We start from the raw sequence: 72,089 nt of genomic DNA, 5'->3' as shown, positions 1-72,089 counted from the left end.
TTATAGTTACACACAAAGGCTAGTTTTCTGTTCTTGCATAAAAATATCTTTTTAATATATTTCCTCTCTTATATTAGCATGTATAACTTGTAGATCACATTGTGTACATACAATCCATGAATCATTTTGTTCTAATATTTATCATTTTTTAATACTTATTAAATAAATGAGCTGTAAAATTTCAATGCAAAAGTTTGACTTAAGCTATGACTAAAGTCCACCTACTATTTCTTTCTTATTTTTATTTCCAATTTATATGACAAGAGTTTTTCAGCCCAGGACCAATGCATTTTCTCATATAAAGCATGATCTTCAAATAAGCCAACTTCATGACATTCTAGTTCAGTGTTTATGCCTTATTTTCCCTACTGTGATATTTATTAATATATATACAACACCCACACATACACAAATGTGTACATGTAGATTTGGAAAAAGTTCAAATCATGGCATTAATCAAGATGGTCTATATTATGTTGGAACAGCCACAAACCCACAAATCTCAGTGGCTTAATACAACACAGGTCTCTTCCTTGCTCAACAGCAGTAAAATCCACTGCAGATCCAAAGCATCTGTTATCCATATCGTAATTAAGCAATTCAGGCTAAGGGAAGCTATGCCCATCCATCCTATGATGGGGGTCATAGCAGGTAGAGAGTATCTATGACTCTTCCATACTCTGGACAAAATTTCAAAATTACCCCAAGCCCATCGGCTAGAACTATATCTATTTTCCCACTTAATACTAAAAAAGTGTGAGTCTGAGAAATTTCTAATTCTTCAAAGGAATAATAGAGATATACTTAAAGCTTCCTTTTAAAATTTATACCTTTAAAATAGATTATTTTAAGGCAGTTTTAGGTTCACAGCAAAATTAAGAGAAAAGTACAAATATTTCTTATGAATCCCTTTCCCTTGCATAGACACTGCTTTTCCCACTATCAACATCCCCCACCAAAATGCTAAATTTGTAACAGTTGATGAACTTATACTGACACATCATTATATACTAAAATCCATAGTTTACATTAGGGTACATGGTTTGGTAACTCCTTTCTTTTTAGCAATGAATAAATATTTCATTGCCAGGATATACCACAGTTTATTTTGTCAGTCACCTGCTAAAGAATATTTTGGCTGCTAACGCTGCTATAAAAATCCATGGGCAGGTGTTTGTGTGGAACTTATGTTTTCAACTCATTTAGGTATACATTAAGGAGACTGTATGGTAAGAGTATGTTTAGTATTGTTTTAAACAGTCTTCAAAAGTGGTTGTCCTAGCATTCCCACCAGCAGTGAATGTGAGTTTCTGCTGCTCTGCTCCTTCAGCATTTAGTGGTGTCAGCGTTTTTGGACTTCTGCTGTCCTAACTGATATGTAGCAGTATCTTGTTTCAATTTACAATTTTTTTTTTTTTTTGAGACAGAGTTACGCTCTGTCGCCCAGGCAGGAGTGCAGTGGCGCAATCTCAGCTCACTGCAACCTCTGCCTCCCAGGTTCAAGCAATTCTCCTGCCTCAGCCTCCTGAGTAGATAGGACTACAGGCACATACCACCACACCAACTACTTTTTGTATTTTTAGTAGAGATGAGGTTTCACCATATGGGCCAGGCAGGTCTCCAACTCCTGATCTTGTGATTCGCCCGCCTTGGCCTCCCAAAGCGCTGGGGTTACAGGCGTGAGCCACTAAGGCTGGCCAATTTACAATCTTTTTGATGATATATGATGTTAAGCATCTTTTTATGTGTTTATTTGCTATACATATATCATCTTTAAGTGTCTGTTCAGATCTTTTGCCCAATTATTCTTCAGTTTGTTTTCTTATATTTGAGTCTTAAGAGTTCTTTGTATATTTTGCACAACTATTCTTTATCAGGTATGTCTTGCAAAGGTTTTCTCCAAGTATGTGGCTTGTATTCTCATTTTCTTAATAGTGTCTTTCAGAGAAAAATTTTTTATTTTAATAAAGTCCAATTTATCAACTATTTCTCTCATGGATTGTGCTTTGGTGTTGTATCTAAAAGGTCATCACGAGACCCAACATCATCTAGATTTTTTTCTATATTACCCTCTGGGAGTTTTATATTTTTGCATTGTGTATTTATGGCTATGATCCATTTTGAATTAATATCTGTGAGAGATGTAAGGTCTGTGTCTGCGAATTCATTTTACTGGTTTATTTGCATGGGAATGTTCAGTTGTTCCAACACTATTTGTTGAAAACACTACTTTTCTCCATTATATTGCCTTTGCTCCTTTGTCTGGTTTTGGTGTTAGGTTAATTCCAAACTTATCAAATGAGTTAGGAACTATCCTTCTACTTTTCTCTACTGGAAGACATTGCAGAGAATTGGTGTAATTTCTTCTTTAAATGTCTTGTAAAATTTACCAAAGAACACATCTGGGCCTGCTGCTTTCTGTTGTATAACATTATCATTTATTGATTTAATTTACCTAATAGATATAGGGCTATTCAGATTATTTCCTTTTGTGTGAATTTTGCAAGACAGTAACTTTCAATGAATTCGTTCACTGCACCTAAGTTACCAAATGTATGTGTACAGAGTTGTTCATAATCTTTATTATTCTTTTTTTTTTGAGATGGAGTTTCGCTCTTGTTACCCAGACTGGAGTGCAATGGCGAGATCTCGGCTCACCGCAACCTCCGCCTCCTGGGTTCAGGCAATTCTCCTGCCTCAGCCTCCCGAGTAGCTGGGATTACAGGCACGCGCCACCGTGCCCAGCTAATTTTTTGTATTTTTAGTAGAGACGGGGTTTCACCATGTTGACCGGGATGGTCTCGATCTCTTGACCTCGTGATCCACCCGCCTCGGCCTCCCAAAGTGCTGGGATTACAGGCGTGAGCCACCGCGCCCGGCCAATCTTTCTTCTTTTTTTTTTTTTTTGAGACAGAGTTTTGCTCTTGTTACCCAGGCTGGAGTGCAATGGCGCGATCTCGGCTCACCGCAACATCCGCCTCCTGGGTTCAGGCAATTCTTCTGCCTCAGCCCCCTCAATCTTTATTATTCTTTAAATGTCCTTGTGATCTTCAGTGATGCCCCCTCTTTTATTTCTGATAATATTAAATTGTTCCTTCTCTCTTTTTCTCTTAGCTAGATTGTCTAGAGGCTTATTGATTTTATGGATCATTTAAAAGACCCAAGTTCTATTGCTATTAATTTTCTCTATTAGCGTTTTTTCATTTCTCCTCTAATTTTTATTATTTGTTTGCTTCTAGTTACTTTGGAATTCATTTACCTTTTTTTTATTTTTCTAAAGTAGAAATTTAGATTATTGATTTTAGATCTTTTTTATTTTCTAACATATGAATTCAATGTTATACATTTTTCTATGAGCACTACTTTCCTGCAAACTACAAAGTTTGATAAATTGTATTTTTATTTTGTCCAAAATAATTTTTAGAAACTCTTTAACTTATTACTAGACCTATATATTATTTAGAAATGTGGTATTTAATTTCCAAGTATTTTGTTTATTTTCCAAGTATTTTCAGCTGTTTTTTCTGTTGCTTATTTCCAGTTTAGCACCATTGTTTTCTTAGAGCATTCATTATATACCTATTTTTAAAAACTTGTTAAGGTGAGTTTTCACATTCTTTTAGAATGTGATCTCTCTTAGAAAAAGTTCAATGTGGGCTTGAGATGTATGTGTATTTTACTTTGTTGGATAAAATAGTCTATAGATGCAAATTATATCCAGTGAATTAATGGTGCTGTTGAGTTCAACCACATCTCTACTGCTTTTTCTGCCTGTTAGAGCTGATAAAGGGGTACTGAAGTCACCAACTATAATATCTGATTCATCTATTTCTTCTTGCAGTGCTATTAGTTTTTGCCTCATGTATTTTGATGTTCTATTGTTATTCACATACACATTAAGGTTTTCTTAATTTCCTGAAGAATTGACCACTAACTTTATTACTGTTTAGTGCATAACTATACCACTGACAATTTTTCTTGCTCTGAAGTTTGCTCTATCTGAAATTAATATAGCTCCTCCAACTTCCGTTTGACTAGTGTTAACGTGGTCTATCTTTCTCCATCCCTTTACTTATAATCCATGTGTGTCTTGATATTTAAAGGGTGTTTAAGATAGACAACATCTAGTTGGGTCATAGTTTTTGTTCCACTCTGACAATATCTTTTAAGTGAAATATTAATACTATTCATATTTAAAGTGATAATTGATGTAGTTTGATTATTATCAACCATATTTATTTATGCTTTCTATTCATCGCCCTTGTACTTCATTTTTACTTTTGTCTCTCATTCACCATTTTTCTACCTTTTGTGGTTTTAATTGAACACTTCGCATGATTGTATTTTCTCTCTTTTTCTTGATATATCAATTATACTTCCTTTTTAAAATTTTTTTCTTTTACTAATATTTTCTTTCATCCTGTGTGTTGTCTCTTCACTTTGCCAATTGTTTCTTTGACTGTGTAAAAGCTTTTGACTTGATATGATCCCATTTATCAAGCTTTGCTTCAGTTGCTTGTACTTTTGAGATTTTACTGAAGAAATCTTTGCCAACTGACATGGAATTAATAACTAGAATATATAAGGAGCTCAAACAAATCAACAGAAAAAAACAATTTTAAAAATAGGCAAATATCTGAAAAGACATTTCTCAAAAGAAGACATACAAATAGTAAACAGGTATATAAAATGCTTAACATAATTATTCATCAAAGAAATGCAAATCAAAACCACGATAGATATTATCTCACCCCAGTTAAAATGGCTTTCATCAAAAAGGCAGATAATGAGAGATGCAGCAAGAATGTGGAGAAAGGGGAACACTCATAGACTGTTAACAAAAATGTAAGTCAGTGCAACAACTATGGAAAACTGTTTGAAACTGCCTTAAAAAACTTAAAATACATCCATCATATGATACAACAATTCCACTGCTGGATATATATCCAAAAGAAAGAACAACAATCTATCAAAAGAACACTTTCACTCCCACATTTATTGCAACACTATTCAAAATAGCAAGCCATGGAAAAACCTAAGTGTTCATCAACATAATGATATAAATGAAAAAATCTATAAAAAATGAAAAATGCATTTATGAATTCATTAGTAGTCTACACACAGCTAAAAAAAATCAGTAAGTTTAATTATATGTAAATAGAAATATTCAAAAGTGAAAAATCAAGGAGAATAAAAGTGAAAAGAAAAATAACATCCAAGAATAGTGTAAAACTACATTTTTTAGAGTTTTTAAATTTATATCATTAAAATTATTTATTAGAATTTATACCTCTCTTCTTACAATGCACATCTGTTCTTTCTGGCTGTCTACTTATTCCATTAGCACTCTTGGCTTATTAATCATGGTTGTTATAAATTCACAATTTGATAATTTCATCATCCCTGCCATATCTGAGTCTGGTTCTGATACTTGTTCTGTCTCTTCAAACTGTGTTTTTATCTGGTAGTGTGCCTTGTAATTCTTTGATGAAAGCCAGACATGGCATACTGGGTAAAATGTACTGAAGATAAATAAAACTTGAGTTATATGATGATAAGGCATAGGGTGAATGTAGTACTCTATGATCTTATGATTAAGTCTCATTTTTCTATGTGTGTGAGTCTGTGTTCTTTGGCTGTGACCTGCATAAGTTCTCCTCAGTTTCCCCTACCATTTGGTAGACAAGATGGGTAGAAGAGGCTGAAGTTGGTTATTTCCCTTTACCCCAGGTTGTTTAGGTTCTGATAAATCCCAGTAATTTACTCTAGTAAAATAGTGTCTCTTGATGGTTGAACTTGTTAACAAGAACTGAATGCTCGGGTATATTTCATAATGGCTGCCTTTCTTCTCCCCCTGCTGAAATTCAAGGTTTGTTTGTTTTCCTATTTTCACTGTGATAATCTTATTGAGCTCCTGAAAGTAAAACTCACAAAATGTAGGGCCTCACCTATGACTGGATACCCTAAAGTTTCAAACTCTCAGGCTTACTCACACTGAGTGTCCAGCAATTTGTCAATTACAGTATAGGTTTTCCTACCTGGGTACTGGTTCCCATGGATACCTCTGTTCATGCATGGTTGTTCTGGAAAGTTTTGATTTTCTGAATCTACTTGTATGTTTTTACAATTTTGGGAGCAGCAATTTGCCCTGTGACCATAATTCTCTGAGGGATCTAAGAAGAGTTGTTTAGTTTCAATTTGTTCAGTTTTATACTGATTGTTGGGATGGAATAGCAATTTCTAAACTCTAGCATAGCAGGCTAGGAACCAGAAGTTTAATTTCTTTTAATTTTAAACTAAATATCTCAGGCAAAAGCTTCAAATATTAAATAAATTTGAAACCCCTATGAGAGGATTATTTTTTCTTTTTTGAATGATTTATCTGTGGTAACAAATGTAAGATAAAAAATATATTGAAAAACACACTGATTTTCACCTTTATTCTAAATCCCAATCACATAAAATGAATTAGAAATTGGAAATTAAAATTATCATGTTTCACAGCTCATTCTAAATAGCATATTTTAAATATGTGTATAGTTTACTTTTTCTTCCTCTGTAATTAATAGTCATACAATCCAGACAGATCAGTCTATTGTTGCAAATTATTTGTATAAGTTCATTTAACTTCTTCCAAGTTGTTGCCTATAATATGTGTTTCACTATCTGGCAGTTCATTTAATAGCACAGGTCATTCTGTGGGCTTCTATAGCAATTGATGAGTATGTGGTTATATTTATCATTGTATTGGATTTTAAGCTTATAAATACTTTAAGTATCTCTATCAATATTTAACCTGCATATTTAAAACTGAATTGCTAAAAGTGGCAAGGGAAAAGAATTAACATAGTACAAAAATATAAATACAAGTAGATAAACAGATGAAGTCATTTTTCATCTTGTAGTTACTGATATGGTTTGGCTGTGTCTCCACCCAAATATCACCTTGAATTGTAGTTCCCATAATCCCCACGTGTCATGGAAGGGAACAGTAGTAGGTAAGTGATCATGGGGGTGGTTTCCCCCACGCTGTTCTCGTGACAGTGAGTAAGTTCTCATGAGATCTGATAGTTTTATAAGGGGCTTTTCCCCCTTTGCTTGGCACTCCTCCTTTGTTCCATCATGTGAAGAAGGACGTATTTGCTTTCCCTTCCACCATGATTGTAAGTTTCCTGAGACCTCCCCAACCCTGAGGAACTGTGAGTCAGTTAAACCTCTTTTTTTATGAATCACCCAGTCTCAGGCAGTTCTTTACAGCAGTGTGAGAATGAACTAATACAGTATATTGGTACTGAAAGAGTGGAGTTCTGCTATAAGGATACCCAAAAATTTGGAAGCAACTTTGATATTGGGTAATGGGCTGAGGTTGGAACCATTTGGAGGGTTCAGAGGAAGACAGGACAATGTGGGAAAGTTTGAAACTTCCTAGAGACTTGGAGGGCTCAGAGACAGAAAGATATGGAAAAGTTGGAGCTTCCTAGAAACTTGTTGAATGGCTTTCACCAAAATGCTGAAGAAAGGGAGTGATTCAGACATATAGGGGAAACAGACAGAGAGACCAGAAATGAAGAAAGATTTTACATCTGGACCTTAAAGAGCAACCTTATACATAATCACTAAAATAAGCTTTCAACTAAGCCAAGTCTTGCCAATTAATTACTTCATTAAGACAGTCAACTACCTTGACAGATTCTTAGTAGCACCTCTGAAAGGGGAGGTTAAGAGCAAAATATTTTTGAGATTGTTGGATTCTGATTTAAGGTGGAACTTTCCATGTGGGAGGACTAATTATCACTGGCAAAGTTTCTTGTATAATATATAGTATTTGGGTTAGAAGGAACAGAATTAAGTGTTTGAAATGAATCTTCAAGAATAAATAGTTAAATGAACACAGTTGAGTAACCTATCATTCTGATAAAAGAATCTTTTACTCTGATGAGAGCAAGTTGAAAAACCTATTTTTCAGTTGTGGAAGATTTTGCAACAGTCAATGTTATCTGCCTTCCTGGGAAAAATTCCCTTGATACTAAATGTATGTTTATGGAGCCAGCCTTTATTTTTCACCTTTTTAAGGTATATGCCCTTAGTTTAGATTTCAGTTTGCACTACGAGTTAAGGTTTAGAAGTGTAAGGACCAGATTCTTATATAATCCCCTATACAACATGTTAAGGAACATATGTCGAATGCACAAGAACATCGCTGCTGTTTTTTAATGAGAATAATAATTATGGTTATATTCTACAATATTGTTCCAGCTTTTGGATACAGAATGGATCAGAAAGTTAAAAAATGTATATGATATTTTGTGTTCAGTCTAATTCTTCACTAGATTGAACATAACTCAACTTTCCCAAACTATAAGATTTTTATATTTCTAAAAAACCTTTTATATTCATAAAATGCCTACATTTAAATATAAGCTCAGAGTAACAGGATTTTCTACAAACCACCCTTAAAATATAAAGAAATGTAAAACATAAGTAACAGGAATTATGAGTCTTTAAGAAACATTCTTGAAGCCTTGCTTCTTGAAACCAGCATGGGGTTACAATTCTCCTATATTTTACAATTGAATATAAATCGAATCTTTTACTCCATAATAAGAGAAGTGACCCAAACTGTGTTCAGTCATGACTGTTGACTGCCTTGTAATAACTAGAGGTATGAGAAACATTGGCTTCATTAGCTCTCTCTTCTCAGGAGATTTTCTTTTTTTTTTTAAGTATGGTTCCCCTGTGTGAAATTAATGACTTGTCAATCTCATCATTCAGAATTTGCTTAACAGAAATTTTGTTTGTTTAACAATGGAAAGAGGAAGTAGGATGACAAATAGAAAGGTTATTGTAATTGCACACAGACACATACACACACACTATGAAGGTCTGGACTAGCAAGAAACACGTGATAATGGAAAGACACAATGTTGCATGCTAGATACTAAAGAGTGCATAGCAAGTTTTTAATTCTACCATTATCTCCTTTGCTCATTTTTATAGGCTAATGGATAAAAATAACATCATAAATGATTCTGGAATAATGCAGAAATAATTATTCTTTTTATTCTATTTAAGTTTTATATTTATAAAATTTTTTACACCTGTGAAAGTTTCCATCCACATCACCACAGCCAGGACTTGAGTTCTAAAGCCCACCTTTGACACTTTTACTCCCTCTCACCTTCAGCTATGAAGAGATAGACTGACCTGTCACAGAAGTTAGGGAATTTCCCATCACTGTGGTTGTCACTCTTGGGCAGGCTCACCACTTGATAAGGATATTGCTCAATGAAACATTGACGTTTTTATGCATGAGATATTATGAGAATTTATGGTAAAATAAAAAAAAATTTCAAAACCACTCTCCTTAGAATAATGTTTTATACTATTTGTTATTATAGTTTAGAACAGATGGGATAAAGTGACCTAGAAGCCATGGTAACTTTGTGAGATCTAAGATTGATACTGATTGTGACTATGTCAGTGGCCAGGAGCAGTAGCAATAACTCCAAAAAGTAGTAAAGACCAACGAGGTTGAGCTAATGCCAGAGGCTGACTGCCAGTCCAAATGTCCTCGTGTGTCACCATCTGGCACAAGTGTTAAAGACTGCCAACCCCTTAAGTTACAGCACTCATATGTATCACCAGGTTTCCTGTCTTCTCTGATCGCCAACAGATTAGTTCAAATACTACATTTTATTAAAATAATGGTGCTGAGATACTCTACATTGTTATGAAAATAACACTCATAATAACTTGTTTCGTTGTGCTGAAAAAATGAGTTTAACCTTCATTTAGATAGTAAATCAATGCCCTTGTAAAACATAAAGGAAGTATCATTGGCTTCCCGTAATCATGAAGTTGCTTCTTATCAACAAAAAGTACAAATTTGTTAGAACAAATTTTGGAAAAAAAGTCCCCAGACTTTCAATAATATATATTTTATTCTAATAAATTACTTTTTATAAGATTAAATTAATGTAGTAATATGCCCATAGGTTTACTTTTATGATATTTTATAGGGGAAGCCATTGTCAACATTACTAAAAAGAAGTTCTGCCCTGTTTCTTTCTATTATTATTTGATGGAAGACTCAGTTTGAAATTTTGACAACTGTACTGAAATAAATAAAAAGTCTTTCTTCTCACAAAGCATAGAAAATAAATATACTGGACTTATGACATTCAAGGGACTCATCTCCATAAAAGAAAAATGAACTCAAAAGGGAGATTATGCTAAACAAAGCATGAAAAATGAGGCTCTTTTTGTGATTAAAAATATCGTTTAATTTTAGTTTCTTAAAGTGATGTTGGAATTATGAAGTTAGTGAACATTGAGTGTATCAAACTAACAATGTTTTGCCATTGCCCAATCTCAATTTGAATATACATATTTTATTGTTAAAATGAAAATGACTATCTTCATATGCATATATCTGGCATTGAAATAATATCATTGTAGACACAGTCAAAATTTATGATGCAAGTTAAAAAGTGACAAGGGCAGAAGTTGAAATTGGTAAAAAAAAAAAGGAAATGATTGATTTTTATGGCCATTTTTCACAAAGCTCAAGGACTAAATATAGAATAAGTCCTTTCATTTTAAAAATAAAAGTCTTTGAGTATTAGTTGAACACTTCTTTCCAGGCTATCTGGAAATAGAGCTGACATTAGTTACAGGCATTTATAGTAGCTGAATGCTAAGTGTGTGTATAACACTATTATATCAACATGTAATGGAAAACTGAACGGAACCTACTATTGTGGGAAAAATCTTTAGTTATCAACTGGGTAAAATAAAATAAATAAGAACTCACATTTGTATGGCAATTTTCAGGTTTCAAATATTTTCTCAAATATTTCAAGAAGATAACAACTAGAGAACAAATACATTATCATCAAGTACAAAGGAGAAAAGTTTAAATATAAATAACTTGGAAATGTGTCAATTTACATAATGTAAATTAGATAATTTATAGAAAAATTATTTTCATAATTACTATTCCCAAAATGTTTAAACAGGACATTTTCTACAAGTATTTATTTTTGCCTTGATTCATTATATATATCTAGTAGAGATGTAAAGCTGGATAAATCTAAAATCATATTCCACTACTTGATAGTGGTAGAAACTGGCATGATTTAGAACTTTTTAATAAATCTTTCTTATTTTCTAGTTCTATAATATAACTACAATTTTCAAAACATTAAAACATGTCTCTCAAACAAGTGGACCTCTGTCACAATTTAATTAAACTAATTAAATAATGGAGAGTATAAGATATGCAATTTAATAAGTAAAAAAGTTAGAATATAAATGCTTTATTAAATACAAAAGTGGTAAAAGTCCAATAAAGCCATAAAATCTATAAACATTAGGATTATCTTTCACCTGATGGGAGTTAATACTGAGTCATTACTGGAGAAAGTCTGTAATTAACAGGTAGCATTACCAAATATGAGACTATAAATCAAGGGTAAATAATTAATAATACTGTCTTTTTTCTAGATAATCTCTGATTTACCTTTCAATATATAAAGCTGAAAAAGACCATTTTGCATTATTTAAGTTTCAGATAATTTTTGGACTGTTTCTCACTTTGTGATCTAAGTAATCTCTGAAAAGTATTATTAACCACAAAAAGGTCTCACTTCATTATTTACGTTAAGTGTCACAAGAGCATTAATTAACCATATAGGGTTTCATGTGTTTGCTGTATAAATCTGGAGCCACTCAATATTGAGCAAGTTCAAATGTCAGAGAATTAATTTATGTCTGGAAATTTTGATGCTGAATGTCAGATTGGGCTTGGAAAAGCCTCTCTTAATTTACTTTCCTGTCCTGAAGCTAGAAAAGTAATCTGAAGAAACCTTCCCTGCCAGATTTCATCAGCACTACTCATAAGTTTGGGTAAATTCCTCTTTTCTTGAGATCCTCCAAATGTGCAAATGTCCCTTACCTGCCAAGAAACAACCACTTTTACCATTTGTGAAAATAGGATCCTGCAAACCGGGTGTTAAGCCAGAGCAATTTGCGCCAACATAGTGACATTTCCATCTGCCACATGAGAGAGCATTTCACAAAATTTTTGGTGAATACAGGCTGAAAGCACAGCTCCACATATGAAGTCAACCCTTATTTTTTAATAGTGGACTTGCCATGCCTAATTAAATGAGAATCATTCTCAAATGTGGCATTTCAGATTTGGACTTTGTTAACTCAATCAATTTGTCCAAGTATATACTGGTAAATAGGAAGACATCTGTTGAAAGATGCAAGTGACTCTATTGCCCTAAAATGTAAGGAGACTCAGAAAAAAGCTTTGTCTCTGAATTCAGGATAAGGATGAGGATGAAGGGGTGAAATGACAAGCAGATACCATTAAAAATGTTTAATTTCAGTTTTGAAAACATTATCTAATAAATGCAGAGGTAGCAATAGTAACTTTTTAATGTATTCTTAAAAATATAACGTTAAAAATATTAACAACATTCAAAAAAGTAGCCACAATTAAATTTCACTCATTGTTTAGTCCTGAGTTTATCAGTGAGTATACCACAAGAGTACATTTTATTTTTGTAAGCTTTATGAGCTTATTTTATCATCAAGTGTCTTACTTAGTCCAAACTTCCTAAATGTCTCGTATAAGTTTAGTAAAAAATAATAATAATAAGCTCTTACTACTCATTTACATAGTATTTAAGATTTGAAAAGGTATATATAGTGTTCAACTAACTTGAATACGAGTCGGAGAAACATTTTTATTTAGGAATTATATTTGTATAATACATGAGCACAAACATTATTTCTTTAAGATTTTAGTAACTCAAAAAAATGAGTAAATATTAAATGAAGTTAATCTATGAATAGTTTTTGGATATCTATTAAATTCCCAGTAATATTAAATACCCAAACAGTTATTACCATGCATAATTTAAATGTGTATATCTCACTTTTTATTTTTCTATATTTACAAAACGATTCCTTTGAGTCCTGTTACGAGTTCTCCTTGTCTCCACTAGATAAATTCTCGTTTTGCTAGATCATGTTTCACCAACATGCTTTTGTGGAGTACGTTAACTTCTGGACTAATAAAAATTCTGTTTATAATCACTCTATCAACTGGTCCAATTTGAAAGTTGCCTAAGCAATGCCACTTTAGAAGCCTGTATTCAATAGGCTAATTCTTAGCCTTAATTCTATATATATATATAGAATTATATATTTATATTCTAGAATTCTATATTATATATAGAATTATATAATTCTATGTATATATAATTTAATTTATATATTACTAATATATAATATACATTATATATAATTAATATACATTATATATATTATATATGTATACTAATGGAATATATGTATATTATGGAATAGTATATATATATGTATACTAATATACATATGTATATTAGTATATTATACTAATATATACATATTAGTATAATATACTAATATGTACTAATACATATATTAGTATGTATAACTAATATACATATTATCAATATTATGTATGTTCTTAATTATTATGTATAATTCTTAATTATCAATAGTTCAAAGTACCTGCTACACTCCTATCCACAACGCACTGTGATTGTCCTTTGATTGGTGAATATACGAGTTCTAGCCTGAAGCTTCTATCAGAGTCTCAGGCAATCATCAGAGGGAAGCAAAAACCTGTTTGATAATGATACTAAATGACTGTGGTCCACTTATTATAGTTACTAAAACATCACAAGGGAAAAGAGTAAAATTCTTTATGGGCTACAGTATAGAGTTATTTCCTAGAATTTGATCAATGCTTCTCACGAGGGCTAAGAAGTACATATGGGTTGCAAAGTCATTGACAAATCTCTCAGGTACTCATACAGTGTACAATTCCTAAAATATTTATATTAATATTTTAGCTCTACAAACTTTATCTAGGGTAGTGTAAGCATCCCTTCTGATTTCACAATTCCTAAAGAATCTCACAATTGTATTGGGCAAATTTTAAAATAAATAGGGAGCAAACCAAAGAAATTATTTCTAGTGTTTTTTTTGTTTTGTTTTGTTTTCAATGGGAGTCTCACTCTGTCACCACGGCTGGAGTGCAGTGGCACAATCTTGGCTCACTGCAACCTTGGTTCAAGTGATTCTTCTGCCTCAGCCTCCCAAGTAGTAGCTGGGACTACAGGTGAGTGCCATGATACCCAGCTAATTTTTGTATTTTTAGTAGAAACAGAGTTTCACCATATTGGCCAGGCTGGTCTCGAACTCGTGACCTCGTGATCTGCCTGCCTCAGCCTCCCAAAGTGCTGGAATTATAGGCATGAGTCACCGCATCCGGCCTCTAGTGTTTCTTTTTATAAGCTGTAAGAGCAGGTCTGTATGATATTCCAGGGTTTCAGTTAAACATACATACTTTTAAGTGTAAAAATATTCCTTATAATTTTTATTTGTTCTAAATGGAAGGACTGATCTGGGGACAGCACAATGAAAATATTTATCCCAAGATATTTGGCCACTAGATTAAGGTAGGATCTTGGATGCTTGCACAATTTTAAGCAAGCTTAGCTCTTCCATATGTGAGAAGACTTTGTTCTATTTTTAATAATGAAGGACATGATAAAGTCATCTCAATAAAGATAAAATTATTTTTGTGTATCATGGATTCTTTGCTATGTGGGCAGATTGCACAGAAGGTGAAAAATTATTGTTTGTTATTTAACAGTAAGAAAGCCAGATTCCAGTTTGGCATTAATATTTGGCAGCTAGTGCTTCATAACATTTTAAAAATAAGTACATTAAACTAAGCCAACTTTGGCAAAAATATTTACCCAACCCTTTGTGTCTTCACACATCTAGTATTTGTAAACACTATAAACCAAGACAAGTAAAAATCCCCGTTCTGAATATATTGTGAGTATTCTCACAGCCATTCATGTCTGGCTTTTCATTATCCTCTTTCATATTACTTAACAACAAGATACTGTAAGACTACTTTCTTTACATTTTGATTTACAAAAAAAGATATTATTATTTTGTCTAACAATTCATGCTTTTCCATCACCATTTTCCCCAGCATTATTTCAATAACTTATATTAATTATAGCATCTAACCAAAACAATAATGTCAGAAATGTCAATTTAAGAAAATTATTGTTCATGGTTCATTGAGAAAAGTGTCATATGCAACCAATTCATGAATATATATAATACATTTTTTAGTTTTATATGTTTCTTTATATTTTCTAAGTGGGAAATAAGTATCTTCGTTAATATGTCTCAGTCTTGTAAAAACATATAAAAACAAGCAATATGTACAGTATTACCAGGAAATTTAACAGATATCCAAAGACTATAACTTTATTTATTATTTACTCAATTTGTGGGGGGTTACCTAAAATCTAAAAAATAATAGTTGTGCTAATACACTACAAATATAATGTCTGCTATAAAAAATGTTTCTCAGAATTTTTATTCAATTCTGTTGAATGCTATGTGTAACTTTTCAAGTCTTGAATATTGGGTAGAGGAGTAGTAAGAGCTTATTTTATTAGGAAACCTATATAAGACATTTAGAAAGTTCAGTCTAAGTAAGACACTTTATAATAATCTTAAATCTTATAAAACTAAAATGGACTCATGCTATCTTCAACAGTGATAAAGCAAGGAAAAGACATGAAGCTGCTTTTTAAAAACTTTTTTAAACCAAAATTATTAATACATTCTGATCCATTTTAATTAAGTGAATCTGGATTCATTAAGTGTTTCAGAGAAAGCAGTTTTGGTAAAAAGGATTTCGTTTTACTCAAGCACATCATCATATTACAAATTATATTTTCTTAACTGCTGTGAATTTTGGAAATACTTTCTATAAATCAATCTGAACCGCACTCATTTAATTGAAGAGGTATAATAATAAAATTTATGAATGCACTCCAGAAATAGCAAAATACTTTATACTCATTTAAAGAAAGGTAATGTCTTTTCTCAGTGACAGATATAGAGACATGGAGAGAGTTTACATCTTCAGAACTGCAACTTTAGCCTCAAAAAGATAATCCCAGTCATCAATTCATAGAACTGGTCTCGTTAAGAGCAAGCACAAAATTCTTAATTCATTTGAACACACAAATAGAAAAAGAAACACATACACTCACACACAAAAAATAAATGCAGATCAGATCCTTCATGTGTTAAAGACTTGATCTCCATTATTCACCTGATACAAAACATCACCAAATGGTTAGCCATAATATTCAATTTTCATTCACATTTTCCACCAATTGAAAATAACTAGCCTTCATGAAGCAGAAACAAAAACATAATCATCAGCTGAAAAACAAAAAAAGAAACAAAAAGCAAAAACCTTGAGACACCAAGAGGCAGCAGTTCTATTACATGCAGCTTTGTCCAAGCTTAAATAATCCTTCACAAGTATACACACCTCCGGGGAGACAGTTTACATGGCTCCAACAGGTGGATCCATTAGCGTATGTCAGTGGATGACCTACCAAATTTTTAAACTTTAATTTTCAAGAGGTCCAAAAACATGACTACAAGTACATGTAAAACGGACTTTTCAAATATTGTATTTAACTTGTTAATTAACAAGAGAAACAGAAAATACCGAAATTTGTACAAAGAACATTTGAGAAGAGAGAGGAAAGGAGATGAGGGGAGGGAATTGGTGGGGAGAGGACAGAAAAGGTATACAGATAGAAGCAGAATCATTAAAAATGTAACAACTGATCTTGTAGTTTATATTAGGCATAATTCTCTTATTCATTTCTCTTAAAGCCATTAATCAGCAAAAAGCAGCTGAGGCCTGCCTTGTTCTCTATGTATAACAATTGGTAGCTGGGCACGGTGGCTCATGCCTGTAATCCCAGCACTTTGGGAGGCCGAGGCAGGTGGATCACGAGGTCAAGAAATCAAGACCATCCTGGTCAACATGGTGAAACCCCGTCTCTACCAAAAATACAAAAAATTAGCTGGGCATGGTGGCACGTGCCTGTAATCCCAGCTACTCAGGAGGCTGAGGCAGGAGAATTGCCTGAACCCAGGAAGTGGAGGTTGCTGTGAGCCGAGATCGCGCCACTGCACTCCAGCCAGGGTAACAAGAGCAAAACTCCATCTCAAAAAAAAAAAAAAAAAACAATTGGTGTGTGTGTGCGCGCATGCATATACATGTGTGTGTGCATTTGCAAGAAAATTTAATTTAAAGTCTCTAAATTAGGGCTTTTTTTTTTTGAGACAGAGTTTTGATCCCAGGCAGAGTGTAATGGCATGATCTCAACTCACTGTAACTTCCACCTCCCAAAGTCAAGGGATTCTCCTGCCTCAGCCTCCCAAGTAGCTGGAAATACAGACATGTGCCACCACGCCCAGCTAATTTTGTATTTTAGTAGAGATGGGGTTTCACCATGTTGGCCAGGATGGTCTTGATCTCTTGACCTCGTGATCCACCTGCCTCAGCCTCCCAAAGTACTAGAATTACAGGTGTGAGCCACTGCACACGGCCAAGGCATACTTTTATCAAGACTCTGAAGACCAGATGTCCCAATATAAAAATGTATACATTTAATACAAGACATAATTCATTTTATTAGTAAATCAATGGAAACAATAAGTATGACTTAATACTATGGAGAAGTTACCGTGCAACTATTTAAAAATTGTTCTGTAGGTTCAACTATTGAAAAGACTCAGACAAAGAATATGGGCAATGTCTCTTGGAGGCTGTTTAGTAGAAATTCATAAGTCCCTCACTAGCTCAAGGAGAGTTTGTCTGTTAATTAATATGAGTGGAAGATCATGGTGCATAGGATCCTGGAAGACACCTGGGCCAACCACAAAACGGATGGCAGTCAAAGCACAGAATTAGACTAAATTATGAGAGCTGGATGAAACCTTTAGAGAACATTTGGCTTAACTTCTTATATTATAGTTGAGAAATTTGGAGAGAGATAGGTTAAACAACTTCCCTAAGTTACAAAACTCAACCTACAAAGAAAAAAAAGTCACACGTGTTATTCTCTTCAAGTTCACCTTCTTTTACTTTTTTTTGACAATTACATTCAACTACTACTGCCATTTTAGGAGCAATGGGCAACAGGTGTAGATGGAGAATTCTTTTCTCTGACAGAAATTTGCATCTATATCTCAGGAAGAGTTCACGGAGATGAATAAACCTGAGAGAAAGAAAATTGTTTGTTTCTGGTTTTGTTTTAATGAAAGTATCTAATTAAAGCCAATTTCAGCAGCCAGGCAGAGATGGCAGGCCTGATACTAATGTTTAGCCTGAACTGGCCATCTGCCTGGCAAAGGCAGTCAGAACTGTAAGTTGAAATAAGATGTACTATATGGTACAATTTGAGCTTCAATTACATAATAATGTGAATGAAATCTAATAGATATAGAGGCAGTGTGTTGGAACATATTCTTTGTGTACTTAATCTTATTTCAAAATAACTTCATGACATAAACATTATGATCACTCCTATTTTACAGGTGAGGAAATGAGGCTTAGAGAAGAAAAAGTATTAGATTGAACTGTTTTGATCTGTAATTTGACCTGATAATGTCCTTGTTATGTGAATACAAGTCTACCAAACCCCAGAATTACAGGATACTCGGAATTGCTTATTATCTTACTACTTCAGGAGGCCCCCTGATGGAAAGGACCCATTGCAAGAAACTCAGTGACCAGGATTTCCGTTTTCTTTGCTATTGTACACATGTGTAGTCATTTTATGTATATTGGCATTCCAGCAATCCAGGGATTTCTGAAAAATGAAGTGCTTATTTAAAGAAGCTCTATATGTGTGAGCCATCTAAATTGTATACTCCTTTATTCAGGCAAGCTCTTTTTTTACTCCCATAAGTTTCATTATTGATCTCGTTAGATAATTACTTAATGCATTGTTCTCTTCAAAATTTATTTTAAAACAAAGATAATTAGTTATCTGGATAACATATAAATCAAGTTCTTGAATGACTTGGTTTCTGAACCACAGAGCCTTGGCTATATAACTCTAATATGATTATTGCTGTGTGATGACAGCTACCTGAATAATAGGCTTAATTGTTAAATGGAAGTATTAAGAGACCAACCTTGGCCAATTAATTTCTATTTCAATGCAGAAAAAATATATAGACAATGGTTTAGATTAGCATCAATTTTGTTGGGCCACTTAGGATTTCTTACATATGATTAACACCAGAGAAGTTTTTGGTTATTTATAAGCAACTAAAGGAGTTTACTAATATAAACAGATACATTCTCTTGCTCATTCATCATAGTTCCACCCTTTTTATCCCTCTTGGAAATATAAATCACATCTAGGTGATTAAGAAGTTTAGTATTAGAGTAATTGAGATTTAAATTGTTGCCTTTGTCATTTATGATAGCAGTTAAAGGGGATGGCAACTCCAGTTTCTTATTGTTTCATGGGCCACTTGCAATCATGTGAGACGGTTATTTTTAGGCATGACTAGAAGTAGCAGAAGAACACATCAACTTTTCGCTCTATCCCATTTAGACACCCAGCAAATCTCAATTCTTTCACCTCCAAAGAAGCATCAAGTATCCTTAATGTCCATATCAGTGAACAGTATTTAGCAAACTCTATCTTTCTTTGGCCGTTCCTTAGCAAAGATTTCCTGAACATTTGCCTTATGAAAGCCACCATGAAAAGGGAATATGTGTGGTACCAGTTTTCCTCAGAGTTGTTGGAGAGGTTCTATTGTTCTGAAAACAGAGCTTAACTAAGGGCTTAACCGAAGACTGTCTGGTTTGATGAGTTCTCTTTGCCTATTGGGATTTAATTATGCTTGTTTATTTCAGATCAGATTTTCTCATTGTAGTTTTCTCTCAAAGGAAAGTTTAGCCTTCAGCAGGTAAATGGAAAACCTTGAAAGAACATCAGAAGAATGTTTGAATAATTTTTTTTAGGTCTACACAAGGAAAATACTATAAAAAGAAAATATAATAGCACCTGTGGTAGGAAATAGGCTATACTTGTGTATATACAGCCAGAATCCCATATCTACTTTTGAAATAATAAATCACATATACAGTGGTGGTCCTGTAAGATTATAATGGAGCTGAAAATTCCTACTGCCTGGTGACGCTGTAGCCGTCATAACGTTGTAGTACAATGCATTTTTGACATTTTAATGATGCTTGTGTAAATAAACATACTGCACTGTTAGTCATATGAATATAACACACACAATTATGTAAAGTACATAACATGACAATGATAATGTAGTATGTTACTGTTTTACATGGTTACTATACTATACTTTTGAATAATTATTTTAGAGTGTACCTTTATCGATTTTTTAAAAAGTTAACTGTAAAACAGCCTCAAGCAGGTCCTTCAAGAGGTATTCAGAAGAAGGCATTATTATCATAGGAGATGAAAGTTATTGACCCTGAAGACCTACCAGTGGGATAAGATGTTGAGGTGGAAGACAAGAGATAATAAATTTCTAGTGTAATGCTTTAATTCCAACTTGTAAAATTATATTTCATTAGTTTCCTATTGCTGTATAATAAATTATTTAACAAATTAAAACAACACACATTTATTATCTAAACATATGCACTGGTCCATGAACAATAGAACACAGTAGAACTGATAACTTGATTGCAGTCTTGTCAGACCTTGTGTTCTGTCTGATGGCTTCACTAGGAAATAATTCATTTCCATGCTGATTGATATAATTGCAAAATACAGTTCCCTATGAGAGTATGATTGAGAGACTCTGATTCTTATTGGCTGTTTGCTATGAGGTAGAAGGCAGGACTCAACCAGAGGTGTGACTCCAACACCTGACCAAATTGAGAACTAGCTAAAACAGGTCTAAGAAAGCACTTCCCCATAAGACATGCCCACCAGTGTGCCATGTCAAATTACCATTGCCATAGCAATACCCAGAAGTTACTGCTCTTGTCCATGGCAGCAATCTGACAACCTAGAAGTCACCTGGCCCGCTGTCCCCAGTGACTGAGAGTTGCTCCAGGGATGGCTAGCTTTCCCCCCCACCCAACCTTCCTGGCTGTGCCTGCTTGTGGTCTCAGATGGCTTCCATGGCACTAGAAAGATCTTGGAATGAAGCCGAAATGATAATGAATCACTCATGCTTAATCTATTGACCGTGCCAATACCATGGACAAGTATAAGTCATCCATGATCAAGAATGAGTCACTTATGCTTGATCTATTGACCATGCCAATATCTCACCAATACTATAGGCAGTTTTGTGAGATGAACCCTCAAAAACTGCTCATGGTATCTATTTTGAGGCAAAATGAGAAGAGGGAAAAGGGATATGAAACAAGACACAAGAAATGTCTACTACTGAGATGAAGACAATAAAGGTTATTCAGGAATTTAAAAGTAATTTAGTACAGCTGAGGCACTAGGTATGAGATGGAAGTAAGTGTAGAAAGAGAGTTTTGAATGGCAGTCCTGTGAGATATGAAGGGACAGATAATTTGACCCAAACTATGACAGCAGAACTATAAATGGAAAGAGGGATTAAAAATAAAGCACTCATAATTCTACTATATAATTTAACAATATTCACATATTGGTTATTTTTCTTCTAGCATGCTTCAATGTATATATTTCTGGATTGGTCATAACACATTATTATAATTTATATATATGTGTGTGTGTATACACATATATAAAGTGATAATATAAGCAAATGTTATTTTATCCTTTGAAAACTCATTTCTAATGTTTTCTTACTATTTCTTAAAAAAATATCTATTTTTTAAGGGCAAATAGTTCTTATTTTTTATAAACATATATATATGAAGGAAAATTATCTTATGTACAATTTTTTATTCTTTTGGAGTAAATTCCCCTAGAACAGGTCCCAGAAATAGAATTATGTCATTGAAGATAATTGTTTATTTAAGGATACTAACATTTTCTTTTGTTTTCCCCAAAATAATTGAAACAATTTGTAATTAAATCAGTAATGGATGATGATGGTGATTATGACATGGATAATGAAAACAGTGACTGTAGCAATAATAATGTTGCATCTCTAAGATTCCCACAAACCCCTCCCAACATGATAAATCATACCTACTAGTTTTTATGCCTTTTCATAATCTGCTCTCACTGAATCTAGGATGATATTATGAATCATTTATAACAAAAAAGCTCAGTCAACATGATGCTGTGTGACTTTAATAACAAGGTTAAAGTATCCTTATAACTTACTCCTGGACCTTAGGTTACTTAACCTGTAGGAAGACAGCCTCTATTTGAGAAGTTCATCTATCCTGAGACTGTTACGTTGATGCTGCAGGAAGTTCAAGATACTAGATGGACAGGTTAAATGAAGAAAGAGAGGCCAGCTACTACTAAGCTGTAACTGATATTGCAACTGAGACACAAGATGTGAATCTAAAAGAAATCGTCTTGAATGTCTAGCCCCATCCTCAAATAATTTCAGCTTGGGTGTCTCATGACTATAACCGTATAAGAAACCTCAAGTAAGGAATGCCCCACTGAGCTCAGGCAGCACAGAAAACCAAGAAAGATGAAAATAAATCATTGCTTTGAGTCATCTATGGTCTACACTAATATCCAGAAAATAATAATTGTAAAACAAACAAAAATGCGCTGATGACTTAGTATATTCCAAACATGATAAGGACTTTGCAAACATTTACTTCTTCAATTTCCCAGCAATCTATGACATATATATCATAAATTTTATCTTTAATATATAATAAATGTAAGTTCAGAAACTCTTGCCAACTTGCTGAAGGACATAGAACTGGGCCTTGAATTCAGGTCAGTCTGTATCTAATTCTGCTTTTAATTCTTTCCCTATTAAAGTTTCAATAGCAACATCCCTTAACAGAATTTATATTTTGCAAGAATATGTGAATCCAAAAATTCGTGGGTAGTGGCTAGGCAATGTGGTTCATGCGTATAATCCCAACACTTTGGAAGGCCAAAGCAGGAATATTGCTTAAGGCCAGGAGTTCGTGACTAGCCTGGGTAACATAACAAGAACTTTTCTCTACAAAAAGTACAAAAAAAGAAACAATTAGCTGCACATGGTGGTGTTCACCTGTAGTCTTAGCTACTGGGGAGGCTGAAGCAGGAGGATCACTTGAAGCCAGGAGTTTGGGATTAGAGTAAGCTATGATAGCACTACTGCACTCCAGCCTGGGCAATAGTGTGAGACCCTAACTCAATAAAAAATAAAATAAAATAATAAAAATTTATATAGAATCAAGTATAAAAATATAAAATTTATATATAGAATAAAATATAAAAATATAAAACTTAAAACCATAAGAGTTTAAGATTTTATATTTTTACTTTTAAAGTGGTACAATTTTCAGTCATGCAAAGCAGGAAATAAGTCTGTGAACAAACAATAATGTTACTCACACATATTATGGAAGCAAGTATTTATATAAATCAGTTTTCTAAATGTTTTATATGTATCTCACCTAATTCTCCTAATACTCCTCTCATGGGAACTATTATCAGTCACATTTTACAGATAAGCATTTAAGACATAGGAAGATTTAATACCTAGCCCAGTTAGTAAGTAACAGAGTCAGGCTTTGAACATAGGAAACCTAGCTATAAGGAAGCTTAAACTTAAGTTGCACATACTGTGTTGTGTAAAGGTATCATAATGCTAATTTTTTTTAAAATTCTGACTCCTTGAAAATCAATTGAAACTATCACCAAGTATTAGCATTATGTTTTAATAATTCTTGTACTCACAGCAGCCAACATATAGAAACAACCTAAATGTCTGTTGACAGATGAATGAATTTTTTAAAAATGTGATATATACATACAGCAGAATATTGTTCAGTCATAAAAAAGGAAACCGTACCATATGCAGCATCATGAATGACCATGGAGGACATTATGATAACTGAAATAAGCCAGTCACAGATGAAACAGATACTGCCTGATTCCAATCATAGTGGAAAACTAGTATTGTCAAATTCATAAAATTGACAGTAGAATGATGGTTGCTAGCAGATGGGTAGAGGGGAAGATGAGGAATTGTTGTTCAATGTATATAAAGTTTTAATTATGCAAGATGAATAAGTTCTAGTGATCTGTTGTACAACCTTGTGCCTATAGTTAAGAATGATGTACTGTGGATGTAAAAATTTGTTAAAGAGGATACATCTCATGTTGTTTTCTTACCAGAGTAAAAAATAAAAAAGAAACTAACTAATAAGAATGTATATAGTACTGAAGATTGTATATCTGATACTTAAGAAGATACTCAATACCACATAATTTACACAATAGATACAAAAGGTATTGGCAACAAAGCATATCTGTCAACTTGGCTTAAATTCTAATCATATCTTTAGAAGTCTTGAGAGATTTTTTGTTTTGTTCTTGTCATTGTTATTGTTGTCGTTTGACTCTAAAGAATGAGATATTGGGTAAATTTTTGTAATATGTAACATGTATCTGAGATACTACAAAAATCAAGTTCTATTACCCTTGCCTAATTCCTTCTTAGTACGTGGTTAGATCTGTGTAGTACTTCATTGATTGTCTGCTGTGCAGGCAGCAAAGGTTCAGTGTTTATTGAATGCAGATTTACTATTGGTGAACCAAGAGATACAATGTTCTTTAATAGTATTAGAGTTTAGATTTCATGTATCCTCAGTGTCAACAAGGACAATGATATTTCTCCAAGACTTTTATTGGTGAGGTATAGCATCCGTGATGCTCAGTAAATGGAAAAGCAGTTACAATGTCAAGCTGAAGGAAAACACTGCAACCTACTTAGAAGACTTCATGTATAAAGACACCTGACTTTATTTTCTATTTCAAACCTCAGCTTGCCTAGTGTGGATTTATTGTGCATAAAAGCAGCAGTTTATTTGAATTGTAAAGTACTCCTTTAAAATGAATAGTTCTAACTGTATTATACTATTTAGCTCTAAAAGGCTATTATATTAGTGTGCTAGGGCTGCCATAACAAAGTACTAAAGACTGGGTGGCCTTAGCAACAGACATTTATTTTCTCAGAATTCTGAATACTAGAAATTTGAGCTCAAAGTCTAAGTACGGTTGGTTTCTTCCATGGTCTCTCTCGTGGCTTATATAAGGCCTTCTTTTCTATTTGCTTCTCCCTGGTCATTCCTCTGTATGTTTGTGTCCTAATTTTCTCTTCTTATAAATTCACTAGTCATTGAATTAGGGCCCATCTTTATGACCTCGTTTAACCTTAATTACCCCTTTAAAGACCCTATCTCTACAAGTAGTCACATTCTGAGGTAGTGAGGATAGGAAGTTTGGAGTGACACTATTCAGCCAGCAAAAACTACCCTCCCTCCACTGTTGCTAATCCTCTCAACCAAAGTCATCTCTTATAAGTCAAATGAGAAGCTGATCCTGTGGCAAATCCTGTTCTCCTTAAATGGATGAAAGCACAGATGTCAAAAATAGCCAGATAGTAAAAATTAAGGGAAGGCACAAAATACCTTTTCAAAGGCTTCCAAAAGGTAAAAACTTTTGAAATATTTCTAAATTGATCTACCCTACTTTGCAGTTCCAACTAGAATGACTAATAATGTCTATGAACATTTTTTATAAGGACCAGACTAGAATTTTTAAATGATATCTCACATAATCATATTATGAAAATATTACAAGTTATTAATCAAATTAGGTTTGCTGTTTTTCAGCAAATATTCTGTTCTTGGGCACTGTGAATCAGGAATGCTAACCTTTGATTGGGGTTATAGAGCTTTACAACATCCAAAGCATACTAACGCAAATTAAACAGAGTATCATTGGAAATACATTTGGAAAAAGGGAAGCTATAATGCAACCAAAATAGGCTGCATAAACTTTTAAAACTTCTGTGGCTGGCTAGAGCTGATGACAGCTGCACTTAGGATCTCCCAAGAGCCTGTTACTACCTCACTGTCTGTCTTTCCCCCTATAGTCAAAGAATCTATGCAACCTCCTGAGGGCAAACCTGTTCTAAGTCATATTAGCCTTTATCCCATTATAATTCCCTTTGCATCATAGTGTAAAGGAAATTTAATTGCCCTATTCAGTCAAATCAATTCATTGTAATCTGATACATAATGTACAAAACAAATGTATTGTAAGATAATGTTCAAGATAAATTTCTCAAGAGAGAAAATATAATGTATACATATGGGGTAATAACACAAGGTATAAACATGCTGACAGTAATAAAAGTTTTAAAAATATATAGGATGAGAATTCTGAAGAAGAAGCTATCACATTAATTGGGATATTTGGGAAAAATTTGTGATGGAAAAGGCAGTAGTTGTGACTTTTGAATTGTGAAATAAGTGTATTTTAATTCCAGGTCAAAAAAACAAAAGTACCATGGGGTAAACATAAAGTGAAGAGCGAGACTTCAAGAAGGAAAAGTGGGATTTGTTTGGCTCAAGGCTGGATGAAAGGCAACAAATTCAGAAACGTGAACACAGTCATAAAAACTGAAAATTTCAGAGAAGGACCTAAATATGCTTCAGAAGAATTAATGCTGTAGGAATATGTGAAATGGATTTGAACACGATGAGCTGACAGTGGAGTACCATGGCATAGGTAAGCTGCATGATAGGAGCCTCAGGAATGAAGGCAAAGGCCTTGAAAGGATAAAATTTAAAAAATATATATAAACAATAAAGTAAATTGGTTATGATAGTAAGGCAGAGATTTTGGTCCTAGCTGACTAACAAGATATTATATTACCTTTAATAAAAGCAGAAAGAAGGGTTAATTTGGTAAGAAATACTATGAGTTCAGTTCTAAATATTGTAGTAGTCAATATTTTTAGAAGATCAGCAAGACTCACCACCCCTAGTGTGCAAGCAGTAAGCGGTGCAAAATCTCTAAGACTGTGAATGTGATTAATTTTATTCTTATGATTAGAATATGCTGTTATATGGCACAATTGACTTTAAGAAAGGGAGATTGTGCAGGTGGGCTTTACCTAATCATAGAAACCTTTCAAAAGGAGAACATTTTCTCTGGCTAGCAGCAAAAGAGAAAATCAGAGGTTCAAAACACGAAAAATACTGAATGGTTCAGTGCTGGCTTGAAGATAAGGGTCCATATGGCAAAGAACTCAGGTGGCTTCTCAAAGCTGAAAGCAGCCACTGAGGGACATCTAGCAAGGAAATGGGGACTTCAGTTCTATAGCCTCAAAGAGATGCAACTTGCTAATAACAAGCTTGGAGTAGATTATTCTCTAGAGCCTTGTGATGAGAACTCAGCTTGGTTGGTACTTTGATTTTGGTCTTTTGATTAACTTCATTAAAGAGCCCAGTCATGCTTAGCCAGACTTAAGGCCTATTGACTGTGAGTTAATAAATTACTTATGTTTTAAGCTGCTAAATTCATGGTAACTTCAAAAGAAAACAAATATAGATATACTGCCCTTCAGTTGCATGGAAAGCAGTGAAGATGGAATTTCTCAACCTTGGCACTGCTGATACTTTATACTGGATAATTATTTATTTTGGTGGTCTGTTCTGTGCATTAGAAAATGTTTAGCAGCATTTCTGGCCTCTACCCCTAGATGCCAGGAGTATCCAAAGTTTTAATAACAAAAATGTCTCCAGGCATTGTCAAATGTCCCCTTGAGAGCAAAATTTCCTCAGTAAAGAAGCATTGATCTTATGGTAAAAACTGAGGTCATTAATAAATAGAGGGTGTCTTAGTCTGTAGTCAGGTTGCTGTAACAAAATATCATAAATGTAGGTAGCTTATTCATGACATAAATTTACTGTGTGCCTGGTGAGGGCCCATGTCTTATACACAGAAGCTTCTTGCTGTCTCCTTACATGGTAGAAGAAGCAAGGCAAATCTCTGGGGCCTCTTCTACAAGGGTAGTAACCCCAATCTCTAGGGCTCTGCCCTAATGATCCAATCACCTCCCAAAGGCCCAGCCTCTGAATAATATATGAGTTTGGGGGTTAGGGCATGGGGGAGGAAGGACAAAACACTCAGACCATAGCAGGGCACTAGAGTTCAAGGAGTTGTGGTAAAACACTTAGATTGGAAAGACAGGTGAAGATAGTTGAAGGTGGGAAATTTTAACACATACGATGCAAGAATTTTAAGAAAAAAGTTTGAAATACATTTCTATTCAAGTATCATAAAAAGGAGAAATGATTGAGGCTGGAGGTAATGCAGCCAAAGGGCTAAGAGAATAAATAGCTAATAAATGATTCAGTCTGGAGATAATGCAGTCAAAGAGCTAAGAGAAGAAACAGCAAAGCAAAGGGCATTCACTTAGGAAAGGAAGAAGTCAAATTGACCCTATTTGCAGAAGACATGATCATATATTTAGAAGACCCCATCTTCTCAGCCCCAAACCTCCTTAAGCTGATAAGCAACTTCGGCAAAGTCTCAGGATACAAAATCAACGTGCAGAAATCACAACTGTTCCTAAACACCAATAACAGACAGAGAGCCAAATCAGGAGTGAACCCCCATTTACAACTGCTACAAAGAGAATAAAATACCTAGTAATACAACTAACAAAGAATGTAAAAGACCTCTTCAAGGAGAATTACAAACCACTGCTCAAGGAAATAAGAGGGGACACAAACAGATGGAAAAACATTCCATGCTCATGGTTAGGAACAAGCAATATTGTGAAAACGGCCATACTGCCCAAAGTAATTTATAGATTCAATGCTATCCCCATCAAGCTACCATTTACCTTCTTCAGAGAACTGGAAAAAATCACTTTAAACTTCATATGGAACCAAAGAGAGCCCACATAGCCATGACAATCCTAAGCAAAAAGAACAAAGCTGGAAGCGTCACGCTACCTGACTTCAAACTATACTACAAGCCTACAGTAATCAAAACAGCATGGTACTGGTACCAAAACAGAGATATAGACCAATGCAACAGAAGAGAGGCCTCGGAAGCAACACCACACATCTACAAGCAACTGAGTTTTGACAAATCTGACAAAAACAAGCAATGGGGAAAGGATTCCCTGTTTAATAAATGGTGTTGGGAAAACCAGCTAGCCATATGCAGGAAGCTGAAACCTTACACCTTATATAAAAATTAACTCCAGATGGATTAAGATTTAAACATAAGAAATAACACCATTAAAAAGAACCCTAGAACAAAATCTAGGCAGCACCATTCAGGACATAGGCACAGGGAAGGACTTCATGACTAAAACACCAAAAGCAATGGCAACAAGAGCCAAAATAGACAAATGGGATCTAATTAAACTCCAGAGCTCTGTACAGCAAAAGAAACAATCATTAGATTGAACAAGCAACCAACAGAATGAGAAAAAATTTTTGCGATCTACCCATCTAACAAAGGGCTAATATCCAGAATCTACAAAGAACTAAAACAGATTTACAAGAATAAAATAAACAAACCCATTCAAAAGTGAGCAAAGGAGATGAACAGACACTTTTCAAAAGAAGATATATACGTGACCAACGAACATATGAAAAAATGCTCATTATCACTGGTCATTAGAGAAATGCAAATCAAAACCACATTGAGATACCATCTCACGGCAGTTAGAACAGCGATCATTAAAAAATCTGGAGACAACAGATGCTGGAGAGGATGTGGAGAAAAAGGAACACTTTTACACTGTTGGTGGGAGTGTAAATTAGTTCAACCATTATGGAAGACAGTGTGGCGATTCCTCAAGGATCTAGAAAAAGAAATTCCATTTGACACAGCAATCCCATTATTGGGTATATACCCAAAGGATTATAAATCGTTTGATTATAAAGACACATGCACATGTATGTTCATTGAGGTGCTGTTTACAATAGCAAAGACCTAGAACCAACACAAATGCCCATCAATGAAAGACTGGACAAAGAAAATGTGGCACATATACACCATGGAATACTATGCAGCCATAAAAAACAAGGAGTTCATGTCCTTTGTAGAGACATGGATGAATCTAGAAACCATCATTCTCAGCAAACTGACACAAGAACAGAAAACCAAACACCACATGTTTTCACTCATAGGCGGGTGATGAACAATGAGAACACTTGGGCACAGGGAAGGGAACAACACCCACTGGTCTAGTTGAGGGAGGGGGGACGGGGGGGCAGGGAGGATGAGGAGGGATAACACTGGGAGAAATGCCTGATGTAGCCAATGGAGGGAGGAAAGGGGTTGCAGGGTGGATGGAGACAGCAAACCACCAAGGCATGTATGTACCTATGCAATAATCTGCAGGATGCAGGATGTGCACATGTTCCCCAGAGCCCAAAGTACAATTTAAAAAAATAAAAGCCTCAAGCAATCTAAAGCATAACTATCAGAGAGCTGAGAATAAAAAGTATGTTGAAGTTGGAACAAAGATGTCATTGACAGATTAGTTTTGGCCCAGTGGCTTGGACAGAAGTTCAATAGAAAAGGAATGAATAAATTTTTTTAAAGCCAATAGCTTTTAAGAGGAAATGAGAAAATTAGTGCTTTTAAGGTAGGAACATTGTTGGAGGAGAAGGGACATGGGGAAAGAATTGCAAGAGGACAAATATTTATTGAGTATCTTCTCAAATTCTTCAGAACTGTGCTGACAAATATGGTGGCTACCAGCCATGGTGGATTTTTAAATATAAAGCAACTAAACTTAAATAAGTAAAAGTTAACTTCCTTAGTCAAACTAGCAACATTTCAAATGCTCAACAGCCACATTTTACTGGTGGTTACTGTACTGGAAATAGCACATATTAAATATTCTATTATTGCAGTATTGGACAGTGCTCCATTAGTACTACTTTAATGGATTAACAAATTAATGGAAAAATAATTTTTAGATTTAGGCAATTTGCAATTAAAAAATGAAAATATATGCTGTAATTATAGTTTAATATATTTACAGAACAATGTTAAGTGTAAATATAGTAGTTTAAGAATGAAATGTAAATGTATATAATCTGGGTTTATTTGATCTTATTTAAATGATACATATTTGTGGAAAAGCTATACATCAATTACTGAATGAAAATTAAAAACAATAAACTGTATGTTTGCCTTCTGGATATTTGGAAAGTTCTGAATATCAATATGTTGAAAATTTTCACTTTGTACATGGGTATTTTGAGACTACATAAGCAGAACTTCAGATATAAATATATTCATCCTTGAAAGCACTTCTAACTCTCTTTCCACTTAATGCAACTGGATAAATGTTTACAAAGAACAGTACAAATAAAGACTTCATCTGGAAATTGTAGTCATAACCTACTACTAAAAATGATTTGATTTATAAAGTAATAATGATGTTATTTTTAATAAAACCTTATGAAGCAGGTTTTATTATTTCTTTGGGAAGTAAAGAGCTAAGTATTTGTGATATGGTTTGGCTGCGTCCCCACCCAAATCTCATCCTGAATTGTAGTTCCCACAATCCCCACAAGTCATGGGAGGTACAAGTGGAGATCACTGAATTATGGGGGCTGCTTCCCCCATCCTGTTCTTGTGATAGTGAGTGAGTTCTCATGAGATCTAATGGTATTATAAGGGGCTTTTCCCCTTTTTGCTCTGCATTTCTCTTTGCTGCACCATGTAAAGAAGCATGTGTTTGCTTCCCCTTTTGCCATGATTGTAGGTTTCCTGAGGCCTCCACAGCCCTGCAGAACTGAGTCAATTAAACTTCTCTTCTTTATAAATTACCCAGTCTCAAGTATGTCCTTATAGCAGTGTGAGAATAGACTAATATAATTCATAAAGACTTTTTCCTTCCCCTCCTTTTGAAGTATATTTCCTAATTTGCTTTTGGGGCACAATTCTGCTTGGATAAATTTGTTGAAAAACTAAAGCTTCTATTATAAGTACTTCAAATAGAAGCTGTAGGAATGCATGGAGAATTTAGGAAAGGAATACTGAAATTTTCTTTGGTTACATCTAAGTGTTTTTTCCTTGACATCTTGAAGCAATTATTTTGACCTACCCATGAAAAGAACAGCCTTTGGTATCCTGCTTCTCCTTCCTGCTATAATTTTGTTACCAGAATCAAGTTTTATGAACTTGCATAAAAACACTGAACATCAAAATCCTGAAGACAAACCATACAGCCTGGGTAAAAAGTACTTATGAACATCAAAAGCTAACAATCAAGGAACTGGTAATGAAAGACATGTTTGCTGGCTATTAGAAGGGATGCCTTAACAATTTTGTTTCTCTATGTATGCGCCCTTGTTTTCCTGTTTTCTTCAAAACGTCTCAGTTGTGCTTCCCTATCATTCTGAGACGGAGGTTAATGTGTTTGTTTGCATTTTTTTCATACTTGTCTTCTGCAGTTGTTTTACATGAGGAGATTTCCTGACCTCTTGGATTCAAGAATGAAAATCAATTATCTTCTAATGAATCTTTATAACTCATACACTTCTGCAGTCACAAAATTAATTGAGTGTAAATGAACAAATTATTTTTCTTTAAATACTAATTACATATATGGTCTAAGTAGTTTTGCAAGATTCTCCGAGAATTCATATTACGGAAATTTGACAAGAACTGTAAATCCTCAAATTTCACTGTAGCCTGAGGATGACCTTTATGAAATACAGCAGTATAAAGTTATGTTTCCAAAATATGATGTCTTGGGTGACAAATGGAACTTTCTCTTCTACTAGATATAACAGAAAAACTTATTTTCACTGTGTATGATGCAAGAAACAAATATATGCAGAACATTATATTTAATATTATATACATGGTTCATATGCTGAAGAATTTCTACTTTGAAGAATTTAGTGCTACCCCACATACAGAAACTGATTATTTTCAAAGTGTGCTTCAATCATATGCCTATTGTATTTCTAAATTGTTCATTGATATATATTTGTTATTTTCGCTTAAAATGTATTTCTGTGGTTCTTTTAATAAATGAAATGTATTTAATGGATATAAACACCAGAAAAATGTATTAATTATGCTAAATACATGCTAACCACAACAATTGATTCTAGGGAAATATTTATTTAAACCCAGATTTTGTAACATTACATGATAACACTTCAGATATAATTTTGTTGCTACATTATTGATAAAATTCATCATTTCTGTGTGAAACTTTTAATCCCAGAATTCTAACCTCACGGTTTGAATAAGTCTTGACATTTATTACCTTCACCTTTATATTATTTATACCTGTTGCTCAATGTAGGGTTAGAAACTTACTACTCCCAAGGCAGATTTTTTTTTAACCTTTTGGTAGGAATGGAAGTTCTTTGAATTGATCTAAAATCAGTTTATCTAAATTCATAGCTATTGGTTTTAGACCTTCCTCATATCAATGCACTAAGTATTAGAAGTGTCCAAAAGTGGATCTCTCATTACTTTGTAATCTTTTTGTTCTAACAAATATTTATTGAGCATCTGGGTCAGATCCTAATGTTTTAAAAATGAAGTGGACAGAATATCTGATCTCCAGAAATTTAAAATCATTAGAGCTAATTAATATTTAAATACTATCTGCTCATACATATTTTCCTTTTCAGTTTCTTCTTCAGTTAAGTATCTTATTCAGTCAAATATCTTGTTCAGTGAACTCCTTTTCAAGTCTAGATGTCCTCCCACAATTAGTGCATTAATATGTGGTTAGTGTTCCCTCCCTTTTATCATGTTCTTTCATTCCTTCCTTTCTTCCTTCCCTTCTCATCCCTTCCTTTGTCCTTCCCTCTCTCCTTTTCTTTCTTCCTCCTCTCCCTCTCTTCCTTCCTTCTGCTCTTTCACCTAGTGGCTGCTGAACATTGGGATGAATTAATTTAGTTATTTACCACATGATATCCCTCATTCAAATCAATATAAGTATACTTGTATAACTCAAAGCATTCAAGTGAATTAAATTCTGTTCTTAAACATTTATGATAATATTAAGAAATAAGCAATATAAATCTGACAGTTATAGAAATTTTATAATTTGAGCTCCATTTTCAGTTCATTTATGGTACTCCAGAAAACACATTTATATGAAGACCTTCAAGTAAAAGAAAAACACAAAATAAAACTATCAATCTTATGTATATTCACATAATTGACTAATGCAGTACAATTCTCTTTTGATGTTTCATCAAATTGGCATTTTCTTAATAAGTTTGCACAGCCATATTTCTGGTTACAATTATCAATGAAAACTTGAAACTTCAGTATAAACCTAATAGAAGCAAAGGTGAGAAAAAACATATGGAAATAGAAAAAGTGTCCAAGCCCTTCAACTGTGTAATGAACTGAGAAAAGTCAGCCAGCCTGTGCTAGTGTTAGAATATGCTAATCCTTTGAATACCGCTAGGATAGGATTTTTCATTGTGGCTGATCAGCACAATGGCTCCAGTAAGACCATCCTGATGACACTGCTATCTGACTGTATGCTTCAAATTGCAAATTGCAACCTACATAAAATTCTGTCTTCTTTCCTAGGTTCAGATCAATTTGGTTTGATAATGCCACTATGCATCACTCTGCACAATTGTTAATCCTTCGCAGAAAGTATGAGAGTGTGAGAGATTGGAATATCTCAATAAAAAACTGAACTCTTCAGTGAAAAACAAGATAATTTGTAACAAAGATGTCTTAAATTTTAGAATGACAAATCTATATTATAATAAATTAATAATCTAAAGTGTATAAAAATAAATTACTGCAGAAAACAGCAAAGCTATTTTAGAATGCTTTTCTTAGAGAATGCTGACAAATGAGAAAGGGTCATCCAAAGGGAGAATAATAAATGAACCAATTCTCAGTTAAGGTCTTTATAAACCTTTACTTGGGGAAGTGGCAGAGAAAAGTAAATAATAAATAGTAATTTGTTAATTTGGGAACTATTTATTAGTGTGGCATAAAGGGATTTTTACCTTTTGACTGATAAACAACTAGAAGTAAGAGAGAATAGTTACTAGAACTTCAAGGTTGTATGCCTACTTCTAGGGTGTTCCTGCTCTGTCCAAGGGCTTATCCTCCTCCAGAACTATAATCCCAAGATGAGCGCAGCTAAGCTAAATATAAGACAAGCAAAATATTTATCTCAAGAAGGAACTAGGTCCACTTTCCCCAATATCCCAGGCTTCTCTTCTTACTTCTATCATTTTCAATAATTTTGTTGCTGTGTTACAAATAAACTGGCATCTTAACATAGAATACCAGAAATTTTCCTCATCAATAATAAAAATATTAGATCTGTTGCATAATGTTTAACAAATTAAGTGACATAAGAATATATTTGCATGTTAAAAATGTGAAGTTCAGTACTATTGCTAAACAATAACCATAATTTGTATATGATTTTTGTAATTACATAAACATTTTTGATTCAATATTAATTATATAACACACTTTCCTCTGTTAATCAGTGAAGTCACTGATTTTGAAGCTATTTTTGTCCAAATTCCTTGTATAGTCATGCTGTGTTTTTACATTTTTATTGTTTTTTATGACAAATGAGGAGATACTTTTAATGGAACTTTTAGAATACTAGTAACCTAGTCCACATGAAAATATGACATACATTAAGTACAATTATTAAAATACACATAACTCTTCTTCAGGTTAATGAAAAGGAGGAAATATTTTGACAAAGAATACAGAGTCCTGTATTGTAGCTCCAACTTCCTAAGTTAACAAGACCTTTAGTAAACTATTACTGGACATGCACCTCCTTTTCTATTTTTAAACTAAATAGACTCTACCAATTAATTTCTTAAGATTCCTTTTGTAATGAAAATTATATGTCTTTTATATGAATTTATAAAGAAGTAGAAAATTAGATTAGTATCTTTAGAAGTCAGTTATTATCTCCTGCCATTTGGTTAGAATTTTAAATGTTGACATGTATTCATGATAGAAAGTTGTAAGGGGGATAAATACAAAGTTCATATTACAAACTTCTGGCCAATTTTCTTTACCAAGAAGCTACAAGCAAAAGCTGGGAAAATTTACCTTTTTACACTCTTTTCTATTTATGAAGACTAACTAAAGTTAGGCTTGGGTTTAGAGGACACGGGATGCTTACGGAAAATCAAGCAGTTATTTAAAAAGAAGAGACAGAGTGTCACTGTGGCAAGCTCTAATGGCAACTGTGTGGTCCAAGAGCAAAGCTATATCACACAGCTAGACTGTTTTGAAAAACTATCATAATCATAGAAGAGGATTGGTCAAGAGCAGATTACTGGAAAGCAATTTGAGTCCTCAAGAAGTACTTTACAATGGGGTTGGTAAGGAATAGAGTCAGGACCGAACTCTAAAATAAGGTCTCAAAGGAGCACTGACATCTGTTTCATACCTGCTTGCCCCAGCCATCATGCATGCAGACTGGTGGCCAAGAGAGATGGTTCTGTGGGCAAGCCTAAATATTATGACCCTACATTGCAACTCCAAGTCACTCTTGGCTTGGAGAATCTAGGGTGAAGAAACAGAGAAGGAAAGAGCATCCTTCCTCACATTTCAAAGAAACACTTGCTTAAAATAGCAGAGACCACTGGAAAAATGGTAGAGGTGGTGTTATACCTACACGAATTATTACCATGTCTGCTAAAATGGATGATAAGCCTCTGATTTCAACAGTTGAAGGAACAACACTGTCAGGATTAATGAATCTAAAAAAATATTATCTCCACTCTGTTATCAGGGCTTTAGGCCCAGCTAGGAATAGTGCTGAGAGCAAGAACAATTTCACTATACGTATGGCACACTTCAGAGAGCTACTCCCAAGAAAATTAATGTGGAGGCTCAGTTTACTACTTTCAATTGCCTTGCAATACCCAATCATACTCCTGGAAACTTCTCAATTCCTGTCAAGTAAATATGATATAGAAGGAGCAATGATATATCTACCTCTCTATTGGTATCCAGCAGTGAACTTCATGTTCTGTCAACTGTAGGGTACCAAATTCATACTTCACAGGTTTGAGAAGCAGAGACAATAATAGCAGGAATTGCCTGGTTTCTCAAACATCTGCAATTTGGCCAGTGGCCTCAGATTTTCTGCCTTCTGTAGTATAGATGAAATTTGCTCTATTAGTTCATGAGATGGAAGACCAGAACTCAATCTAGACACCTATAGGGTGCCTTGAAAAAAGTAAGATTCTAAGAGGTTTAACACAGGGCTAAAAATCCTAATTTCTTGTTATTTAGGGCAGATGGAAGCTCAAAATTGCTATCTTTGAAAGTATAAATAGGAAAATAACATTGTTTATCTATATTGGCGAACATAAAATATTGGAGCTACACACTAAAAATATTAAATCTCACGCAGGTTTTAGATGCTCCCACAGTGAGAGATTCCAGACATTGTCAAGAAGAAGGTTAAGAAAAATATGACTGGTGAAAGGAATTTACATACCATGACATCTACTGGTATGTAAGTGGCATGCCACATAAATGGTGGAGAATTCATTTAAAAGTTACAATAGTTGCATTCACCCATTCATTCAACAAACATATATTCTATACTTTGGGGAAAGCACTCTGCTGGACAGAGAAGGTCACAAAAATGAATCAGATATAAATACTAGTCTTTAATCTTGTTTCACTGAATAGATTATATATACATCAAAATATATATATATATCTTCTCATAAGTACATCAGTATGGTTTTAATAGTTTTGTGGAATACAGATATATATGCAAATTTATCTATAGCTATCAGAGTTTTTAAGCAGTCACCATCATTTTGGTATATAAAGTTTGTTTCTTGCATTGCTTTTACTTTGTAATAAATATACTTTAAACTAAATCTTTGCTCAAATCTGTAATTTATTAGGTTAATTTCCAGAACTGACGCATGGAAACAGTTTAAAGCTTTTGGTATTTACTGTCAAACTGTGTTACAGAAAGCTTATTCTACTTTATTCTCCAATCAACAGTATATAAGATATTCCATTTTCTTCCATTATTGCCAAGATTGAGTGATACTACTCATGAAATTCCTGATAATTTCATCATTAAAGAGTGTGGCTCATTAACATTTTTATTTTTATTTCTTGGTTTATTAGTGAGCTTCACAATGTCTTCACACATTTGTTCCATTTAAATTTCTTCCTTTATGCACTGCTACTGTATGTCCTTTTAAAATTTCCTGAGTGAATTTATCATTTTTAATTTGTAAAACTTTATTAATATTTATGTATCTTAAATATGTTTTTATGCAGTTAATAAAAAGTATGCCATCAGAAGAACATTTTTATTTATTTTTTTCTGTTCTTCTACAAGGAAAGCTTTAATAATAATATATGTCATTTTTTCCTTTACATTTCTCTGTGCCTTTATTCTAACTGAGTTGACAAGTTAGTTGAAGGGTAGCATTTTGTCATTGAATTGTTTTGCCAATTACTTGGTAAGGGAAAAAAAATCAATACTGATAGAACTGAGTAAAAGGCATTGTACATCATAACAGAGAAAGATTAGTTTAAGAAATTCGACTTTCTAATGGAGGAAATATCTGAGCATATAATAGACAGTATTCCGTATAGTGCGACAAACAAAACTATGTGGCTATAAAGGAAACTGTAGTGTTGCTGATTGAGATGAGATACATGATACATTAATCTGTTAAGTGGAAGCAAACTTCTACTGGCACACAATTTGTTAGCAACTATACACCAAAAAGATCTGCATGCCTGATTTAAGCTATCATATGAAGCAGCCAATGTGAGATAGTCCTAAAATCTCCAAATGTTTTTGTAATATTCCCTTAGCATCATAGGAGACACTTTAGTCTCACATAGGGAGAAATTCTATCTAGTTTTTAATCAAACATGTGGGATGTTGTTAACCACTTTTGGTGACTCCCTACTCGAGTAGAAAATCCAATTCCCTATTTCTGTTCTTCAACACTAGTTTGTATATGCTGCTATTTCAATCATCTTCTCATATTTTGATTTAGTTCGATGAGCACTGTCAGAGATCATGTAGTTCAACCTCCTCATTTTACACATGAGAAAGCAGATCTTAGAGGTTAAGTGATTTGTCCAGGGTTACACAGCTAGTTAGTGACAATGTAGAAGCTAAAATAGAGGGTTCCTGATTTCTAATCAACCTTTTTCACTTTACTATGTTGACTTCTAAAATAGTACAAGACCTTAAATTAACCTTCTAAATAGTTAACTTTTTTAAGGTTAGTGAGAATTTCTGCCAAGCAAGTAGAAAATGGTATTAACTTGTTTGACTATTTCTGGTAAACTGTGTGATTTTTTTCTTTATAAAATACATACACACACACATATGCATAATACACAATATCATCCTCATGAACAACAAACTCCCATCTGTGGCCTAGGAAACTGCATATTTATTGCAAAACTCTAAAGCAATGGCTTGTTATATTCATAGTTTTTAGTTTGTTTTGCTTATTTCAAATGTATTAAAACAATATATCTTTTGGGTATTTTATACTTGTTAAATATTCCCAAAGGTGAGGGTATTAGAAATATAAGACCTTAGTCAGGCACTGTGGCTCAGCACTTTGGGAAGCTGAGGTGGGTGGATTACCTGAAGTCAGGAGTTTGAGAGCAGCCTGGCAGACATAGTGAAACCCCATCTCCACTAAAAATACAAAAATTAGCCAGGTGTGGTGGCAGGTGCCTGTAATCCCAGCTACTCAGGAGGCTGAGGCAGAATAATTGCTTGAGCACAGGAGGTGGAGGTTGCAGTAAGCCGAGATCACGCCACTACACTCCAGCCTGGGTGACAGAGCGAGACTCCGTCTCAAAAAAAAAAAAAAGGAAAAGAAAAGAAAAGAAATATAAGACCTCTCTTTGCCTCTTCTGTTCCTCCTTCACATTCCTCAGTCACTGTGGTCTCCCTGTAACGTTCAACAAGTCCTGAGATAACTTACAAAAGACCAAAATCAATTTGGCATAAAAATTAAAAGACTTTATTGACCTCAAAATGCCTGTCAGCAGTATGTGAGAATATTGCAAAACATCAAGCCAAGCTTAGAGGTTTGAACATTCCCAGAAGTGCGTAGGTATAAATCCCCAAACAATATTACAGTATGTTTTCTAATTCCTCCCTAATTAACCTATGTCTCGCCACCAAAAGTTTAAAATAATTAATAAGCTAAATATTTATCAAAAAAGCATAAGGAGAGAACATTCAGCATTTTCTACAGGATCCCTGCACTTACTCATATCATTTTCCCTGGAGTTTCTGAGAGGACGTTATGATATATAATACTTGATAACTAATTCTCTAGAAGATTTACTATTCCATAAATTTCTAAAACACAGATCTCAATTATAGCCACAGTTGTCCTGCTTGATATTCAGTATCAAAAACATTAGAGTGAATTCACCTTAAAATACGCAATGTTACAATGAAAATGGCAGAAAATCTAAAGTTTCTATCTTCAATTTTCTTGCTATACCCTAATTTTAAAATGAGACTTGAGGTGTTAAGGAAACGCAGAATGGCTCCTGAACCAGGAAGGAAATGAAAGATGTTAAAGTAGGAAGAGAGATGAGTGAAAACCAGACTTGTGTGGTGGATCAGGGCATCCTGTGTACCAAAGAAACTCAATGCTACAGATTTTCCAGAACTAGAAGCCAATGGCTGTTGCTCTTTTGTCCTTTGTCTTTAAGTTGTTCAGAATAATGCATCCTGCATTCTATTTGAATATATCACCTACTTAAGATTGAGCTATCTTCATATAGATTGTCAATTGGATAATCACAAACAGAAAGTTTATTGTGGAGTATTCTTTGAAGATAAATATCAAAATAATAATAATAATAATAATTGGAGAAATTGGATTGAGCAAGGGAAAAAACAGATCTGCAATGTAGTTGCAACTGTGGCTTCACCCCGTCCTCTGTCAAGTTTTGGAGCCGGGATAACAATGTTGCCCCAAATTGAAGCAAAGAGAACATGCATTATATTCCTTCATCAGTTAGTCATTAACTGAGACACTGCCTGGAAGGGGGTGGAAACTTGAATGAGCCAATTTTTTGTGGATCAAGCAATTCTCAGTAAGGCATGAGTTGTAATTCCTCTGAAACTAAGATGACCAGCAGCTCTGAGATAAATGGAATGCTTAAAACCTAAGAGGCTACAGGGGTCCAGAAACTGAGCGAGAGATCATGACTTTTGCCAAGGTGACTACTCTCCTGACTATTCAGTCTTGATTTCTTTTGGATGTTTTGAATAGGCACTGCAGTTTGTCTTCTCTCTCTAATTAATCCTGCCTTTCTTTCTTTGTTACAGGTTATCGCCCAAGAGTATTTACTAGTAAAACTTCTATACAAAACTCTTTTCTTCAGAGTCTATAATAATTTATTCAGTCTACAATCATGGAGCCAAGTTTAAGAGGTTTGGTACCAGGAGTGGACCTTAAAAGGAGATTCATAGATGGGGTTTTGGAGATCTGTCACTTACTGGCTCCTTGCCGACTAAAGTATCCATCACTCTCAGTAATTAGAGTATGAATAGGTCCTGGCATAATGTAGCAGTGCAACTGTTAAAACTTCCATTAGTAGTGAACTGGAATGTGATAATGGAGGAAAGGATATGTTACTTTGTGTAATAGCTTAGACAGTTGAAAGGTAGGAATGAAATGGGAACTCAGAGCTATAGAACTCAGCAACTGTTGCAGTCAACTATAGATTCATTAAAGAAAGATAATTGCAAACTTATGCACTAATGCAAGATCAAATGTTAAAATCAGAGGACTTCCTGGATAGCCTTTATGGGAATCCTATTCTTTTCTAGCTGTATCTGAAGGTCAGACAAAGTGAGAACCAAGTTCAAGACTTAATAAGAAAGATACAGAGTTTTATTACTTAGAGATATAGCAGATGAACTACTTAAGGTTGTCTTCATCTGTTCTTGATGCTATAACAAAGTATTTTATGCTGGGGTAATTCTCAAAGTTCTGGAGATTAGGAAGTCTGAGATCAAGGTGCCAGCAGATTTGGTATCTGATAAGGGTCTTCTTGCCGAATCCTCACAAGGCAGAAGGGATGAACACTTTGTCTTCACATGGGAAAGGGTAGGAAAGAGAGGCAGCTTTCTGAGGTATCTTTTACAAGAGTGTTAATCTAATTCAAGAGCGTGGAGCCCTCATGACCTAATCACCTCCCAGAGGCCTCACCTACTTTCCAATACCATCACCTTGGTGATTAGGTTTCAACATCTGAATTTTGGAGAACACATACATTCAAACCATAGAAAAAGTGTACTTCTATCAGAAGGAAAAAGACCCTAGAAGGATAGACAGAAATCGAATATTCATGGTAAGTAATTCAGTGGGTAAATACTTTGGCAATGTAAGTATACATAACAAAACCTTAAATATTTTGTTTTAAAAGACTAAAATGGCCTTCTTAAGTAATTTATCTGCTAGATGTCTAAGTGGTAAAACTCTCTGTCTTGATGATTAAATCTTGAGATTGGTTCTCATTCTGAACTTCAGATTTAGCCAGACAAGACTAGGATTTCTATAAATTTTTTGTCCAGGAAGTCCTCTGGCTTTAACATTTGACCTTGCATTAGTAGTTAATAAATATGTTTGTCATTATTTTTCTTTAATGAATCTATGACACACTGCAACAGTTGCTGAGTTCTACAGCCCTTTTAGTTACCATTTAATTCCTACTCTTCAACTGTCTAAAACATTACACAAAGCAGCATATCTTCCACCATTATCACAATTCAGTTACAACCATTATTATAAAAATATCAAAAAAATATGTATTATACTTTAGCAACAACTAATGAATACATATTTTTTTAAATGTTTATGTGTAAAATATATATAACTGTAAAATTTAAGTTTGATCACGTCATTCCTCTGTTTTAAACTCGTCAATGGGTTTCTGTCTTATTCAGAGTAAAAATCAAAGCTCATAAAATAGCTTCAAGGCTCATCACTAAAGCTCTATGATATGACTTCCTGAAAGTCTTCCTCTTACCAATTCTATGCAGCTATGTTAATCTCTATGTGGATATAGAGTAATTACCTTTTTTTGTTTGTATGTTTCTGAACTGTTAGGACTTTCAGAGTCAATTCGCTTAAATAAGTAGGACTTCAGCTAATTGACCAACCTGGAAGTTAAATTATGACTGATTAAATCTGAATACACCTGTAACAAGCAAGAAAGCACATTTACCCACAGAAGATAAATATCTAATAAGCACATTTAAAGATTCTCAAATCATTAGTCACTAGAGAAATACAAATTAAAGCCACAGTAAGATACCATGTTATACCTACTAAAAAGGCTATAAGATACATGTCAGACAACAGCAAATTTTGATGAGGATATAAGGAAAAGGAACCTTCTTACATGGCTGACAGAAATGGAATATGATGCAGCCCACTGGAAAAGAGTCTGGCAGCTAATTGAAAGATTAGATAAACAAAACGTTATCATATGACCCAGAAATTATTTCTTCAGTTAACTATCCAAAAGAAATGAAAATGTATATCCACAGAAAGTCTTCTCTCAAAGTAGTAGATCAGGACACCCTGTGTATCAAACAACAAAAGTCAAAGAAAGACCTACTAATGCTTCTTTCTTCTCTATTAACACCATCCAGATTCTTTTGTTCTTTTTTTTTCTTTTTGGTGTTTCTTCTTTACAGTGCTTAGGATCATATTTGGGTTTAATTGCATCACTCCAGGAAAAAGAATTAGGACACAGAGAAACTTTTCAGCTATTATTTGCTCAAAGTATACAAAAACCTATTCTGTTCCAGAATCTTGTGTGAATTCTACATAACATAATAAACACAGATATTAAATCTTCATAGTGTCTTTGGTATTCTTGAACATACCATACATGCTCTTGCCTTCAATTTTCATGTTGTCTCTATCCAGACTTCTTTTTCCCAAATACACACAACTGTTAGCCTTACTTCATTTAGGTCTGTGATCAAATTCCTCTATGAGTTAATCTTTACTTATCTTCCTTCTATAAAAACTAATCCTTTCTACCTGGCATGCTCCGTATTCCACTCTGATTCCTCTTTCTTCGTAATATTTATTACCACCTGAAATAGTTACTTAGTTGTTTATGTTATCTCTTATAACCCTCTATGTCATTCAAAGAGAAGAAGGGCTCAATGCAATTTTCTTCATTGCTACATCCTCAACATCCAACCAAGTACATAGTGCTTAATGACCTGTTTGTTAAGTTAATGCTGAATAAAGGAGGCGCCACACCCATGATGTATATATCAAGGAGGCTTTACAGAGGAGCTGACATTTGAAATAGTTTTTGAAGGAGTAGAGTTTTCCTCAAAAAAGAAAGTAAGGAAGTAGGACTTTCCAGCTAGTTGTGTGGAAGAAAGGGAAATACAGTCAACACTGTCAGTGTCTTATGGCAATTAAGAGGAAAATTGATGACTTGACAAAAACAACTTCAGGAAGAAAGCATGAATTCTTCTTCAGCATATTCACTAACATACGTAGTATTTATATATAATATTATCCATACTACATATAAGATACATATTTCTAGATACAAAATATGTACTGTCTTTGGCTAAATCTCTGTTAGTTCTTTTAGGTTAGTCCTTTGCTGGCAGAACCACTGAAAGGATTGCATTATGTTTGACGTTTGTACTATTAAAGAATACAGTATTTAAAAGTATTTTGGAAAAGAGAATTAAAAAATGAAATATTAGAAACTACTTCATTTTTCTTTCTCCTTTACAAAAGATGGAATTTTATAAATAGTGATGTGGGTAGTCAAATGGAAAACAGTTATGTTTCTTTTAAGTTAATGGAATTTAGTTTCAGGTTAACCAAATAAGTTAAATATTCCTTATCTTTTGTATTTTAAATAACTATTTGAAAAGATAATTATTTAGCAAAAATATGAACATGAATGTTGACATGTCTTTGTATTACTATTTTAAATGTTGTGAAATTTTACTTAACTAGAATCATCATGGAAGTTTTATTTTTCCAAGCCTAAAGACAAAAGATAATTAACAGTTGCATTACAGACAAATCTTCAATGCTCACTGACTTTTGACAAAAGAAATCTATTACTCACTTATGCCCAACTAAACATGGGCCAGAAGGAGGAAAGGGGAACATTCTCCTCAATCTCATTGCTCTAGAATCCAAGCTCCCTCCATCTTGTTCTTGCCATCCAACACATGACCTCCAAGTTTGTAGTTTCAGGAAGGAATGGGCAGCCAGTTAGCACACAGGGCCTTATTTTGAAAATAATACACTTCATTTCTATTCACAATGCTTGGCTTAAATTAGTTACAACATTCTTCTACTTCAAGGGAAGCTAGAAAATTTAGCCTGCCAACATGCCAAAGAAAAACAAAAACAGGACACCTGGATATAGGTAAATACCTTGGGGAAAATGTGGTACTATCAAGGGATTTTTTATAAAATTAAATGCTCTCTGCTCAATTTTTTTTTTTTTTTTTTTTTTGAGACAGAGTCTTGCTGTGTCGCCAGGCTGGAATTCAGTGGCGCGATCTCGGCTCACTGCAACCTCCACCTCCTGGGTTCAAGTGATTCTCCTGCCTCAGCCTCCCAAGTAGCTGTGAATACAGGTGCATGCCACCAAACACAGCTAATTTTTGTATTTTTTAGCAGAGACAGGTTTTCACCATGTTGGCGAGGATGGTCTCAATCTCTTGACCTCGTGATCTGCCCACCTCAGCTTCCCAAAGTGCTAGGATTACAGGCATGAGCCACCACTCCCAGCCTCAATGTTCAATTATTACAATAATATTTTTAACTTTTTTCAAAAATCATGATTTTATTTAAATATTATATAATTACAATGATATATTTAATCATTAAATTTCTCTATTCTCTGCATAGGCTTTCTGCCAACAATATACATTTTATATAATTTTTCTTCTCTTCAGCTAAAATATCTCAATTATTACAACAATTCCATATCTCATATTTTTAAAGCAATAGTAAACAAAAATTCTAAAAACAAAATTATTGTTGAAAAGTACTAATCAAATCTTCTTCATAAAGGAAATATCAATTATTCTGCAGATATTTATTTACTACCATGTTTGTTAAACTGGTAAATACAGAAAAATAAGGAAGCACTAACTATGCATTTGGGCTGCTATTTTGCTGAGATCAAGCCTACTAGCTGTAATAACTGGTGAATAACACAAGCCATTATATAATTGAGTACTAACTTTTAGAGAAGAGAAAGGTAAATAGTTTATAAGTAATGAAAGCTCTGTGGGGCCGTTGGCCATTTCCCAGATCTTTTAACAATGAATTGTTGGCCTCAAGTGATGAGTGCATTCAAAGTTTGGGTAATTAACAGAGGTGGATACGTTCTTAGAACAAAAGCAAAACAGATCATATCATACTGGTTAATCTACTTTTGTAATTTAAATAAAACGTTAGCCAAATATTATAGATCTTTGTAGGTCAAAATAAATCTTCAGTCTACCATTTTCATTGTGAATGGTTAATTCTAGGAGCAAAGATTTTAAAACTCACTTATAAAACAATTAATGCACTTTACCACTTGGCATTCAATTATAGATAAAGCTAAGGTGAAATAATTTACTCTGATCTATTATTAGATGCTTTATAAACATCTAGATTCTGAAATATTTATATGTTACAATATGAGAACAAAGATCATTTCCTTATTTAGTTTCCAAGATATCCATACAACGAAAATCAAAAGAAAGAAACAAACACAACACTTCTACTAGTTCTATACACTATTTTTCAAGTTATAATTATTATGGGCATCTTTTATAAAGAAGTTTAAGAGAGCATCAGAAATGAAATTATTTTAATTTTAACAGAAATTATGTATAAAATTTCTATTCAGGTACTCAAAATAGAAAAAATAAAATAAAAACAAGCCCTAAAGAAATAATTTGGCAGGTTTATTTTGATGTTTTATTTATTTGGTCACTTGAACTGCTTTTCCAATTTTAGTAAAAATCCACCCTCTATATACAGACACAAATTGCTTCTGGACAAGATAATATTCCCAGCTTTACAACCACTACACATGTTTACAGGTAGGGATTACAACATGTAGCCATTTCTATTTCTAAAATTCACAACTAAACATTAGAGCCCTGTCATTGAATCTGAGACATAGATGTTGGTCCAATTTTGTTGATTTCATCATTTTCCTGATATTCTATGGAAATATAGCTAACGTGGTCTGAGGTGACCATAGAAGGCATCTTCATGTTCTAATACAAACAAAAACAACAAAGTGCTAATCATGCTATTTATTCATGTCAGAATAAAATTTGTCAAGCAATTACTGTAACAGCAAGCACTGCAATTATCTAATGAAATATAAAAGAAAACTCTAATAAGGGGCAAAAAAGTATAATTATTTTGCTTCCTATAGTCAAGAATTGATTTTTGGCTTAAATCATTATACAACTTGTAGACAATGACTAAATGACTAGACTATCATAAGCTTCAGGACAGAAGTACATTTTTTTAGTATAAAGGCTTTTACTACTGCAGATGAATATTAATAAAATAAATTGGAAATATCTTTCTACTGTTGTTTGACTACAATTTTCTTTAGTGTCATAGTGTCCTATTGCCACTATTAAAATATGTATATACATTTCCAGAACAATTCCAATAATATAAAAAATGAAAGAGAATTCAAAAGAAAATATCAGAGAAACAAGAGTATAGAATTAATAATCACCATAAGCATAATACAACTGATTTTTGCTTTTTATAACTAATCCATAATAGATTGGTTTCATGGCTAAAATATTATCAAAGTTGACTTTTTCAAAGTGATCTGACTATAAATATGCAGAATGCAGCTTTCTAAACGTTTTTAAAGATTTCAGTTAGATTAACAATATGGATACTTAAGAACCCATAAATGATCACATTACTTTACTGTGAAAATGATCACAGGTCCAAGAAACTTCTGGATAACAAAATAAATATCAGGGCAGAAAAGAAATCAGGATTATACTTGTAGGTGCGCCATATTGGTGAGACGAACTTAAGTATACATGTTTATTTCCTCAAAAAGATATAGTTTACAATGTAGATAAACTACTACAAATGAAACCATTGAATTCATGAATTGAGACTTTAGAGAATACAGTTGACCCTTGAACAACACGGGTTTGAATGGTGTGGGTCCAATTAAATGTGAATTTTTTTCAATAAATATTTCAGAAAACTTTTTGGAGATTTTTGCAAATTTGAAAGAAAACTTGCAGACAAACCCCATAATCTAGAAATAGTGAAAAAGTTAAGAAAATGATTTTGCCATGAATGTATAAATACATATAAATACTAGCGTATTTTATCATTGACTACAATAAAATATGCACAAATCTATGTTAAAACATTAAAATCTATCAAAACTTAGGCACATAAAAACTCGCAGACTATACATGGCATCATTCACAGTTGAAGAAAATATAAACAAGCATAAAGATGCAGTATTAAATCAAAACTGCATAAAATTAACTGCAGTACATTTTGTAGTCCTACTGGTATTGCAGTGAACTCAAGTGTTGGGCATATCTGCTTAAAATGCTATTTGATATTAATTATGTCCAAGTGCACAATGAGCAGTTTGACTTTTCAATAACATGCATATTGCAGTAAAAGTGATCTCTTGTGCTTCTCTTGTATTTTTCACTGTGTTTGGAGTAATAATGTAAACCATGAATAACATCACTGGACCCCTACGAAGTGCCAATAGGGATGCTGAAAGTGATCTCAAGCAGGGGAAAATCATAACATTACTAGAAATAGTTGAATTGCTTGATGTGTACTATAGATTGAGGTCTGCAGCTGCAGTTACATGCCATTTCAGACAGTAAGGCTTCTGGTCAACAGTAAAAGCTTTCCTGCTAACAAAAATATTTTGACTTTTGACTCCCCCAAAACTTAACTACTAACTACTATCTGTAGTTAAGTTTAGTGAAAGTCAAAAGTCACACACAAATTTTCAACTGTGTTGAGGTCAGTACCACTAACTCCCAATTTGTTCAAAAGTCAAATTTACTAGTTTTTTAGTTTATGTCATTTATTATCACAATTCATTAACATGATATAATCTAAATTAAAAAGTGTGTGTTTACAACATGTTAGGTACTATCAATGCCTAACATAGTGTAGTGTGTTTGGCGCCTAACATAGTGTAGTGTTTGGCACGTAACATATATGACAACATCCTTGACTTCAAGCTGTGTACAACCTAGTCAAAAATAAAACCTTATATATCTGGAAATCATAAAGGAAACTATAAAGCACATCATAATTACAAACCAAAGTATAGGTTTCAGATGATACCATGTTTGAAGATAAAACATAAGAGAAATCAATGTGCCCAGAATGCTTCAATAAGGAAAGCCTCCTGGCTGAAGAGAGACTTCAGATATATTCTGAAAGATAAATTAAGATTAGCTTAAGGGAACAGTTAGAAGTTGTCCAAGAAAGTAGTAATTTCAACCATTTATGTTACCTAAGATGACCTAAATAGCTAACTAACGGTATACAAATGGAAAAAACAAAATCCCTAAAATATATGAGAAAATTCATAATAGAAGAATCAAACGTAAAAATGTTTCATATTCTGCACTATGATTTAACACATTTAGCTATAACCAGAAGAAACAAACATGAAAAATATTAGTAAGAGAGAAACCAGTAATATAAAAATTCCCATGAACTCTTACATGATAAGAAGATACAATTAAAATAAAGAAAATTAAATGTGATTAAAAACTAATAGAAAAATGAAATAGGAAAAAGTGAATGCAATACTAAGAAGAATGGTTGCTATTACAGAACTGGGACATTGACATACAGATCCAAGGCAATATTAAAGAAGTACAATCATGTTTTCATGTGAAGAAGACTGACCCTGTGGACATCACAGTTCCAAAGATCCTGAAGACAAATTACTATTTTTATTTTATTTTATTTTATTTTATTTTAATTTTAGATGAAATTTTGCTCTTGCTGCCCAGGCTGGAGTACAGTGGCGTGATCCTGGCTCATTACATCTTCCCCCTCCCAGATTCAAGCGATTCTCCTGCTTCAGCCTCCGAGTAGCTGGGATTATAGGTACCTGCCACAATGTCCAGTTCATTTTTTATATTTTTTAGTAGAGACGGGGTTTCACCAAGTTGGCCAGGCTGGTCTTGAACTCCTGACCTCAGGTGATCCACCCACCTTGGCCACCCAAAGTGCTGGGATTACAGGAGTGAGCCAATGCACCCAGCCCATTTTTGAAAGTTTCTATCAGAAGAAGAAACCTATCAGACCCTGACCATTCCTGTATGTTATTGATGAGTATGCCAATAATTTAAGACCCTGACAGCTTTTAACTCAAGCCTTTTCTCACAATTGTTTTTGTAGTGAATGAACTTGAGAGGTAAGTAACATTTTACCTTCAATAAAGAACAAGCTTGCCTCTACTCACCATAAAATAAGTGAAGCCCCAAGTTCATGTCTCCACTACCGTAATGCAACCCATTGAGTGTACAGACATCTATAGAGGCAATTTGTGTTGCCTACCAATGGGACGTGGGGGTCATGGAGAATCAAAGAAAATGAACATCAAGCTCTGGACACTGCTTTTGCTGTTACAAAGTTAGTCTCTGACACAGGAGTCTCGTCTTTTGCTATGATTCATGAAACACCAACAGGCCGACGAATTAGCTTGTAAGTAGAATAAAATCTTAGACCCATCCTGACAGTTTCTGGATATTTAGATTTGAAGTTAAAGAGTTCTCTTCACCCAACAAATAGTATAACCAAAATAAAATAACAACAACAAAATAATAAAACCAATGAACATTTATGGGGTACTAACGATATCCCAGGCATCGTGCTACATGATTTACTTACGTTAATTCTTTTCTTGTAAAAATCTAACAGGTAGCCACAATTGATTACTTGAAGTTTTCTGGTGGAGAAAGTAAGACCCTAGGAGATTTTGTCACCTGCCCAATGTTACACAGGTCATAAGTAAAATAACTGGAATCCATACATAAACACTCTAGTTCCAGATCCAGTGTTCTTTCCTACCAGACCATATCATCTTAATTAGTGCACAACTAAACATTCCAGTGTTCTGATACTAATGCTACTGATTTTTTTGATTATAATAAAAACAATTTCACAGACTTACACTAAAATATATTATTATTGTTTGTTGTTTGCTTTTACCTGTGGCCAAAATCTATGGTCCTTTCTCAAAATGTGTTAAATCAAATGTAACTGAGCATTCCTGCAGTCTTTCCTACTGAAACTCCTTTCAGTCTTATTCTCTCCACTAATTATTTTATTCCATTTATAATTCAGATGTTTATGCTTTTAAAGACTTTTGGATCACTAAACAGATATACCCTTGTTTACTCAAATATTAACTTCATTTATTCAAATACTTGTGTAATTTTTCATAATTTACTCATATAAAAGGTTCAAGATTCTCAAAGTGACAGAAAAGAATAAGAAACCTCTATAAATAAACAATCTTCCATATTTTAGGGAGTAAAATCTTACATGGCACATAGATACAAGAATTGCTGTTCTTACACTGACATCTTTTTGTACTGCAAGTTATTTAAAAACATAGGAATAGAGTTTCAGAAAGAACAACTATCACTGGGAAATGATTCAAGATAGCCTTAGGCTAAATCTTTGACATTCATTTTTTGCTCAGAGTAAAGGTTCTGATGGTAACATAAAACAGGCTGTGCAAACTCAGAACTGATCTCAGAAAGAAATGGGAGTATGAAGGGCCAATAAATCAAACTAAATAAGGTCATTTAGAAAAAATAAATGGTTCTTGATATCTTTATAAAAAAGAAAGATGAGGAGCTATTGATACTAATCTGCCATCTCTCAACAGACAACTATATCAAGGATCTAGAAGGGGATGCACTTCAATTCCTGCTGTTAGAAGTGCAATGCTGCCATTTTATTTTTGATCAGTCATTAGTGCACCAAAGTACAAAGTGTATCTATGCTTTGTGAGCAATGACACATAATGTGCATTTTTTGCACTGCAAAAAGGAAAACAGATGCTGTGTGCATAAAATAGTCCATTTTTAGAAATTAAGCCATTTGTTAATTGACATGATACTGTTCAAATGTTCCCTTAACTGTATCTGTCTACATGAAAAGATAATTGAACTGAAAGTCTTATTTGAGTGCATTGCTTCTGTCTACTCCAAAGAAGGGAAAACTAGTTTCTTAGTTTAGTAATCATATTAGGATATCTTAGAGAAATATATTTACAGATAATATTTTTGTCATGTTTCTTCTAAATAAAATTAATTTTGACAACTGTCTCTTTAGATTTACTTTTTCTCTTATTTCTCAGCAGATTGTGGGGGTTTAAGATGCTTAATAAGATACAAAAAACATATAGCTCGGAATGGGAACAATAAAGCCCAGAAGTGAGTCAGGAGAGATGATGAGGGGCCTCCACAACTATTAGTTGAAAATTCTAGACGTACTGAGTGCAAACATCAGTTAAGTTTTGATGAGAATAACGATTTTCATTTTCTGATGATTCTCAGCTTTTTTTTTTGAGTTGCCATCATTCTAAAGCTTACTCTTTATATAGGCTCAAAGGAGCTGCAATAGGTACCATAAGCACACTTCATATGATCTATATAAAAAGATTTATTCAGTAAAAATATTGGGGATCATTTTGATTCAAATGTCTTATGACACACGTTCAACAATGTGATAAAGGAAGTGAGATTGCACTAGTAAGTTACGAACAAAATGAGTTTTCCCATGGAGTATCTATCCTGGAGGCTGGCATCAATCCTATGCAAATGGGAGATGGATGAAATAGATGCAGAAGGCGGGTGAGCAGGGAGATAATCACCACTCTTCATTTTTATCTCAAAGCGAGCAATGAGAAGTCCCTGAGATGTTGTGAAGAGAATGGCATGGTGCATTTTAGCCTTTAGAGTCAGCAATTTTGCTTCATTATAAAGAATCTGTAGAGAAAATCAAGACTTTGGGGACTTTCTTATGCCTGCTCTCTATTTTATTTGTATTTCTATATAGCGAATGTATCATTGCGTCTTATTTATTTTCTCTACTAGAAAAATCATAAATTTATATTAAGAACCTGAGAAATGCTAGATGCTCTTCTAGTACATAGGGATACAGCCATGAACAAAGCAGGCACAGTCTCTGCTCGCGCACAATATTAAATTTATAGATGCTGGGGAACTTTGTTCACTCTCATGGCTTCAGATCCCAAGAATATTAGGAGAATTCTCAAGTAACTCTGCCTGGTCCTCTCACCTAAGTCTCACGCCTGTGCAACCAACTGCTTGCTTGGGAATTCTTGAATTTTCTTAAATGCACAACTATTAGGCTGGTGCAAAAGTAATTGCAGTTTCCACCATGAATTTTAGTGGTAAAACTGTAACTACTTTTGCACCAACCAAAATACAAACTAAACACTTAATCTTTCTTTAAAACCCACTCTTTTTCTAATGAGTTTCCCATAAATGATATTACAATCCATCTAGTTGTCCAAGCCAAACCCTGGATGTCATCCATCTCTACTGGCCTCACCTGAATCCATGACAGCTTGACTCTCATCTCATAATAGCAATGCTGTAAGAGCAGTTATAATGTCCTTACAAGCCTCACTGACTCCAGGTTTCCATATCCAATTTTCTCTGTAGCAAAAAATTATCTTTTAAATGTGAATATACAATCATGTCACCTTCAGAATTAAAATACTCTAATGAAAGTCTATTTTCTTTAGGAAAAATGTCCAGAGTTCTTAAATGGCTTACAAGTTTCTCCACATTCCAACCTTGTCTTTCTTCCACATTCCAACCTGTCTTTCTTCATATCTTCAAATCATTCACCTCTCTTCCCAGAGATAATTATCACTGATACATGGGTTTCCTTTTTGTTGCCCAGTAATGACTCTTCTTCATACTTTCAAACATTGTTATATTTTCACAGAGCTCTCTTTCTCTTCACATAACAATATTCTTTTTTGTTAAGGTCTCAGCATAAATTGCCTTTCCTAGATCAAGTTACCTCCCCATTTTTCCCATGGCACAATACTATGATATTGTAACAATTAATGTATTATTAACAAAGTGTGTGTTCATATAAATTTGGTATTTAGAAGAGGATCTTGCATACACTAAGTGCTAAATAAATAATTTTTGACTTGATGAAGGTGAATAATGCTGACGGACCATTTGTGGTTATAGGGCATGTTAAGTTTTGGCTTTCAACTTTACAGTTGTTTTGTGTATTTATTATTATTTTTTAAAAAGTGTTACTTTGTACTTATTCATTTATTTTAGTATATAATTATTACTATATGTCAATTATTTTATTATGTATTTTTAGGATCTGTTTTAATTTGCAATTTATTTTTTGCAAGAGCCTTTAGAATACCAGTTGATGGGTAAATGAAATAAGACACTTGTGTCAATTAGGGATTAGGGCTTTATTTTCCACCTATTTTCAGAAAAGGAATAATGGGAAAAGGGTAAAGAATATTTGAAATAATGGAGCATGGGATTTAAGTTAGTAAAATAAGGAAGCAGAGATATAAATTTTCTGATAATTAAAATGTGAAGGGATAAAGTGCCTCATAAAGTAAGAAAATGGGATGAGAGAGTCAGAACTGATAACAACTACAGAATAAGATGTCTAAAGTTCATTTTTTGTGAAGCAGAGTAGTCTTTTGCAATGAACAGATGTAGTGTGTGGCCTTGGAATAAGATATTTTGGGTAGAATAAGTCTAAAGCAATGAGCAGGCTAGCAACTTACAGATTTGTCTTATTTTTGTCTTCTATTATTAACAATAAAAAGAGAATAAAAGATTCCAGAATATTTTCTAAAAAGCCAGATATACGTATTTTTCCTAATATTTCTGATTTAGTCAGTCTACATCAGTTGCAAACTGTTTTGCGGTCCAAATCTGGCCCACTGCCTGTTTTAGTATGACCCATGAGTTAAGAATTGTTGTTACATTTTTTAACTTTTGAAAAAACAAGAATATTTTGTGAAACATAATATTCATATAAAATTCAAACTTGAATATCCAGACATTTTACTGGAATATAGTCATTTCATTACTTTATATATTGTCCACAGCTACTTTTGTGCTATGATAGCAGTGGAATAATTGCCAGAATCACAAGAAAAGCCTAAAATATTTGCTATCTGAATTTTTATAGAAATCTTTGTAAACCCCTAATCTACACTAATATAAAAATCAGCAAAGCCTAAGATTATTGGCATATGTTTTATGTGTATTCAATATATTAACTCTGCTAATAATTTTATAATGGACTACAGTTTACTTTTCCTGTTTTTCTTCAGAAATATTGTGAACAATATTGATACGTTGCTTCCAACTGTTTCCATACCCTTTAAAAACTATGAAGAAGATATTTCACTTTTATTTCTTAATTGGTAAGGCAGAAGTTCAGAGCAGCAAAGTAAATTACCCACATTCAAATTTTAGGAACCTGAGTAGTTGGGAATCACAGATAATTACGTTCCAACTCCAAAGTCTGTGTTCCCTTTTCTTTCTTTTTTTTTCTTTTTTCAGACAGAATCTCACTCTGTCACCCTGGCTTAAGTGCAGTGGTATGATCTCAGCTCAGTGCAACCTCCATCTCCCAGATTCAAGCAATTCTCTTGCCTCAGCCTCCCTAGTAGCTGGGATTACAGGTGTGTGCCACCCCAACTGGCTAAAATGTTTTTGTATTTTTAGTAGAGATGGGATTTTGCCATATTGAACAGACTGGTGTCGAACTCCTGATCTCAGGTGATTCGCCCACCTCAGCCTCCCAAAGGGCTGGGATTACAGGCGTGAACCACCATGCCTGGCCTATGTTCCCTTTTTATATGCAGCATTGCTCCCTACAAAGTTGACTAAAGTTTTCTGGGACTACTTTGGCTGTGCAAGGAAAAATGGAGTTCTAGTGTCCTCCATGTGGGTGAGGCAATCATTTTCCCCAATTTGTGATCAACTAGGAAACACTAGTAATCATTATGGACAAATCAACTGCCTGTGTGTCAGTTGTTAAAGCAACCATAATATAGTAACCAAAAAAACTACATGGAAGCCCTGACTTTTAAAGCTATAGAATTTTTTAGGGTTGATAGCACATGTTTATTTTTAAAATCGGTGGCAACTGACTACTTGGTGGCAAATACTGAATTTAGAAGTATTATAATTTGATAATGTTAGGAAAGTGTTTTGGAATATACAACTTGGTATTTTAATGTGATACTTTGTTAGTATTGTCATCATATAAATAATAAATAAATAACAAATTTACCTAAAAGAAATATTCATATTTTAAGTTTCCAGGCCCTAATTTCTCTGAATCTCTGAATGTCCTCACCATGTGTATAAGGACATTTACCTACAAAAATTCTCAATCATCCCTAAATTTCACAGTAGTACTTGTCTCATAAATTTTGAAGAAAATTAAATAGTTTTTTCTAATAACTAAGAATAATCTCGAACACCCTCTTCAGATGAATTACTCAATATTAACAACATCCAAATTGCCAATTATTTATTAAAATTCTACACTCACAAAAGCATGTTAACAGATGCCATGGAAGACACAAAAATTTTATATGGCCTTCCAGAGACTTAAATATAAGGACACATACATTGAAACAAAATTAAAAATAGCATTCAATAGTAATACAAAACTGAAAACTGATACTTTATATGTGATTATAGACTCTACAGTATGATTACCATTACAAGTGTTGGATATTTGCAGGACAACCTATCATTGTTAATTTTTTTGGTGGGGGGAGCAGAGGTAAGTACAATGGACTGAATACTTGTGTCCCTCTAAAATTCATATGCTGAAATTGTAACTCCCAAGGTGATGATCTTAGGAGGTGGGCTTTTGTCAGGAAATTGGGTCATCAGGGTGGATTCCTCATGAATGAGATTAGCACCCTTATGAAAGGAACCCCAAAGACTTTTCTTGCAGTTTTCATGACAGATAAAGATACAAGAAGCAGGAAGTCCACAATTCAGAAGAGGGCCCTTACCAGAGCCCAACCATGCTGGCAACCTGACCTCAGACTTTTAGTCTCCAGTGCTATGGGAAACAGATGTTTCTCAGGATGTATCCCCATCATTAAGTGACATATGACTATAACATCAATGGAGTATGAAATAGTTTTTGTAAACATGGACTTGGGATATGATTGAAAACTACATTTAAAGATAATGTACCTTTCTGCCTCCAGAGCAGAGAAACTGGTTTTAGAGTAAGCCAGCAAGACTTTGTGGAAATTTGAACTGGCTCTTCAGAATTGAATAACATGTAACTATTTAGTGAAGATGCATTGCAGGCAGGCTAAATAGCATCACTCTTGGGTGTACTGTCACAGGTGTTCAAACCAACTCCATCTTGAGTGAGGGCTAGGAAAAAGAGGCTGGGACTTGCTGGGCTGCATCCCCAGAAAGTTAGGTATTCCTAAACTCTAGACGTTTACAGTTAAGGGAACAGATTGATAAATGTTTATTAAACAGAGCCAAACTTGGGAGTGTCCTGCTATCCCAATATTTTGAGAACAAAAGTATTCCTAATTTTGCTTTAAAGATAATATTGATTTTTGTAAAATATAGTAATTAAGAAAATTAATACTTTATCACAAATGCTTGTAGCAGAGCACATCTCCTCATGATCTTTTTTATCCTATGTATATACAAATATACCTAGGGTGGACAGGAGATCCCATTCTTGTAAAGGTATGAGTGCCAAAACATTTTGAGGAACTGTATATAGATAGCCCTACTGAATAAAGGGCTCTCTGGTAAAGTTAAGGCCTTAAGGAAATTCAAAAGCTTGTAAAATCAGAGATTGGACATTTTTATATAGGAAAGAATTTGTAAATGAAAGTGGTTGATTTTGCGTTTGCTGCTGCTTTTAGTAAATAGATGACATATTTAAATTATGTTAACCATTATTTAGGAAGAACAATAGAAAATAAACAGTAAATATAAATGTTGTCTCAGTAAAACAAAGCACAGTATAACAATAGAAATGTTTAAAATCAGTAATTGAGTTAGAGACAATTTTGTAACTGGATATTAATTGTAAATGAAAGAAAAGAGAAACGCTCCTCTGAAGATAGCACGGTTTTTTCTAAAGGATTTAAATTTTCAACTGCCTGTGCATTTTTCCTCATGAATATCTACAAAGAATAAAATGAAACCTCAAGGAGAGCCTGCTCTCCACAGTCTTAATGTCCAGGAAAGCAGTTGCCTAGCAAGACAGAAAACATTAGAACAATAATTGCTCTATTCTAACCAAACACCAAGAAAAAAAAAATTTACATCTCCTTCCTACCATCTTCAAAAAAGGCACAGTGGGAAGCCTAGATTTATAACCCAACTGGTGGTAACACAGCCCCATCCCTGCTGGGAGAGGTGAAGAAACCTATTGGGAAGCTGGAGCATGCACTGCCTCCAGGCAACAATAAGCCCCTCTTTCCTCACTTTCACTTGATACCAGTGAACAGGCCTAATGGGGAGCCTGTACTTCCATCCCTCTCTGGTAGGAATGAGATAAGACCCCTTTCTATTGCCAGCACAGTGTCAGAAGAGATTCGTTAAAACTCAAAATATTAATAAGATTTAGTACTTCAAAATCTAATATTGAAATATCTAAGATTCAACAAAAAAAATTAGTCATGGTCAAAAACCAGGAAGGTATCACTTGAATGAGAAAAGATAATCAAACACCAACAGTGCCCCAATGTCAGAATTATGTGATGACGATTTTAGAGTGCCAATCATAGAAATACTTCAACAAACAATTACAAATGTAGTTGAAACAAATGAAAAACAGCAAGTCTGAGCAAAGAGACTGATACAGAGAAAAATTAAATGTTACAACTGAAAAGTGAAGTAACCAAAATTTTAAAAATTTCAAACTGGGCTCAGGAAGAGAATGGAGATAACAGAGTAAAGAATCATGACTTTGGGCTGGGCTTGGTGGCTCACTCCTTATAACCAGCACTACAGGAGGCCAAGGCAGCCAGATCACCTGAGGTCAGGAGTTTGAGACCAGCCTGGCCAACATGGTGAAAACCCATCTCTATTACAAATACAAAAAAGTAGCTGGGCATGGTGGCATGCGCCTGTAGTCCCAGCTACTCTGGAGGATGAGGCAGGAAAATCACTTGAACCTGGGAGGTGGAGGTTGCAGTGAGCCAAGATTGCACTACTGCACTCCAGCCCTGGTCTCAAAAAAAAAAAAAATTAAATTAAAAAGAAAAAAAAGAATCATGACTTTGAAGATAGAACAATAGGTATCACCAATCCTGAATAAGAGAGAAAACAGACTGAACAGGAATAACTCAAAGACTATGATAAAGATCTAATATTCAAATTATTGACATTCCATAGGAGAGGAGAAAGAAGTCAGGGTTGAAAAAATACTGAAAGAAACAGTTGCTGAAAATTCCTCAAACTGAATAAAAGACAAACCTATACATTCAAAAAGGTGAGCAAATCCCAAACAAGGTAAACCAGAAGAAATCCATGCCAAGACACATCATAATGAAAATCCTAAAAACTAAAGAAATATCTTGATAGTAACAAAAAGAAATGGAGTTTTGATTAGGCTGAAAAGGATGCAAGAAATCACAGTTTTTTTGGTTTGTTTTTTTTTTTTGAGACTAAGTCTTGTCTATAGTCCAGGCTGGAGTACAGTGGTGCAATCTCAGCTTACCACAACCTCCACCTCCTGGGTTCAAGCGATTCTCCTGCCTCAGCCTCCTGGGTAGCTGGGATTACAGGTGAGCACCACCGTATCTGGAAATTTTTTTTTTTTTGTATTTTTAGTAGAGACAAGGTTTCACCATGTTGGCCAGGTTGGTCTTGAACTCCTGTCCTCAGATAATCAGCCCACCTCTGCCTCCCAAATACTAAGATTACAGGTGTGAGCCACTACATCAGGCCCAAATCACAGAATTTTTAATGAGAGTTTAACTGTTTTGAACAATATTTATAACAGTATGCAAGTTAAGATAACATGCCTCACACATGAAAATAAGAAATGGAGATGCAAATTATTTTCCATTGCAATTTCCCTTTTATGAGAAAAATATTTGCATAGGTCTTCAAAATTTAAGTACTCCCAATAACAACATAAAAAACATATATTATAAAATATAACAATACATTTTAACCCAAAATATTGAGAATGTTTATTTTAAAATATAATCAATACAGAAATGAATGGTCTACATTCTTTTCTCATTCTGTTATAAAAACTGCATATTTTCCACTTGTAGCACCTCTTGCTTCAGACAAGGCACGTTTAAGTGTTCAATAGCCACGTGTATCCTGTGGCTACCATATTAGGCAGTTTAAGTCTACAGTGATGGCACAGGAAACAATGGCATGCAAAGCAACAATGTAGTTTGTGGCTCATATTAAAGCTGTTACAAGACTTTCTAATATCAAAATATGCCTCTCTGACAAGTATCAACAATGAAAATATGACAGTATATTTTTTAAATGTTGAATAATGCTATATAGTCATTTTTATTGAGACAAAATGTTTACATTGCAGACTTAACAGATAATGCACAACAATGTAGTTAGTAAACTCTAGGATTTTCATTTTTGTGCCTATGCTTATTGGTTGGATTGACGTTGCTTTTACAAATATTTCATAAATTATACCTCTATATATGATCGTTGTATAATCCTGATATATTTGAGATTTTTTAAAGCCTTCTGGCATCAATTTGAAAATGCAAGATTACTTTTACCTCTTTAAAAATGTAGCTATAAGGCAGCAGTGCATTAAAATTTAAATTCAGCCACGACTTGAAAAACTTTACTATAATCTTTAGAAATTTTAATTTCTATCTGTCAGAAAATACGATTATTTTAATAACATATTTGAACTTCTAAAACATTATGAAATACATAGGTATTTTGTATGCAACGTTTAAGAAATTGTTAATTAAACCCAATCACTGGCTCCCTAAAAATTTAACATGCTTTAAGATAATGTTTATAATTCATCTATAAAATTAAAAAATCCTAGTGTTTATTTTTGAAACTTCAGATCAGTTTATTAGAAGAGTATTGACCAAATACGGTATTTTAAAATCTCTAATTATTTATAAGCACTTATTTGTATAAAGATCTCCTCTCTATTTTGTGACAACAAAAAAAATGCAACAATGAATTAGATAATGAGGCAGACAATATTGCTCTTCTCATCTGAAATCACCATAGCAAATTTCATGCTAATCTGACTGCTTCATAGTACTTTACTGTCCTCTTAGTAAATAAATATCAAAATTTGAACTTTATTCAGTAAAATTAGGCTCACTTTTATCCAGTTGATACATTGAGTTATTTTATATGTTTTTATCTGCAAATAGGGTTTCATTCGTAGATACAATTTAAAAACAAGGAATTAGATGATAATCATGTAATGGCTGATCCTCAATTTAATTCAGTAGGCATCAGTTAACTAACATCCTGGTGTCATGGAAATAGACAAGAATAAAAGGAAAAAAAAGACTACATTATTAAGAATGAATTCGTGTTTCTATAAACTGATTTTTAAGAATTTTATATGATCTATAACTAAATTTAAAGGCTTTCAATAGTATTATGCTCATACTAAAAAAAAAGTATGTGCTTTAAAATGAAATAAAATAAAAACTCATGCTAATGCGGAGGGTGGGCATGTTAAATCCTAGCAGCAAGGAATTTGGCTTTATCAAGTCTCATTAACTGAAATTTTGGTGACAGCTTTCTCACTAGCATAAGGGAGTATCTCCAGAAGAAAATTCCTAAGGTAATCTGGGACAGAAAAAAGAGTAGGAAGATAGTATATCTAAATTAGGCCATCAAAATACGACTTTTTCAAATGTATAGCAAGTCTATGCTTCATCCTTTCCTGTGTGACTAAGATTTCTGTTATCTCACAAAAGATTATGGCATGGGCAATCTAACAAAGCTCAACTGCATACTTCTGCTACACTAATGGGTACTTCTTCACTGTGCAATTCTTTAAAAATTCTGTCAAAGTATCTTTTCAACAAGAATACAAAAAAGACAGACATAGTCCCTCATTTATGGTTTGTCACTTATGTTACTTCTGATGTGCAAATGTCTGGGTTATATCATTTCTAAAGCTGTACTTAAATATTCTGAAAAAAATAATAAATGAAGCCACGAGAGTTTCACGAAGCATTAAGAGCAATCAGAATGTGGGTCACCATTCAAGGGTTGTGTGACTGACCCAACCAAATATCTTCCAATCACATCTCTCATTTGATAAAATGTTTTTACATTTTATCAAAAGTAAAAACTAGTAAGTTTTTACTTTTGATAAAGCATTGCCCTGTTTTTGTAGCAGTGTTTTAAAATGTAAGAACGCTTGAGAGGGAAAAATACAATGCCTATAATACTAAGTATATTATATTATTAGGGCAGCTGAGCCCAGCAAGCATGAAAGGCCTCTGAAATTAGAAAGAGGAGATGAAGATGGAGCAGGAAAAGTATCAAGGATAGTGATTAGGAGTCAGAAAACATATACTGCCTTCATTATATTTTTTCGAGTGCTGATCTGAATGCTGCCTCCCCCAAAATAACATAAATGAAAATACTACAGATTTTTTAAACACTTACATTTACATGGGGATGGGGGTAGTGTGGGGGATACCACAACAAATATTCAAACAGCGGTTGCCAGTCTGCACTGCACGAAGTTCCTCAATCTCCAAAATAGAAAATGTGTAGTCTAATTGACTTGAAGAACTAGTACACATTGTTTTCGTAACAACAGCCACTGACAGGAAATCCAAGAGAAGAAAGAGACAGAGTGCCTCTAGAATTCTCCCTGAATTTCTTGTGGCTCATCACTACCATTGCATTTTTACTGAGAAACCGCATACTTAAATTGCAAGTTTATCAGATTATGTACAATGGTGTGGATAGTAAACTACAGGATGTTAATTTTCATGCCGATGTTTGTGAGCAGACTGGTGTTAGCTGTTGGCACAAATATTACATTAATTCCTATTTAAGTTCTAAGTATATAATGGCTCCTTTTGAATATGTGGAATTTTCTCTTAGGTGCCAAGGAAATAATTTAATTATATCTGAATGTTAAGTTTACACACGGACTAATAGGAGACGATAAGGAGTCCAAGTTGTTCTTCTTAATAGAAATATATCTATTTACTATCAACTAAGTTTTACCACTGTTCTAAAAAGGTAAGACAATATGTAAAACAGTAAAGAATTATAAACAGAACTTTTGGACTGTATAAAATATAAAAAGAAAGAGACATTTCATGGTGTGTTCCATTTTTTATGTTCTATGCAATTAATTGTCACACAGTTACTCACATCATTATGCAATTGATTTGGTTTCACCCCGTTAGCTTCAGAATTAGAAAACTATATATGCAAAGGTGATAATTTTGAAAATGTAACAATATATTTATAACAACTAGGGATTCTCTCCATGGCTTAAAAACACCGTTATTTTGTCGTTTTGGCAAATATACCCATTGTACCTTATCATTGCAGATTTCAGAGAAGAAACTGCTATCTAGTTAGTTTTTTAATACTTTCTGAAACAAGAATTTAGACTCAAGTTCCTTGTACTTAAATAGTTGCAAACCAAGTAATAGAATAATAGAGGAAGAGTCCTCCTTTTGAGGTTCAGGTTTTTGAAAAAAAGACATTTCTAAAATGAAATTTATCTTTTAAAATAATTATCTCAATGCATATACTTCAATATTATGAAAGCATTTTAATCATCAGAATAAGCAATATTCAAACATTTTCTATTTTGTAGTCCCTTAGAAGAAGCCAGAAAAATATTTATAAGGTATTTCTTCTTTTTTTTTTTTTTTTTTTTTTGAGATGGAGTCTCGCTCTGTAGCCCAGGCTGGAGTGCAGTGGCGTGATCTTGGTTCACTGCAACCTCCGCCTGCCGGGTCCTGGTTCAGGCAATTCTCCTATGTCAGCCTCCCAAGTAGCTGGGATTACAGGCACGAGCCACCATACCCAGCTAATTCTTTTTTGTTTGTTTGTTTTGTATTTTTTAGTAGAGACAGGGTTTCACCATGTTGGCCAGTCTGATCTTGAACTCCTGACCTCGTGAACACCCGCCTCGGCCTCCCAAGTGCTGGGATTACAGGCGTGAGCCACTGCGCCCGCCCCCTGGTATTTTATTTCTTATACCACCAACTGAAATAAGATTTCAAAAGTACCTGAAGATAAGAAGCTCCTAAACTACATCCAAAACATTACTTTAGAATCTGTAAATAAAAGGGGCTTACCTTCTCCAAGCTACTTGTGTTAACCGGCAGTGAATCTGTATGGGTCTGTGGCAACCTCAATTCTTGTCTCCTCAGAATATATTCGGCTGAGGGGGATAAGGCAGAAGAAGAGATGGAGGCAAGTTTTAGAGCAGGAGTTAAAGTATATTAAAAAACTGTAGAGCAGGAATGAAAGAAAGGAATCTACACTTGGAAGAGGGCCAAGCGGGCGACTTGAAGGACCTTTTAACTTACGGTTTTGTATTTCGACATACCTCCGGCGTCCCGCGTCGCTTCTCTGATTCTTCCCTTGCGATCCGCCGTCCGCATGCGCAGTGGCCGGCTAGCGCTTGGAAGATGGGCACGCACAGTGCGCGCTTACTGGAATTGTACGCATGCTCACTTGAGGCGCTCTTCTCTTTATCAGCCAAATCTCATATACCTGTTATCGTGATAATTTGGTCTCAGCGCGCATGTGTGAGCCCACTTGCCAGACTCCTGAGATCTTACCGGAAGCTGCTGATCACTTACTCGCCTCAGGTTCTTTTCTGTGGACTTGGAGACTGCCTTTCCCTGGTGCCAGCTGTGATCAATTATTATTTTAGTGAGACAGTGAACAACCGCCTGACCATCACCTGATGGTCATCTGACATACGTGTTTTGGATGAGGGGACCTCTCCTACCCTGTTTATGTCTGACTGACTACCTACTGTAACACTTGAATGTTGCCTTCTCATAAATAAATGTTAATACGCTAACATACATTGCTTTCACTATTTCAGTCCTAGTTGCTAAATAACTTACTAGTAAATAATTGACATGATTTTCTTTAACTGGCAGATCTCCTGAAGTAAATATTTTTTCTAAAAAGCAAGGATGAAAATGAAGCCTGCTGAAAGTTCTTAATGAAGAAATTAGTCACAAAGAGCAGATTTTTTTTTTCTTGGCCTAAAGGATTGCTTTACAGCAAAATTATCATTGTTTTTATTTTCAGTTAGTTTCTCTAATTTTTATTTGTGCATAGACACAAACCCACACAATAATATAAAAACACTCTCTCTAAAGACAACAGCTAAGATACAAAAAGGGTATTTTTCAAATTAGGTTAACTATCCAAATATTCTTTTAAACATATCACATATTTTTTCTTTATAAGCATGCTATTTCAGAATTTAAAAAAAGCTCCAAAGTATGAAGTTAACAATAAATCTCCTTCCTCATAGAAGAATTTCCATATTTTTTCACAGAGCCTCTTTTATCCTGTGAAGAAAATTATTTTATGTTTCTTTACCATATTCAATGTATTTTCTATCTTGTGCACTGAATATAAGAGCATAAAAAGAAATGAAGGCCAGGAACACCTCATGTCTGTAATCCCAGCACTTTGGGAGGCCGAGGAGGGCAGATCACGAGGTCAAGAGATCGAGACCATCCCGGATAACACAGTGAAACCCCGTCTCTATTGAAAATACAAAAAAAAATAGCTGGGTGTGGTGGCATGTGCCTGAAGTCCCAGCTTCTTGGGAGGCTGAGGCAAGAGAATTGCTTGAACCCGGGAGGCAGAGGTTATAGTAAGCTGAGATTGCACCACTGCACTCCAGCCTGGATAAAAGAGCAAGACTCCGTCTCAAAAAAGAAAAAAAAAGAAAAGAAATGTAATTGCTTTTTTTCCCATTATTCTTCATGTATAATTATGTATTATATTTGCTTTATATATTTTATTTTCCTTAATGGATACCAACCATTTTATAATAGAAATACTAAATAAAAGTATACCATCATGAATATTGTTAGACCAATATTATTCACAATATCCAAACATTTTCCAGGATAAAAAAAATAAATTTATCATAACAAGTTTTAAACAGAATGTTCTGCTTTAAAAGATTTTGTTAATCTGTTAATAACAGTTGATTTTGTTAATCTGTTAATAACAGTTGATTTTGTAGAGCTTACTTCTGTTTTCAATGAGCAATGAAGCAACAGAAAACCACTGGGGTTCTGTTAAGGTTTTGATGATATGATACATTGTTATTAGGAAAAGTAGTATTAGTTTTCTTTATTTAATCTCATCATGAATTAGCTTTCATTTTATTTAACAATATGGTATTCACAACTATTATTTTCTAAATGCTTTAGTTGCTCTTACTGTTTATGTTCAATAAACTAGGAGTTATAGATCTGTGATGAACTTGCATAATGAAAGGATGCTCTATTGTAAAGTTCAAATGTAATAAAATAAAATTCACTGAATGTATTTTCTTAGGATTTTATTTTCATCTATTTTATCTTCATTTAAATCTGACATCCTTTATACCAAACATTTTCTCACACAATCATCCAAATATTTATTTTTGGAATAGTACAGTGATTTGATTTTTATTGAAACAATAGAACTTTCAAGAAATGTCATGCTAAAATGTAAATTATCTGGGGTAAGATTCTGCAATGCTCAGACTGACTTTATTTTAAATTCTCCATATCCTCCTTCTCACCGCTACTTACTTGCCATGTACATAATAAGGAATTGATATATGCTTTTTTCAAAAATTACAATTCAGGGAAGAAATCATAAAATAACTATTGCACATTGGGCATTTTTGGATCCATGTAAGTAAAAAATTGTAACAAATTTAAAGGACAATTTGACAATTTATCATGTTTTATTTATTTTAAATAAGACTGTCAATGTCTCCCCAAATTCTCTAATTAAAAGAAACATATCAACTATAACAGCATCTTTTTTCAGTGAATAACCAAATCAGTTCAACATTAAATGAACTCAATTTATGTGAGTGTATTTTTAGCAAACTGTTTTTGTTTTTCTTAAGTAAATTTAGAAAGCTTCTCAGAATGAATGAGATATATAAATAGGCATAAATATAAAATGATCCCAAGCAATAGCAAAGACCTGGAACCAACCCAAATGCCCATTGACGATAGATTGGACAAGGAAATGTGGCACATATACACCATGGAATATTATGCAACCATAAAAAATGATGAGTTTGTGTCCTTTGTAGGGACATGGATGAATCTGGAAACCATCATTCTCAGCAAACTGACACAAGAACTGAAAATCAAACACCACATGGTCTCACTCATAGGTGGATGTTGAACAACACATGGACACAGGGAGGGGAGCATCAAACACTGAGGTCTGTTGTGGGGGGGCTAAGAGAGGGACAGCAGGAGAGTAAGGAGGTTGAGGAGGGATAACATGGGAAAAAATGCCAGATGTAGGTGATGGGGGGGATGGAGGCAGCAAACCACATTGCCATGTGTGTACCTATGCAACAATCCTGCATGATCTGCACATGTACCCCAGAACCTAAAGTATAATTTAAAAAAAGAGGCTAATATACATGACCTGAGTTTAGTTGAGTAATTTAGTTGCTTTATTAAAAATAGAAATAGAAAAAAATAGAAATAAAAGAAGGCAAGGGAGAGAAAGGAAGAGCAAGAAGAAGAAGGGAAAGGAGAGAGTAAAGGAGAGAAGAAGGGGGAGGGGAGGAGGAGGAGGAAAAGAAGAAGGAAAGGAAAAAGTAGGGGGTGGGAGGATGAAAGGGAGATCAGGGAAAAGTCTATTGCAGTAATTACAGCAAAAGTTATTTTGACTTATGCCGGAATGGCTGAAATGGAAGAAATTAAGTATTGGTTGGCCTCTGAAAATAAAGTCCTCAGAAATTCTTGAGAGGTATAAGGAAAAAAAATAGATAACCTCAAAATTTTTGGTCTAAACAACTGTAAAATAGTTGCCATTTTCTGCAATGAAGAGTCATTAAGAAAAAGTTAGAGAAAGATCAGAGTTTGGATTCACAGCTGTTAAATGTAAGATGCTTATTATACATCCAAGTAGAAGATAAGTAGGTAGGCATATGCGTTTGAAAAACATAGAAGAGTTCCAGGCTAGAGAAGGCCTTTGGAAGTCATTATCAGATAAGAAGAAACTAAATTACTTTGCCAAGAGAATGTATAAAGATGGGGAATAGAAGAGTTCCAACCAATGAGTATTTTCTGTGAAAATAAAGATGTTGTATAAATATCAACAATATTCGAAGAAAGACAAATTCTTGAAAAACACAAATTGTCAGATGGACATAAGGAGAAGCAGAATATATGAATAAGAAACATAAAAGGAAAAACGAAAATGTCCACAGTAGTACCATTCATGAAATTCATACTGAAATAACCCATAGCCTAATCCACATTTGGTACATTCATATAGTACAATATCATAAAGCAATGAAAATTAGCAAAATCATACAAGAAAACAACAGCTTATGTGGACTTCACAGACATATTCATCAGGAGAGGCCCCACTTGTACTAAACAGTTCTAGTTTTATTAAGTTCTCATCTAGGCAAAACTAAATTACAATATAGATATTAGAATATTTGTTTCCCTTGTGTGCTGATAATAACAGGGTATGCTGGTGTGTTAGTCTGTTTAAACACTACTATAAATGACTTCTTGAGACTGGGTAATTTATACAGGAAAGCAGTTTAATTGACTCACAGTTCTGCATAGCTAGGGAGGCCTCAAAAAACTTACAATCATGGTGGAAGGTGAAGGAGAAACAAATACCTTTACACACGGTGGCAGGGAGTGGGAGATGTGTAACACTTTTTTTGTTTTTTTTTTGATGTGTAACACTTTTAAACTTTCATTCACCTATCATGACAAAATCATGGAGGAAACCACTTCCATAATTCAATCACCTCCCACCAGGTCCCTCCCTTGACACCTGGAAATTACAATTCAAGATGAGATTTGGGTGAGGACACAAAGCCTAGCTATATCAGCTGGCAGTGCTTTCTCCTTTGATCCGGGTTTGATTACTCAAGTGGTTTTATTTAGTAATCATTTATTAGATTTTACAGTTATTTGCAATATTATACACTTTTCATGTTAAACTTCTAACACTTATTTTTAATTATTAAATAATCAAAACAATCAAATAATGAAACCAACTAAAAATATATTAAAATTGTATTATGTGGAGACTAGTCTTATGAATTATTAAAATATTATATTAATCTACTATAATTAAATAGAACTTATAGTGGTATAATACTTGTATGTCAAGAAAAAGACAGAACATAGGTACCTAATGGGAGATGTAAAGTTATTAGTAGACATGATGGGAAGGTGAAATATACAATATGGCTGCAGAAAATGTCTTTATAAGAAAATACAAACCAGAAAGAATGGATATGATAAACCTCACTACATATATTTTGAAAATGTCTCAAAAAACAAAATCAAAACACAATAGAAAGATAGGATATATGTATTTGCAAATTATGATAGACAGATATATAAATTTTTATGGTTTGCTAATACAAATATTAACAACCCAATAGAAAAATACTTAAAACTGTAAACAGAGTCCTCAGTAAAAAAAAAATGCAAATATCTTTGAGAATAAAAAAAATCTTCAATTTGACTCAGGATCAGACTTTCATATTCTTTTTTGTATTTTGTTTTTTATTTTTTGAGATGGTGTCTCAATCTGTCACCCAGGCTGGAGTGCAATGGTGCTATCTTGTGTCACTGCAACCTCTCCCTCCCGGGTTCAAGTGATTCTCCTGTCTCAGCCTCCTGAGTAGCTGGGACTACAGGCATGCATCACCACATCTGGCTAATTGTTTTGTACTTTTAGTAGAGACAGGATTTAACCATGTAGGTCATGCTGATCTTGAACTCCTGACCTCAAACAATCTACCCGCCTTGGCCTCCCAAAGTGCTGGGATTACAGGCCTGAGCCACCATACCTGGCCAGTTTTTGTATTTTGTAAGTATGTATTTCCCATACAACATGAGAAAATTTAATGAAACTGGAAAACAGTTTTATTTTAATCAGATTTATAAATCTGATTAAATTTATAGATAGATTTATAAATCTGCACTTGAAAAATTTTTGTGTGAAAATTTGATATTATATTGTACAATTCCTGAAAGTAGCAGTGTTTCTATTTTACTCTGGGAAAGCTTGACAGGTCTTGCTTTCAATTTTTAAAATGCAGCAATCAGTAGAACATTTTATTTATATACACGCAGTTGTTAAACATTTGTGCCTATTACCTGTGATGCATGTTAGTGTATTCTGGTCTATCTAATCCCATTCCATTACATCTTCTTCTATTCTATCCTATTCAGATTTATTCAAATAATTGGTCATCTCAAGGTACTGAGTTGATGTCATCAGACTGTGACCCATATTTTAAATAATATTGCTTTATCACATGCTGAATAGGCTTTATTTAGTTAAAAAATGGATAAATATAATTTTTGGCATAGAGGAAGGATAGTATTATTTATGACTATTCAATTTGAAAGTCTAATATAGAAAAATGCAGCTGTGATCAGAATATTCCTACAGAAATATCAGTTTAGTACACAAACTTTTGGTTCAGTGAGTACATAATTGATTCAATTTAAGGTCTATGACATAAATGTGTACTTTCTAAAAGTTAATGAGCAGAATTAGTTATTCTTTTGAAAGAGACAACATTTTAAATAATTATGTCACACTTTAGAAGAGAACAAAAAAGTAGACAACATGTATATGTATCTTTTGCAGAAAATGATAATAATAATTTGGTATTAATGGCCCAAGTAAATGAACACATAAAGCTTTTTCAGAATTGCAAACTCAAAATTATAAGTAAAATAAGTATTAATGAAATTAAATAGGATGGTGGCAAGTAGTGTTTTTGTGCCAAAAACACAAAGTAAATCCTTTTACTCTCTGTTATTAAAATCATAAGTAATGACTTCTCATTGCACATCTAAGTATTAACATTTTCCTTGTTCTTTTTACCTATTTTTTGTTCATATAAGAATTGCCATGGTTCAAAGTTTATAGACATTTCATGTTGGCCATTTCCTACTTTCTGTTATTCCAAGAAATATTGTTACTCCAAAAAAGATCGGAAATGTCACTTCATATATTATATGAAGCCTTATATTATCAAGACTGCTATTGAAACATTAATTTATTATTGAGTAAATTTATTTCATATCACTAGAAAAATAGTGGGTATATTACTAAATTTAGCTTAAAATTAAAAGAGATTAGGCATGAAGCCATAACCTCTACATATCATGAGATAGGGAAAGGCTAACTGTAAAAGCCCTTTCGAGGATAGTGGCGAGAGTTGTAAGAGTTTGTGAGAATTGATTTCTATTATGTGCTTCTAAAAATAGGACTTAAAATGATTTCAGAAACTTTTAAATCACAATGTATATTTTCTTATATTAAAATCATCACATAATATAATGCCTTGGTAGTAAAATTGATAGATTAATGAAGGTATAACTCTTAGGAATGCATGAAATTATATATTTTGTTATTTTTGACATAAGCTCTATTTTTTACTTTGAAAAATGTTAAATCTATTAAAAAAGTTGTAGTAAAAGTTAGATTTTAATAACAGTCATCTAGTTCATACTAGAAGTCACCAGTTGTTAACTTTTGCCACATTTGTTTTCTCTCTTTTTGTGTAAATATTTAAAAGCAAATTGCTAAGGTGGTGGCTTTCACTTCAAAATATTCAATCATGAACCTTCTAAGATCAAGGACAATGTCCTTCATAACCACAGTTCCCTTTTCTCACCAAAAAATTTAACTTTGATAGAATAATATTATATGATACGAAATACATATTTAAATCCCCTAGTAGACCACAAAATTAGTTGCTACTTTTATTTAATATAAGTTGCTACTTTTATTTTAATATAAGATTTGACAAATAATTACACATTGCATTTGGTTGCATATCT

The sequence above is a fragment of the Aotus nancymaae genome, unplaced genomic scaffold (genome assembly GCF_030222135.1).
Source record: "Aotus nancymaae isolate 86718 unplaced genomic scaffold, 86718_ANA_hifiasm-v0.15.2.pri h1tg000062l, whole genome shotgun sequence".
Classification (NCBI taxonomy): Eukaryota; Metazoa; Chordata; class Mammalia; order Primates; family Aotidae; genus Aotus; species Aotus nancymaae.
Note: the sequence above shows the minus strand (reverse complement) of the source record.